General features: G+C 41.3%; 2 protein-coding genes across 2 annotated transcripts; one reads left to right on the top strand and one right to left on the bottom strand.

Moving 5' to 3' along the window:
* Nucleotides 1-14,421: 14,421 nt before the first annotated feature.
* CLEC14A (C-type lectin domain containing 14A) lies at nucleotides 14,422-16,502 on the top strand. Its single transcript, XM_065636421.1, has one exon. The coding sequence runs from the start codon at nucleotides 14,422-14,424 to the stop codon at nucleotides 15,823-15,825; it is 1,404 nt and encodes a 467-aa protein (XP_065492493.1). The 3' UTR covers nucleotides 15,826-16,502.
* A 15,614-nt stretch (nucleotides 16,503-32,116) lies between these two features.
* Nucleotides 32,117-33,301, bottom strand: SSTR1 (somatostatin receptor 1). The gene has a single exon (XM_065636408.1). The coding sequence runs from the start codon at nucleotides 33,299-33,301 to the stop codon at nucleotides 32,117-32,119; it is 1,185 nt and encodes a 394-aa protein (XP_065492480.1).
* Nucleotides 33,302-72,089: the final 38,788 nt, after the last annotated feature.

Consider the following 72,089-nt stretch of genomic DNA (forward strand, 5'->3'; position numbering starts at 1 on the left):
CTTCCAACCCTAACCATTCTGTGATTCTGTCATCACAGGGTCCTTCTTTACCTATTTAGAGATTTTATTCCAAAACATCAATGACTTTGTGAATTATTCAGAGTCTTTTTCAAGACCATGAGGAAAAGTAGACAGGAATTCTCTTGTTTTAAATTAGAGATTAAATGACAAATAGGATGAGAAATGGAGAACATGGTTGTGATAGAATTTGTTCGTTAAGGAGAATAAAAATGTTTGCCCATGAGGATTCTGCTAAGGATTTCAGACTGTGCTATGGAAAGAGGAGGTAACTCAAAACTTTCATGGTGCTACCAGCACACCAGACCTACAAAGCCAATAGAAAACCTGGAACTAAAATTTGCCCCATTTACCTCTGTATTTTGGGAGAGGAATGAGTTTTTTTCAGACCAGGGTACTCCTGAATTATGGTTTTGATGTGGAACTATGTAAAATTCTGGGGTTTGCTGGGCTTTTGTTCTAAGCCATAAATAGGAGGTAACAGCTGCTTAGTGTTTTAATTTTGTATTCACAAAAATTGCAAACAAAGAACAAAATAAACAGCTTATACCATGAACATTTGTTCATGCTCTGTTTATGAGTGTTGATTTCACTGCCATGCAGTCCTGCCAAGGCCTGATCCATATAAAATCAAGGTAATAAATTCAGATCTTGCCTGTTTCTTTATGCTTTCTTTTTGAAGGTATGTGCCAAGCAGATAGTGCTGGAAAAATAACTGCTTGGACTTTTTTCTTCAGAATTTATACATCATAGGTAACTACAGTGCATACTGCCCCGCAGTAATCAAGGCTTTAGCCATTATCTGGCAGATAACTGAAGGAATGAGAATTAGCTCCTGTCTTAGACATGGGTGGGACATCCTGAGGCTATTCAATTTAACAGCTACAGGCAATGAAGCAGAGGAGAGTCTTAGGCTGTCGTCAATGCTCTGTATCAGTCTCTCTTCAGACTGTGTACACATCTTTTTTTAAATGCTTCTAATTTGGGTATGCTCATAATCTGAAGATAATAGGAAAGTTCCCTGTAACTCTATAGAACTATATCAAATCTTTTTATCTTAAGAACAGAAATCAGGCTTAGAGTCAGGCATGCTGGAATGCTAGCACCCGGTAATTTCACTAACCTATTTCTCTGTCACTGGATAATAGCCAGTTTTCACTTCTGCTGTGGGTGGTAACAAGACCATGACAAACTAAAAGATACCTTTTTTAAAATGCATTCTTCTAAAATAGAAATGCTGTTTTCTCTTTTTGAAGAAATATATTTTTGACATTTCCACTTCAATGTCTTTTCCAGAAACCATTAATTTATACTTTCTGTCATGCTTTGAGTGGCATTCCAGCTTTTCTGAATCCAGTGGAAAAATCCCCACTGCTTTCAATAGGAGTAAGGTTTTTCTTTTTCATGTATACTTAGTTATACAGTTGTTCTTATGTGCAAACACTTGGGTAGAACGCTTCAGTTCAGCTTCCAAGCATTGTTTTACACAATCCCTGCTCACTCAGCCTCTTACCCTGCTTTTCAGGCACAGAGGGTTGTTTTAAATGGTACAATTTACATTCAGCAGAGGATCTATAGTTTATGTGCACTAGGAATAATCTATAAACCACATTGTGGAGTACAAGTTGGGGTCAAATAAGTCACCTTAGGCAATATGGCACTACAGAGAGAGTAAGAATGGTACACGGCTCAAAAATATTTGTATTTCTCCAGGCTTCAAAATGAAGCCATTCTACCTGTGCTTGCTCACTCTTCAAATTACTTTCTGTCAGCACAGGAGCAATTGCGTTTAACTCCTGCAAAGGTTAATTTTGTGCTCATGTGCCTGGCTATTTGAGGATACATTACAGAGCCATGAGACAGCGCTACCACCCCCTGAGCAGGCAGCCAGGCCAAACAGAGGAGCCACAGAGGTGAGCAGGCTGTGCCACGGCCAGGTTTACTAGTGACCGCTGCAATGGCCAGAAAGGCAGGAGATAGAAAACCTGGACATGACAGGGGGAAGACCAGCACCCATTTATTTGTCCTGGCCCCTCATCTGAGGTTACTGCCCCAGGCAAGGGGCAAGGGGGAGGATGTCCATGGAGGGTGGTAACTTCTCAGGCCAACACAAGTTCAGGCTTCCCACAAGCCCACTTGCAAATGCCTTAACTTGCAAACACACAGACCAGGAGAGGAGAAAATGAGATGTGTCACCTGTCTCCCAGACACCTTGGAGGTATTCCAGCCCTGCAACCAACTTCCATCAGCCTTCTTTGTATCTTCTAGCCAGGGCTCTGAAGCACAGGGATAGATCTAGACCGGCAAGTTGCTTCTCTGGTGGCTTTTCCTCCTGACCAGGAGATGCACTATTGCTCCCAGCCACATAAAGGATGATTTCCAGTACTCTCTGCAAATCTCTTTTTTACCTCCTTACTTATTACTGGAATGACAGAATTCAAAATGAAGACTTGACTGGAAAGGTGCGTTTTTGTACAAGAGGTCTCTATCAGTGATGCAGCTATGCTTCCCTGGACACAGTATAATTTAGGGGCCTGTCAGGAACACATTTTGCGGTGCAAAATAAGTTTTTCTTACTTTCCAACATGGTAAAGAAGACATGAAGCTGTAGAAACTTACACCATGAATTGAGTAAGCCCCAGAATATCAAAAGCACAGAGAGGACTTAAAAACTCATTCATTTTCCTGTCCCATTACTGGCCTCTTGTGAATTAGGGCCACAAGTTTCACATTGGTATTCAGGAGGTTATTTGTCATACACAGAGAAATAATTAATGGTGAAAAGCATACAAGGCTATGAACAGTAGAAGCATTTCAGTCCCTTTGGGAATGAGGAGAGCAAGGTTTCACAGCCCCCTGGTCCAGTTGCCATAAATCCAGCATATGAGCAATTAATGTATTCAAATACACCTCTGAGTTGGCATTGCATATATACATGCAATTAATATGTGTGACTACACAAGTTTAAACTTAGAGTCTAAATTTAAAGGTCTATATAAAGCCTGCTTTTCAAGGAAGAATGTTTCATGTAACATTTGCTTGACCTAGAGAGAAAGTAATTTAAATTATTGTAATCCTGTTTAACCTATTTCCCTGAGAGAAACTGAAAATCCAGTGGCTTTTACAGACTTTTCTTGTGCTTATGGGATATTCCTCTCACATTAAAAAAGAAAAAAAAATAGAGAAAAAAACCTATGTGTGTTGCATGACCAATTATAATGAAACTGGTAAGCTAATCTTTACAGTGTTAGAAGTACAGGATAAATTATCTTTTTAGTGACTAATACAGCCAGTCTGGCATGGGGATTCAGAGTTGGAAGCTTTATCTCATCTGCCTGTCTCCCACCAAGTGACTCTGGCTAAATCAAAAAACCAACCAAGCCTCCTTCCTGTTTCCCCTGCAAATGTTATCCATTGTGAGCAGTGGCTTTAAGTCACAATTACTTCAGGATCTTTATTGAAACATAATGTTGAGATTTTAGCTAAGATTAATCCCCTAAGTTTTATTACACTGAATAGAAAGTCTTTGGGAATTACTGAAGGAAGCAATTTTTTCCTCTCTCTCTCTTCCTTTTTTTTTTTTTTTATAATATTTAAATGCTAAAGAATAAAAATCCCTTTTTCATACACTGGCACAATGCACGAGTAAGACTAAAACCAATACATTTAAAAGTGGATGATTGTCACTGGCTTTGCAGCAGCAAACATTGCCATCTTGATCCTGATGTGGCAGGAGACTAATAGAGAACATTTCAGCAAAAGCACTGCTTCTCTAGATATTTCTGCAAGACCTCTTTCCTTTGTATTGCAGTCTGAGTATTGTAGACAGGCCTCAATTTGGTATTGACTTCAAAGGAACAATCTTTGTCAAATGCACATTTGAAGATGTAGACGTACTGAAGCCCTTTCTGTCAAGGAAGAAGGAAGGAAAAGAGGTTTGTTTAGTCCAAATCCCTACCAGTTGACTTCCAATATATCACAAAACTGGGATGTAGTCAATCTCTCTAAATAAGAAAGAGGAAAAAAAAAAAAGACAGCTCAGTGTTTAATACGCTTACTCGAATGTCAGATATATGTGTTCAAATGCTTCCTCTGTCAGACTGCGGAGCAGGGACATGAAGCAAATCCCTGTGCTTCAGGAGAAGATCAGGTAATCTTAGATGGGTTTCTGGATCAGTCTCTCCTGACATTTTTTTTTTTTTTTAGTGCATATAAAATACAAAAATAATCACTGCAGCAGAAGTAACTCTTCTTCGTCATGAAAAATGTCTTAATCTTCAGGCTACAGGGTTTCCCTTATCTGCCCTTTTACTATCTGGCTGCATTTTTGTGCAAGACTTTATGCAGTAGGTGTGTTTAGCTGATTTGATTCATCTGAGATCAAAGAATAATAATACAGAAGGGTCAGTTTTTGACTTCTCAAGTGTAAAGTCAAACTGCACACACATGTCTAATGGGAAAAATGTAAAGTACTTTACAAGAAGGAAAATGGATGTCTAGGGAAGCTGCCTCTAGAGGGTTAAATCATGCCATAGCAGACGCTCTGAGATCCATTCTTTAACTGGAAATGGTAGCGTGATGCCTGAAGTCCTTGGTGGGTCTGGTTGGGTGCTCTCAGGGAAAAGTATGAAGGACAGTCAGAATACATGTAGGGTAGAAAGTTTGTGTAGAGCAAAACCATTGCCTTCAACCCTTCCTTCCACCCCTCCATGTGGGGGCACAGCTGCAGTCCCATGAACCTGCCACCTCACCCTTATGCAGACTCCCTGTACCCAACCGCTCCTGCCAGGAGAAGTCTCTTTGGCACTCCCAGACTGCCCTGAAGGAACGGGCATAAGCAAAACGCGCTCTGCCAAATAAACTTATCTTATTCGTAGCCAACACAGAGTAACTATTGTTCTGGGGTTGTTTGTGCTTTATTCCCTGTGGCATCTGCTAATATATTCTTGGTCTGATTCTTATCTTTTACTGACAGACATCAGAAGCGTTTCTAGACCCCTGGGTGGGGAAGGGTTTGACATTTCTAGTTCAGATCAATATCACATCAGCAGGGATGGGTCAAACACTTGCAGCTCTCATTCCTTTATTATTTATTAATGTTCAATTGTCTCTCACCTCTTATTGACCTTGTCTGTTCAACTAATGTGAAACCAAGGCCCTTTGAACCCGAGTGCCAAGTGGTGCAGCTGGATTGCAGGCTCTTGTCCTGAGTCATGGGCAGCTAAAGCATCAGCATGCAACATGTGCTGCTGGTGCATGTCTCACCCAGGAAAATGCTACTGAACATGAACCAACCTCCCAAGGAACCTGGCCTGTCTGTAGAGCTTGTCGGTACCTAAAATAAATCCCTGCAGATTCTACCCTCTCCCAAACGTTATACTGTATCTGATGAGCACCGAGGAACAAATTACTGGTCGAAATTTGAAAGCAGTGGAGCAGTGATGCCGGTCCCTCCCTTCATGGACAGGATCTGCATACTGACAATCCTCAAGGGCAGTCTCTGGCTGGCATCACTCTAAATGACGCCAGGAGGTGAGGCCACTTTTGTTTTCACCTCCCATTATTCATGACTTATTTTAAATATGATTTCACAGATATTAACTGCTTTTGTCTTCAGCTAAACAATAGTTAGGGCTTCATTTTATCACATGAGTAGATTGCATATCTTTCTGAAGGATTCCCAGAATATTAGCGGATGAATAATCACAAATGTTCAGATATGGGCAGAATGGACACATGCATACCCATTGCATACAGGGATGCAATTTGCATGTGTAGACTTTTCCTTTTACATACACACACCCACCCCAGAGCAGATTAGCTCTAAACTCAGGTGGGAGGCAGACTGCATGGCTCTACAGCAGACATATGATGTTTAAATGTTGTCCGCAGCCCTGCGGTGTTTGTATTAGCAATACAAGGACTGTATCTTTGCTGATATTATATGATATACTCTAATAGAAATAATAAGACAAGGAAACCAGAGCCTGACACACAACCATAACACAAAAATTAAAAAACAATAATCATAACAACAAAGCCTACTTTTGGGTGAAAATGTAGGTCAATTCTACCTTGCGCATGCATAATTGATAATGCATGGAATATGTGACTGTGTGTTCTGAAATGAGTTTGCTAAGCATAAACTTGTTTTATTCTTCATGGGAACAGTTGGTCTTTGATGCCTTTAGCATTGATAGACCTTAATTTTTAAGACTTTGAAAAACAACATTCTCCTGTGTTATTACAGATATTCATTTTATTCAAATTGTGAAAAACTGTCAGAGGTGCTAGGATTTTAACCTTAGCACAAAAGAAATACATATAAGACACTTCCACTGCTAAGACCATGAGTCATTTCTGGAAAATAAAGGTAAAATATTTCAATCAGACTAACACCCCAGTTCTGAATATCCCACATCCTGGAGTGTGGGAAGTCCACAGGTAGACATTAATTTTGTTTCTTGAGCCTATCTGCTTTCAAAACAGACGTTTTCCAAAGCATAAAGATAAATTCCTTGTGGTTTTTTATGTCATGTAAAATTTCAGGATCCTAGATACCATTTTATGAGTATAGTGCCATTTAGGATAGCAAGAGTAAGTACTGCTGAACACACATTTAATGTACAAGTGCAAAGAACAGCCCTGTTGGCCTTTTTAACATGATCAACAGGAGAGGAAAAATGCCACGTGTCTTATAGAAAGACCCTCTAATTTTCTCTCCCTTCTATAGTGTACAAATAATCTAAAGTCTCTGCTTCTATCTCTTGCAAGCAAACAATGAGGAACATTTAAAGTATTAGATGTTCTTGAGAAGGAAATGCTTCAAGAAAGGCCATTATTTAAAAAGGGAAAGGGGGAAAATGCATCAGTAAAGTAAACTAAAAACACTTTCGTCTGGCCAGTCTCACAAAAAAAAAGGCAAAAGAATATTTCTATAAAAGGTATGTTTACTTCCCATAACCTCCATGACAACAATTATTTCACTAGGCTCAGAATATTCTTCCTTCCTTTTATTTTTTTCATTTTGAATTAACTGCTTGTATAGACAGGCATCTGCTGCCTCTACATCTCACAGCTGCTTTCTCTTGAATTTATTCTTACTAGTCTGTATCCCTTGCCCATTTTCAAGCAAATACTTCAAGACTCTCTGAAATGGTCGGTCTGGGCAAAAGACCAGGAAGTGAAATCACCTCTTTACCACTAGAATTCCTTCTATTTTATTTTATTGCCCTAAGAAACTTTGCCTTATCCCAAAAAGTCTGCCAGTCCCAGAAGTTTGATGTATAATTACAATTCCATAGGAAGTTATTAAAAATGTGGAGTTTTTTCTCACTTAAAATGAAAATCAATTAATTTCCTAAAATGTTTTAATATAGGTCAAAACCTGATAAAAGGCTAGAAACCTATAATAGGATATGATGTAGGTAAATATGAATTAATCTCTCACTCTTGTCTCTTTTTTTTTTTTTTTTGGTTGGTTGGTTGGTTTTGGTTTTGTCTAGGATGGGAGGACATCAGAACTGCACTCAGTGTTTTCCCACATCTCTGAAACCTATAGTTTACACGGGATGCTGAACGCATCCCTACAGAACAGAAAGGAAATGGCATAAAGAAAGTGTCAAACTCGTTGTGACAATAACGCTTTATAAGGATAGTCTTTGAGCCACGAGGCAACTTTAGGGTTGCGAACGTCTCTCAGTACACAGCGTGTCTCTCGCAGCTGCCTACAGGAGTGTGTTTGAAGAACCGCGTGCCGTCTTTATGCGGTAACTGCCTTTTATTTTAGCTGTCATTGCCCTTTGCTGCCTGCTGACAGCCCTGCCCCGCCTGGCACCGCGATGCTGCGGGGGCTGCCCAGCTGTGCAAACAGGCCTGCGGTCACCAGCACCACCTCACACGCCAGTGCCTGTGTCACACTGGGCAGCAGCAATGGGGACGCGGCCCCTCGGTTCCCTCTGCCGCTCTGGTACTTCAGCTCTGGTGAATGATCTTACTTCTCCTGTCTTTTCTTTTGATTCCTTTCCTATCCTCTTCTTTTTGTGTCTACTCCCTCTTTTCCTGCCTACTCTTTCTGTGCTGCAGCTCTCCATTCCCTCAGCTTAACCCTGGGCTGCACTCTCAGCCTTATTCTAGTCTAGTCTATAGATACACATATTACACAAACATCTAAAGACAGGAACACACACATAAACACAACAGAAAGCTCAGATTCTGCTGCATGTGGACACTTCCTGTGGACCACTTAAAATACATCAAACCAGTCAAAGCTCTGACCACTGCTGGGTGTTTGTCATCCAAGGTACAGAAAAAAGAGAAGATGATGCAGGGAAGGCTGACCATACCATGACACATTTCAGTGCTTTTACTCATTTTGACACTGTTAACTGCAAAGTGTAACATATGGCCATACGCTGCCTCGAGTTCCTGTGGAGCCCCTCGCACCAACGTATACTCAACATGAAGCTCAAATGAGGCAACCAGACAGTGCTACGTAGTACAGGAGATATGAAGAATTTGGAGGATGGGACAAAATGAGTATGAATTATCCAGTCAACGAAAGGAAGGAGAGTGGGCTAAAGTGAGAATAAAACATATTTTTAGGGTACAGTATTTTTGGAAAAGATTTAAAGTGTTTAATCTGAGAGTTCTGGAGTTCATTTCCCCTAGCTAATTACAGGATTGAAATCTTTCTTAACAACTCATTAAAGATGAATGGAAATGTTAAGAGAATACATTATTTTCTTGCATAATTAATAATGGAAACATGAACATCAAAACTGAATAGGCTTTAAAGGCAACATATACATATTGGGTAAGGCTACAGCCACATTCTTTTACTTAGTTTTGCCAATGCAGTCCGTCTATTAAATGTCACTAGAGCAGGTCAGGATTAGTTATATTTTATGTACATGTCATAAACATAACAGATATACCACTGCGTTCACGAGAGCAGTTAAATATTACTCCTTATTTTTAAAAAAGTCTGCTAGCTATGTGATAAAGTAATTGGAAATTGTTATTACAGTAGACAGGAACTTGTATGACCCCTGCTGGGTTATCTTTTCCAAACTGTGTAAGTGAACCTTGTTATCTACCTAGTCCTTTCGAGAGATGAGTAATTAAATTCTTATGATCATGCAAGTTGTTACAAGAAGACAGAAATGCATATATTCATTTCCTATCCAGTTCCCTGGAAAAGTAACAAAAACATGCCAGATTACACCTGGTGTTTCTACTCCCTGTTGCAAGTTGATTGACTAAATGCAGGGAAATTCATGACAAATCTTGGTGTGCTGTTGAAACGATACAGTTTTCAATGACTTCAAGAGCATCTGATTTTTAACTTAAGTATTTTCTTAAAGAAGAACATAACCTTTTAGAGAGAAAATACTTTTCCTCAATCAAACACAACTTACATATACAATGCATGGTTGCCTTACTATTTGATAAACCACTTTAAAAATAAAGATAACAATTTCATGAAGCACTGAGTGAGGAAATGATGATTTAACCTGTCATTTTTGAGGCACACTGTCAAACAACAGTGATTTTCATCTGTTCAAAACACTTGTTTCCACTGGGTTATTTACATTATTACCTATTTCTTAGCAGAGCACTGAAAGATGGGGAATATGTTTTGACTTTGCTCACAATAAATTCAGCAGAAGGATGTCTGGATGCAGTAGAGACATCGGTTGGGGTGAGGGGGAAGGATCAAACTTGTAGGGACAATACAGCCTCTCCACTGACAACTGGTGTCTCTCCACTACAAACCAGTGCAGACTCCGCAAGGCTGCAGCAAGGTAAAGGCTGGAGCTATGCAAACAGGCAGCGCTGCTGGACTAAGGATCTTCTTCCTTTCCTGCTCCCTCTCCAAAGTTTTCAACCCCAAAGAAATCTGTATCAACCAACTGCAATGGGTTTCTTTACCTCCACAGGACAGGCGATAAGGGAGGTGCATTTCAGCACCTTCCTTTATGCTAGCAGAAAACAAATGCTGTAGCTGCTTATCCCATCAGACCATTTCCAGGTTTGTGGCAGAATGAGTAGACAGACCCATTTCCAGATGTTTTCCTGTATCCCCTTTGGGGATGAGAAGTATCACCAGCCAGTTTAGTGACTTTACTCGTGCCCTACACATCACAGTGTTAGGTGATCATTTCACTTGGCTGTTTCCCAGCCAGGCAAATCTCTCTTGTTGCACCATTCGTCCTCCCCTGTAAAGCAAAATACAGCTCTTGGTACAAACAGGATTACTGTATCTCTCTACAAGACTAGGTCTAATGAAAATACACCCCCTGAAGCCCTAGCAGTTGCAAAGTATGTGCTTCTATATATGGCTGACATATTTCCTGGTTAGTCACAAAAAGAATAGTTTTAATTTACCTTATAAAAATGCAAAAAAGATTTCACTCTAAAAAAGAAAAGTAGCTTTATTAATTTGATGCTCCTTAATCAAAATGTACATATTATTATAGGGCAGATACAGTAACATAATGAAACAAAAAAACTAGTGGCTTTTAGTAAAATTACAATTAAAGCAAGCTACTGTTTTCTCAAAGGCTCAGATCTCACAAGCAGAAGACTAAGGAAGATCTACAGCTAAATAAGGCTTTTACTACTGAGCAAAACAGCTATGTTAACACTGATACATCAATCAGTCAGATAACATTCACATTAATGTAATAAAATCTTCCTTATATGTAGAAGTTTAGTTGCTTCACAAGCTGACTGGTACCAGTATTTGTGTATGAGTAGCTAATCCTCTCTTTCAAGAAAACATTTCTTCAGGACAAGTCCCATGAAAACACTTAATGGAAGAGTGTTTTCGTATTTACTTAAAAGTAAGAACTAGAAGAACATTCAAAACCAGAGGAAGAGGTTGGTTTTTTTTCTGGAGATCTGGTAGACCTGTTATTTTTTAAATATTTTGCAGGACTCTTGGGGGCAGCCGTAGAAAAGAAGAGCAGGTACACAGGCAGATCAGACAGACATACAGCTACTGTCTCTATCTCCTGCTCACTTTCATCTTTCTGTGCAGTACGAGTTCCTCCAATGAGACTGGACTGCCTGGGACACTGGTGGCTAACCTGTTGTTTCTAAATTGCTGGGTTAAATATAGCCTAGGAAATTAAAGTCATGGCCTGTGTGAAATGAGACAGTAGTACCCAACAATTACCTGGTGGAGAGGCCATCCCAGACAGCTCAAATCATACCTTTACTGACAGCTGAGAGGAGAAGCAAGGGAGCAAATGTTTTCAGACTGCGCTGCATTCTCCTCCTCAGGGACAGGGCCTTAGATGTGAAGCATAAAATGGAAATTTTGGGGCTTCTATATTATTCCTTCTATTTTAAAAGGTTAGTTTCTATTCAGCTGTAATAAATGAACTTAATTGTGAAAGAGAAACCAAGCCGAAGCTGTAGGATTGCAGGGGCATATTAGGCAAAGGCTTGTCAGCATTCCCCAGCAAGACAGCAGTAGCAAAGCTGTAGCAGCCTCTTCTCTCCCAAATCTATCAACCACATTTGGGGAAATGGCTCAAGATACAAAGCTGACAGCTATTTGTAGAATCATAGCTTTTGTACATTGTCAAGAAACATTAAAGGGCTAAAGGAATGGTTCATTTAGCTTAGGTACATTTAAGGCTAGATCCAGTGAAGAACTGGAGATCTAAACACTGGATGATGAAGCCTCCTGGTGCAAATTAACTCGTGTCTTTCTGCCTTGGAGTGCAGGCAGACAGCAAGTTTCTCCCCACGCTCACTTGCATGGGCAAGGGGTTCAGTGCCTCCCTCCTGACGCACCGGGAGAAGAACGAGCGCTGGAGTGCCAATTCCAGTAGGCAGCAGAGCTCTGAAAACACAGCTGCTCCAATGCTGTAGATTTTGACTTGGGTGACTGTATCATCTCTACAACTTGATTAACCATAATTTGAATTTCATCTAGAACTAAACCAACAGGTTCTTGTTTTGTTACAAGAACATATTTTCCATAAAATGAAGGCTACTGGCACTCAAAGTTAATTACATTCCCTGTTGCACGTAGCAAATTTAACATTATTTTTACTGAAGTAGTTTAATAGCTCTTGAAATATAAAATTTGTACAAATACAGGCAATATTTGATGTAGCATTCTGCTGAACACCAAGAGAAATGAAGTATCAACTGAATGTAAAGATCTGCCTGAAACCAGTTATGAATGTGTGAATTGCATTTACCCCTAATCAACGGCTTCAATCTCATGTATTTCAAAACGTTGCTTTTTTAACTCTTCCAATTGTGATACACAGAATTTTGGTATACGTGATATCCAGTGGGGCTGTACAAGCATAATCAAGATGTTTCTCCAAAGCCAAAATGAAGTAACAAGTAGAGGCATAGTTTGGGGAGAGGCTGATATTTAATTCTCGTATTGTTACATAGGTCTGAAATAAGTATTTAAATCATTCTGCTTGGCACAGAATCAGAGAATACAACAGTCCAGGTTGGAAGAGGCCTTGAAAGATCACCTGGTCCAACCATTCCTGGGAAAGGAAGCCTAGATGAGATTATCCAGCACTCTGTCCAGTTGCATCTAAAAACTTCCAGTGATGGGGACTCTATCACATCCCTGGGGAGATTGTTCTAGTGAGTGATTGTTCTCACTGTAAAAAATTTCTTTCTTACATCAAGATAAAACCTCTCCTGGTGCTGCTTGTACCCATGCCCCTTGCCTTCTCCATACGACTCCTTGTGAAGAGAGAACCTCTGTCCTCTCTGTAGCCACCTTTTAAGTGCTGAAATACTTGAAAAGCCATAAACAATGCTCGAAAGTCTACTTTATTTGAAGAAAAAAACCCCACAGTTAATTATTGATAATTCACCAAACTGGACAATAAGGTAAGCCAGAATTTACTCTTTTTTAGTATCTTATTTCTTTGCTTTATTGCAACCTCTGTGCTCACCTAGGAAATAAGAATGCCAAGGCTATCCAAAATATTGTTAGAAAAATGAAAGTTAAAAGCAGCTTCCGTCAAGCTGCAGTTTCTTCACACCAAGTGTGCAGGAAAAAGGTAAACAAAACAAGGCATGGCTTGTGGGTTGTCTCTCACTCCAAAACTTATGCACATGGTACTTTTGCCCTTTACCACTTGCCCTTCTTCTGTTAATAAAAAAGAACGCTGTGAATAGAGACCACAGTGTGCTTCCTGTGTTCTCTGCTGCTTAGGACCCAGGGTCTGGGGCAAGTGAAGAATTGTAACACTAAGCTTTTGATTTTTCTTCAGTATGGTTTACTGCAGTTCTGGCAATGCACTGGCAACAACAGAAGCTTCTGGGCTTCCCTGGGAAACAGTCTCTAAAACCCTTTGTCCACCAAGACAATTTCGCTGTAAAGTTTATAAAATTTACTCAATTACAAAAATAGGTTGTGCTTCAGAGCTTCATCACACAGTGTGTTGTACACTCGTCTTTCTAATTCTTCTTTGAGATGTCCAGAGAAAATTAGCTATATTTCGGTGTATGCCTAGAGTCAATGAGATCTGTGCAGGCTGGTCACGGGCTGGCTGAATGGGACTTGTCATCCACATTTACTCCCTCTGAAGAGAAATGAAATTGTTAAGAAATGGCTCAGATGTAGAGTCTAGTAGTGTACTGGAGCAGTGAGGTATTTGTGCAGGACTGAATCCACCTGGAGCCTCGATCTAAGACTGTAGAACTCACCCCACCACAGACTGCAATGACTGATGAACCTTACTTTTATTTTTTTAAATTCTGAATAGACTATTTTCTGCCTTTTTTCTCCACTTTTTCTGGGTATGAATGTGGTTTTGTGCCACATAAAATGACTGGGGAAGAGACTCAGATGCATACTGTATCTGTATATATGTGAGGTAACAGCAGATAGATATCACAGTAAGGAGTGTGAAAATGAGGCAGCACATCAACTGCCTACAGAGGGGCAATTGCAATGGATCAGTTAAACTCATTTAAGAAGAAGCAAGTCAGTGCAGGCACCTAGCCTACAATGCATTTAGGACAACTTACTTGAAACCCGAGAGCTGAATCCGTTTTCCTGAGTGTTAAACTGTCTTGTGTATTGGGAACTAGAGAGGTCTGGGACACAGCTTCACCTAACCAGGAAACCTTTCATGGAAAAGGTCACTGATGCTAGCCGGCTCTTCTCTTGGAAGCACCGTGACACAGGCTGGCAGGATGGGCCCCGGCATCTCCTGCACACAAGCCTGAGACTGGCCCCACCACTGCAGCTCTGGGCCTCGACACCTTCCAGCCGTGCTGAGCCGGCACCGGGATCTTCAGCCCTCGTCCTTCCCCGAGGTTGGACACCGGCCCGCCGGGCAGGGCGAACGCTTCCTGGCTGCGCAGGGAGCTGCTTGTCACCCTCCTGCCAACAAACGGAGGATGCCGAGGTCAGCCCCGGCTCCCGACACGTTTCCTCCGGCAGGCCCGGGGGAGGGCCGTGGGCGCGGGGACGGCGCTGGTCTGGGACGGGGCGGACGCCTGGGACCATCCCGAGCCGGGGCCGAGCGCTGCCACAGCCGCCGGGGCAGCCCGCGCCCCTCGGGCCGCCGCGCCGCTGGGATGAGCCGGGCCGGGCCCTGGTGCCTGCTCCTGGCCGCGGTCTGTGCCCTGGGCCGGCCCCCGCCACCGCGGGCCGCCGTGCGCTGCGAGGCCGCCGGCTCCTGCTTCAGCGCCCACCTCGCCAACGGCTCCTACATCGATGCCCGCAGTGCCTGCGGCCGCCGGCGAGGCAGCCTGGCGTGGGTCAGCGGCGAGCCGGAGCTGCGCCTGCTGCTGGGGCTGCTGGCGGACGCGGCGGCGGGGACCGCGCCCTCGCTCTTCTGGGTCGGGCTGAAGAGGAACGCCTCCGCCTGCACCGACGCGGGGCAGCCGCTCCGCGGCTTCTCCTGGGAGGGCTCCGGCCGCGGGGCGGCCCCGCGGGAGGTGCCGGCGGCGCTCGGCCGGTGGGCGAAGGAGCCCCTGCGGTCCTGCCTCACCGCCCGTTGCGCCGGGCTTCACCTGGCGGCGGCGGCTCCCGGCGGCGGCCCCAGCTGGGGCTGGAAGGAGAGGCTCTGCCAGCGGGAGAGCCAGGGCTACGTCTGCAAGTATCAGTACGAGGGCGCCTGCCCCGACCTCAACCCCGCGGGCGCCCTCGACGTCGACTACCACCTCCCCTTCGGGGAGCGCAGCACCGGTCCCGGCTTCAGCCCGCCGGGCACCGTGCTCACCGCGGCGTGCCCCGGCGGGGCGGTGCGGCTCACCTGCCAGCCCGAGCGGGGCGGCTTCGCCTGGAAGGGCACGGAGGAGCCCCTCTGCCCCTGCGTCTACGCGAGCTCCGGCAGCGGGCGGTGCGCCGAGGCCGCCGGGTGCCGCGATGCCACCGGCAGCTTCGCCTGCGCCTGCACCCCGGGCGGGCGCGACGGGCCGCCCTGCGCGGCCGCGGGGGTGGCGCCCACCGCCGCGGGCGGCCCCGGGGAGCCGCCGGATGGCGGAGCAGGGGAGGGACGCCCCTCCGCCCCGGCACTTGGCGGCTCCCCGGGGTCGCCCGCGGCCACCGGCGCCGTCGGCGGGGACAAGGCGGCCGCTCCGCCGCCCTCGTCGTCCTCGTCCTCCTCCTCCATCTACGTCTTCATCCTGGTGACGGTCGCGGTGGTGGTGCTGGTCATCCTGGTCATGACTGTCTTGGGGGTCTTCAAGCTGTGCTTCAACAAATCCGAGGGCCGCGGGGACAAGGAGCCGCCGGACGCCCGCGGCAAGGCGGACGCCGGCTCCGCGGAGCCGTGCGGAGCACCGGGTGGAGAGTAGCCCGGGGACGGCGGGGGCCCCGTCCCTCGGGGCTGCCCCGAGTGGCAGCTTTCGCCGCGGGGCAGCGCTTGGTTCCCCCTGTCTCTCTTGCCCCCAACCCGGCTGCGGCGGGAGAGCCGAGGCAGAGACGCCATGGGACGCGGCCGAGCAGGACTTGCGGCGTTGTCAGACATGGGGGCATGTAGCGACCCCCTTACAGGGATTTGAAGCCTTTGGACAGTCGAGAGATTTTGTCGGTCTGAAAAAAACCAGTTATTTAGGTGCTGACATAAGTAAAATATAAATATAGTGGCCTGGCTGACAGAACGATTGCTTATCTGCAGCTTCAAGAGTTGTGGGGTGTTTATCTTCTCAGAAACTGTTCTTCTGGTGCCTTACTAGAGCAAGTGTAAAGGGACAACTTTTAGTGCTCACGTTTTGTAATTTCGAAGTCACTTCTTGTCTGAGTGGTACTTCGAGGATTTTGTTTTCTTTCTAATTGCTGGAACGTTTGGAGAGGTTAACAGCCATAATTTCGGAGGAAACTGTGACCCATGCTCTTTCAGACTGACATTCTTACCAATGAAGAGCATTTCTATACTTAGAAGGTCATTAAATTGCTGAGGAAATGGGAGGTTAATGGGGAGTGAGTTCTACTTCAGCTGATGAAAAGAATAAAGGATGATTTAAAACCTAAATCACTGCTCTGTTTATTACTTCATACAATATTCATTTTTATTGTAGCAGAGCAACAAAATTTTCAGTTACAGTTTTTCTCCTAAGGTGCATCTGTACACACTTGGTTTCTGTAGCTTCCTTACAATCAGACAAGGTTCTGACAAACTTCACACTGTGAGAGGAGTTAACAGTGGGTCCATCGTGCAACATACATCATGCAAATCTCATTCCTTTTAGTTGGACATATTGCTTTCCATGTTTTCCTTGAGAGTGAGGAAAGAATTCACCCTTTCTGCCCTTTTCTGAATGAGATAAACACTTCCTCTGTGATTTTCCTTGGGAATTCCCATAGAGCAGCTTTTGTCCCAGCTGCAGAAATTGCTTTCTTTGCAGTTCAGAGTGCTGATGCTCACTTATTATTATGGTGTTGTTTTTCAATTACAATGGTAATGCTAAATATTGATTCGAGGTTTTCTGAGTGCAGTAAAACACAACTAACTGGATCTCATCCAAGCCTTTGGGTACAGGGAGGGTAGGGAAATATTTTTTTCCCTTAAAGGAAAAAGTTCTGAAATGTCTTTCTAAAGATAGGTTTTTTTAATTGTTTTCCTTTCTTTAGAGCTAACCTTCTGACTACTGCTTTCATTTTGTCACTTTCCCATTGAGTTTGGAGAACTCTGTTTCAAACAATAATGTGTATTATTACCTACTTTTCTTGCAAGCAGAGACTTGAAGATTAATCTGGTGTGAACATCTGCTAAGGATAAAGTATGACATAGCGTGGGTTTTTTCTTTTTCCCCTCTCTTTCCGCTTGATGACGATAGGCTGTTGCTGCCTGGGAAACAGTATTTTGTTTTTGTTAAGGGGATCCCAGACATTTGTGAGCCATCAGGCTGTCTGTAGCCATAAATTCCATTGTATCATGACAGGAATTAAATCCAACTAGGTCAGAATGCTACTCACTACAAAGCTGTCTCATAATCTGCATACTTTTCTGATCTGTTTATCTGACATTTTTATTTCAGAAGGCGGGCATTTTTCAGCCTTGGTAGGAGGCCTGATTCAGATGTGCACAGAAGTGGAAAATGATTCAGCCATTAATGCCTTTTGTCTTAATACCACTCGTGTTACTGTCACTGTAAGTAATTTGGTTTAGGGAGCAGTGTGTGTGAAGCTCTGTTCTTCTACAAGGGGCTGTATAAGCAAATAGCAACTAAGATGAATGAGAGCCTCCCTAATTATTATTTCTACATTTTCCCTTTTCCCACATATCAGATGAACTCTTAGTGGAACTGCACAACTGCCCAGGTATGTTTTTCTAAGCTAAATATAAATACTCTCATTCTGTTTCAGGAGTTTCACCAAGCAAACAGCTAAGTACTGAGTTAAGTGCCCGTGACTGACTACTTTTTTTAGTGTCTCTCAGGATTTGACTTGGACTGTTCAGTTAAAATGTGCAAGTTCATGCTCTTGCAAGCCATTCACCTGTCTCATTCTCATTTTGCTCTTTGCCTTGGCTTCCTGTGAAATCACATTTTGATTTCAAAGTTCTCTTTCTCACACTCAAGATTCAGGATTAAGCACTAGACATTTGTCTAAAGGACTTCACAAGCATTCTATTATGTTTTCCCTTGTTTATAATTTGACTCAGCTGAAACCAGACTATTTTGCATTTTAGGATGGGATTTGTCTCGCCAGGTGTAGACATCTCTAACAGCTCATCTAAACTTGTCTGCTCACCTAGACTCCTTTACAGTGTATGGAGAGAAGTATGTACTTGCAATTTCTCTCATTTTAGACCAGATGCTAAAAACAGGGCCAATCCTAAAAGTGCTATTTCTCTGCATCGACTGTAAAGAAAGCCTGGTAAAAGACATATCTAAAATTAAGCCAGAAAAATCAGCTACCCAAAGTCTCCAACTGTGTGAGTCACTTTTTGTCAAGGTTTAAAGCAAGGTGACAATAAACCCTGGCAGATGCCCTCTGTTAATCCCTCCCACCATAAAAGGTGATAGAAAGATAAGGAAGAGGGACTTCAAGTTAGAAAGAGTCTTGCAAGTCGGAAAAGTTTTAAAGGCTTTACTAATGCTACTAATAAATAGAGAAAATATACAAAATATACAAAACCAATCTTGAATGCCCAGTATGGAGTTGGCGTCACTCCAGCGGCGGCTGAGCTGGGAGCTGGCACGGCTCCAGCAGCTGCAGGGCAGGCACCTGGAAGTCATGGGCGGGACTTCACAGCAAACTGGAAACTGGATTTCAGGGATGCAGGGCCTGAGGCCTACAGGTCACAGGCAGACAGGCAGGGTCCTCTTCAGATGTCAGCCATGGTCGGAGAGGGGCGAGACCCTCGTGATCCCATCTTATGTAGGGTGTATGACGATTATGGAATGGAATACTCAGTTGGTCAGTTTTAGTCACCTGTTCTGTCCGCTCCTCCTGGCAAACACGCCTCTCTCAGTTATGGGATGTTACCAGAATTCTTAGCTGTCATAGCAATAAATCTAAACATGAGCTTCTTCAGCATTCCGTTGGTCCTCTTATCAGCACCAAGTACAGTGTCCAAGAAAAATATGCCGTTACTTAGAAGGCACTTAGCCGAACTTAGCTGAAAGGAAAAATCACTAAAAGAGAACTGGTCTTGTTTTTAACAAAACCAGGACACTTTTCTAAAAGCAACCTCACAGTTCCTTGTGTCTCTTCAAGGCACAGCTAAATGGCAATAACTTTGCCATAGTTTCTGTTGCTTTTACACATTAGAGATTCTTGTTCCATCTATTTGAGTTTCTCTACCTTCGTTTTGCAGTCAGTAGAAGACAAAGCCAACAGCATTCGGATTTGATTGGACCCGAGCAGGTTTGAAATGCATGAATTTCTCTTTCCTCTAATGGTTCAGACCAAGAAGTGGATGGTTTGGGAGAAAGGATAAATCATTTTTGCTTTTCAGTCTCAGTTTAAATTGTGTCTTTCTTAAACAGGAAACCAACAGATAACTGACCATCAATGTGGACTATTGGCTCATATCATAACCATGATTTAGTGATGATATGCAGTGCAGTGCAGTGTTCGATGCTTACATCCATAAGAAGAGTAAGGTCATAATGAGTACAGATAATCATAACAAAGCTTGATATAATGGAAGTGTCTGGTTATGAAATTGGAGGCAACGTTCTTTTAATTCTTACGTAACACCTCATGTAAAACACAGAATTAAATGTAAATATTTTTCCAAAACATAGCAGAGATGGAGACCAATCTTGACCTTCTTCCTCATGTTACATACACGTCCTTTGACTAAACAAATTACGTAAGCATTGTAACTGTTTTTTCCAGTACAGGAAACATTATTTCATCCCACATTAAAGCCATATAAATCACTTATAAACATGGTGAGTTTTACAATGGATGAATTTGTATTGAGGACTTTAAATAATTTAGTACTTTCAATTCTAGTGGTTCATATTAGTTATTTGGCTTTTTAAAATTGTACTATTGTAGGCCATGGCTCTTGACTAGAGTACTGGATGTAATAATGCAATGGTAATGAAATGGTGGACACAAGAATCTGTAAGTCCACATTTAAGAATGGTGATTTCTGCAAAGAGTAGGAATGTCCAAATCTCTCATCTATCACAGTGGTCCAAAAAGTGTCCCCTGTTGCCACTTATTAAATCTAAGTTTTAGATTTCCTTTATTCCTCCAAAGCTAGTTTGACTGGTAGGCACATCATTTGCCAGCTCTACGTTTTATTCATGAACATGTGATGAATTTTTAATGGTGTATATTCATCAAGTAATCAGGAATAAAATTTTAATTTTCCCCAAATTTGTAATAATGATTTATACTGCTGAGGGCTTGATTACGTATGTTATGCGATTAAAGTGAAATCTAAAAGTGGACATGGGCAAAATTCAAATACTTCAAAGAACTTTTCTCCTTTTTTAAGTGTAGTATATAGCTTAAAGAGGATTAGAAAGTGAATGGATTCTGTGCTTCCCCCAGGAAGTGTAATTTCCTATCGCTTAATCAAATTTTTTCATGTTTTCAGACCTCATTATCTTTCCTCATTTATTGCATGGAGCTCAATCACTGGTATGTGCAATTTAGTTCCTTCTAGAAATAATATTTTCTGTTTCTTTAGGATGTGGACATTTATCAAGGCTGTAGAGTGGTGGGTGATTCATAAATTTCACTAATGATAAATAACAGCAAGGCAGCAGCAGTAACCGCTCTCCCAGGGCTTCAAAATTGGTTAAACTTCATGACTTTCCTTCTTGCCCCGATACTCAGCCTTGCCGCTCTCCCCTGGACTTGCAGAGTTCTGGCACTGGGAGACTGGAAAGTAAATGTGAATGGGGAGTCATCTGTTCTCAACAGGTCTTTTTCCTTGTCCATACTGCAGACTTGAAGGACTGTTGGGCTGTTGGTGGGGGCAGGGAAGGCAGAGATGTTGTGGTGGTCCCACATTTATTATGTCGTTTCCCTCCTGCCTCCTGCCAGTCCTTTTGCACTGTAAGTCTGAGGCAGAATAATGAAGAAACAACTACTGTTGTGTGTTTCATGGGTAACATAAAGAGCAAAAATCCTGCAGGTCTAGGTAGGAGATGAGCTGAGGAGGAAGAGATAAGAAAGATGGGCAAGTATCCATCTTTACCAGGATGTATCCATCCTTAGCATCCTCTCATTGCATATTTTTTCAGGTGTTTGTTACTCAAAATGTGGTGGTTTGGTGAAGAAATAAACATTTTCACTCATTAATCCAGGAACAGCACATGGGCTATAATACATCAGAAATGCATGGTTTTGTTTTTGGATTGTAACCAGCTGGTCTTGTGTTTTGGACTGATAAGAATGGTTTATGCTGTTCCCTGGAACAAAACACAAGAGCACAAGGACAGTTAGTTCGAGTGAGATTAAAAGTCATCTAAATCAGTAATCTCTGTGACAATAGCTAGTGCTTTAGGGACTAGAATAGGAAATGTGACATCTGTAAGTGACACTTCTCCTGACTACTCTAAGGTTGCAAGACTTTGAGTTTGAGACTGAGTTCATGTCACACTTGATGGACTTCCATCAATTCGTCTAACAGAGTTTAGATTTGATTTATTCCTATTGACATCCAACCATCCCGTATCAATTACTTCCACCATTTATTTCCATGCGACATAAAAAAGTAGACTGGTTCATCTTGATTTTTCCATACCTCTGCCATACACTCGTTCACTCATCTCTATCCCAAGTTGCAGAGTCTATTTATTTCTTCTTTTTCAGAAACAATTCTATAGATCTAATTTGTTATTCTTTTTTGCACCTTTTCTTATACTGTTAGATTCCTTGTGAAATCCAAATTTAGAAACTGTGGGAGATGCAGGTACAGTATAGTCTTCTATGATGGCTTAACAGTATTTTCTGTTTTCTAAAAGTTACTAACATAACCCTTTGTTTATTTTGACCACTGCAGAGAACTGTGCTGATGTTTTCAAAGAATGATCCCTCTGTTTTTTTCCAGATAATTTATGAGAAATTTGAGCAGCACAAGTCCCAGGACAGAGCCCTGTGGGTTTCCAGCAGGTTTCACCACAGTTAATAGTCTTTCATTAGGGAATTCCTTCTGAATTCTTAGGGGAGCACAAGACTCTGTTAATAGTTTTGTACTATCCAGCTGTCCACTATCAGATTTAATCCAAAACTCCTACAAATTCTTCATTCTGATGAACTTCCAGAGACTTATCCATTGCTCCTCTTCCAAAAAAAAAAAATCCATAATAAACAGAGACAATAAGATTTAATGGCATTTTCCCTATGGCCCTTCTGTCTAGAAACACTCTTAAATACAATCATCATTCATCATCAGCAAATGCACTGATTGGTTTCCTGCTCTACTGAGTTTTGCTTTGGTAGTTGTTATGTCTTTAGGCAGATGTTCCTCAAAAATTTTTTTTGGCCTGCTTTAAAATTTTACTATTTATTTGCTAAAGTTCACCCTTTCTTCTATTTTTTATATGTACTTGATTTCAACTTTAAATTATGTCTTTTCTGTTGTGTACTGCTTAACCTTTTCAATTTTTTGATGGGAAAGTAGTCTTCTAATGTCTTGTTTTGATAGGTAATATGTGTTTAATCTGATCCCCTAATATCATTAAATAGTCCCAGTGCCACCTGCATGCCTTTACCCTTTTAGCTGTTCCTTTTGATTTCTTTTTAGCATCCTTAATTTATATGCTTTGAAATTAAACATTAAACATTAACATAGTGAATACTTTTAGCTTTTTTTTCTCAAAGTTGTTCATTTTAGGTATGTTGTAGTCAGTGTTCAGCCAAATAATGTCCATTTCTTAGGACAAAATCAGGATCTGTTTCTGCTGCTGTAGGTCATCTTGCTAGTTGTGCCCTGAACACATTATACAAGATATTTGGAAATGTAGTTACTAGTCAGTCTGTGATGATAGCAGCCCACAAGATAAAAATGTTCTTTTTTTTGTTGTACTGGGTTTGCATCACAAGGTTTTGGTAGTGGGGACTACAGGTTTGGTTTCTGTGAGAAGCTGCTAGAAACTTCCCCCATGTCCGACAGAGGCGACACCAGCCGGCTCCAAAACGGACCTGCCGCTGGCCAAGGCCAAGTGATGGTGGTAGCACCTCTAGGATAACATATTTAAGAAGGGGGAAAAAACCTGCACAACAGGAGCAGGAGAGAGGAATAAGAATATATGAGAGGAACAGCTCTGCAGATGCCAAGGCCAGTGAAGGAGGAGGGCAAGAGGTGCTCCAGGTACCGGAGCACAGATTTCCCTGTAGCCTATGGTGAGGCCGGCTGTCCCCCACAGAACCACCTGCAGCCCAGGAAGGACCCCACACCAGAGCAGGCTGATGCACCTGAAGAAGTCTGTGACCCCATGGGAAGCCCACGCTGAAGCAGGTTTGCTGGCAGGACTTGTGACCCCATGGGGGACCCACACTGGAGCAGTCTGTTCCTGAAGCACTGCACCATGTGGAAGGGTCCCAGGCTGGAGCAGTTCATGAAGAACTGCAAATCAAAACTTTTGTGTTTAAATTCTTCCCTCTCCAAGCAAATAATGAATTGTGTGTATATAGTGCATGTGGCTTTTTCCTCAGAATACAAACCTCCTACATTTCATGGCAACGACCCTTCTAAATCTGCAGTGTTAGTGGTGGCACTTAAAGTGAATTGATTCTTTCAATTATACCCAACCATTGAGATAATGAAGGAGATTCTGGTCCCTTTGAAGTAATTCTGATATCCTAGGAGAATACGGAATCACAAGAACGCATGCATTAGTCTTCTTAAGTGAAACAAAATTGGTTCTATTTATTTTCTAGAAGCGTTAATGAATGTGAAGATAATACACAACATGAGCATCAACCTATTGATATACAACATGCCTTACAGTCTGTTCTCCCCTATACTTAGTGACATTATATTATTAAACATCCCAAACTTTTACATCACAAGTCCTGTTTTCAATACCAATACATCAGGCAGATACTAATGAGGAGCTTTCATTACTTTCAGATAAACTGATGACTCTGATGCTGTTAACATCCATTGCAATTAAATAAATCCAGTTCAGATCTCTCAAAAGAACTTCCTACTGGCTTGTCTCATAAAGTTATCTTTGCTGCAGTAAAAAAAATGCATATATTGGTATACATTTACAGAGAATATGGTTTCCTAGTAAAATCTGAGGTTGTGTGAATAGTTTCTTTGACCACATTCTGTCTGGTCAGGAGAAGTCCTTCTGTGAACTCTATGATCTGTTTCAGTGCAAATATGACTGGTAGATATTTTTCCACAAATATGAATGCATCAGGAGATTTTCTTCCATGCTTAGGGAGTTTATTCTCTTGCTTATTTTCAATTAAATCTTAGTTCTAATGGAAGGTTCTTGAAGGAGTACACTGAAACGTGCAATCCTCTGTAGATCAGATAAGCCATTTTGGGAATGTTGCTCTGTACCTTCATGATAAACTAAGTTCAGAGTTTCAAGGTCTGTGGAGAGGAATATGTGAACATTACCTTTCATTCTTAAGAGTATATGTTTCTCTTATGGGAAGTAATTTTCCCAGTCATAGCACTGAAGTTGCTTTTAAAGTAAGAAATTCTGTACATCTCACTTTATTATGGTGAAAGAGAAGGGAAAATGCTGCTGTATTCCATTTCTGTCTTGTTGATTTGGAATTCTTTGTGTTGAGTAGAAATTTGATAAGACTTTTTTTCCTATTTTAGTGATAAAAAGAAAGAAAATAATCCATAAAATTCAGAGCATCTGAACAATCAAAATTAAATTGTTTTAAAAAATATATTATCTATCTTTTCTGCATTGCTTTCCTAGTTTCCAGTAATTCCATAAAGTACTTGAATTATCACTTGGGTCTCAGAAAAAATACCTAGCAGCTGATACAAAAGCAGCACTTCATTTTTTTTCCTGAGTTGGAAGTTTATGTATTTGCTGCACCCTAAACAATCTAAATTATGTGAAAGAGCCAAGTCCTGCTTTATAGTGCCTGTACTGAACTCCAGGTTTTTTATCTCTTTTCTTAAGAAAATGGATCAGCCTGGGCATTCCAGCCTTCATTTTTCTTCATTTCAGATTCCTTCTTTCTGAGGCTGTTCAGTGTCAGATATCCACCAGTTTTGTCTTCCTGCACATCCATTCTCCCCAAATATCCAGTCTTTTGCCCTGATGTGAATATATCTTGCATGTTTTGCCTGTTCTTGTATGACACCCCGTAAAGCCCTGCAACTCTTTCACCTTCTTTTCCACTGTAAATAACAGGAACAAGAACAATGACAATTAAAAATCCACCTGTCCCCCACACCTGTAACAACTTCACATACAAGCATCTGAGAGAGTCATTCCCATAACTTTTCTTCCCAGTTAACTGATGAGGATTTTGTACAATCCTGTATTAGTACAAGTAGCAGATGAGATTCATGTTCTTCTGGACTCATTATGTGATCAGTTAACAGCTACTGGCATAAAATTAAAACAAAGTATATACTGTGCTATCAAAAAAATACGTTATGTTTTTTATCTTTCATTTCATTCAGTTTTCTTTCGTTCATTCATTCATTCATTCAATCCTGCAATTGGCTTGTGTAATTTGTATAAATCCAAGGCATGAACTATAGACTAGATCTTTAGCTCATGTAGCTGTTCTAATCATCACTGAAACCAGTTAGTGATAGTAGCTAAGAGTCTTCACTGGGTAAATAAGCAACTTTTCTTATGAAGATACTCAAGTTTATAAAAAGAATGCAACATGGTATAGAAAATACAAGTCATAAGATAAGCATGTTTAATATCAAAGTTGTTCTAGTTTTCATGCAGACATATGGAACTCCTTAAAAAAAAGCTTCTCTACAATATTGTGCAGTCAGTTTAGCTTGTAAAAGTGTCTTTTCTCTTTCTGTGACCAAATGATATACAAAAGAATTCTGCTGCAGTGTTAGGAAAATAAATTCACTAATACTGGTATTGATTTTCTGCTCAACAATCCAGTGCTTTTCAAATTTTTCTTTCATCCGTGACTTGTCTCTCATTGGCCGGATAAGGGGGCAAGACCCCTCTATGTCTGTTTTTAACAGAAACCAGAGAGCAACAAGAACCCCAGCCTTTAGCTTGTGCTCTGGTAGATAATGCATTTTTTGTATACATTTACAATATATTATAACCTATTTAAGCTAATTAAATAGGGAAAAGACCACAATCATAGCCTCCATTAGTTTTCTGCTTTAGACCTCAGATTAAGATTTTTATCTTATCCTGGCTGAGGAAGACTGTGGTTGGTCCATGTAGTAGACATGGGGAGTGATTCCTTGAGGTGCTGGGCAAAGGCAGCTTCCAGTGAGTGCTAGTAAGCTCCAAACTTCCTAAATATCAAAGAGATTTCTCTGAATATAGCTACTCCAGTTCTAAATCAAACACTAGTCACGCCTTTTTTTTGATCCAAGATCCCCTTCTACTACCAGCTCCAGCTTCTCCAGCCATGCACTCACCTCCATAGCAGAAGTAACACTTAAATATCCTCTACGCATCACAGCAGCACAAAAACAAAACAAAGACTTACTATTGCCTAAATAATAAAACCAGGCTACCTAACTGTCCAGCAACTGGAATCTAAATTTACTAATCATTACTTCCTTTATAACCAATATACATTCTAATTCACCCCTTTACATGTTGGATAACGGACCAAATAGGATTTTTATATATTTTACAAGAAGGAAGCATATGTATGTGCATGCACATTGTGTGCGTGTATACACACATACTTGTTTTGTACAGCTTTGACACATTTTGAACTCTTCCAGCTGACCAGCAATCACTTCAGCTTGCCCTTGTGAATGTGAGCACCTGCACATCCTGCATGAATCAGATGAACTTGTGGCCCTTTGCTTTTACTGCTCTGTCAGCACCAGTACCAAAGTTACTCAGCGGTGTTCAGCGATTCGAAGTGCAGCACATGACAGCACCCTTGCAGAAGCTCACAGCTTCCCTCTGGGTTAATTTACAGGGTTTTATGATTTGTAGGGCCCACACATACACTGAAAACAGCATTGTCACCAACAAGGTAAGCGGAGCCAATACAATCCATTTCCACTGCTCCTCATGGTGATCAGCTGGTCTCAAATCATAAATCCACTAATTCTCATCTGTCGTATAACCCCCATATGCTATGCATTTGAGCATTTTTATCTGACCCTTTCTAGTTAGGAATCTCAAAAACCCACAGAGCAACCCTAAGTCATATTACAGAGCATAAGAACCTGTGTATAAAATAATTTTTGAGGGAAAAGGGAGAGTGGAAAGGGTCTTCTGTACATTTATATTGCTTTCAAAGTGACTCTAACCATCATAGACACGATAGCATATAATGACAAATGTATTCCATCCACACTGAAGATGAAAACCTATATATGTCAGGTAGGATACACCACCTTGCTGTCTCTGTTTCATGGCTGCTTACTACTCTGCCAAACCCACATTTTAGGCTTTGGGGGAAATGAGGCTGGAAGGGGGTGGGCATAGCTAGCTTCTGTTGAAAAGCATCTTTCTTGTCAAAACTGTGATTGGTTTGTAGCCATCCGGTGACATACTTTGAAATACTCTCTGGTTCACCTGTTCTTGGCTATGTCTCTCTACAAAATATATCTAAAAGCATTATCTCTAAGAGAAATCTAATTAGTAAATTACCCTTTCTTCCTGTGGCTTACCCTGCAGTTATTGGTTCAATAAGGCTCTGTGTTGAAGTGGATGGAAGTGCTGAACACACAGTGCAGTAGAAATATTTTATTCTCCTCTGGAGATTCATAATTCATGTTGTTGTCTGTAGAGCCCTGAAGTCAGATAAGGTTTCTAGGAGTTGAAATCACATACTCTAGAACACCGGATTGATGTATCTTTCTTGACTAATTTCTTCTGTCTTTTTTAAAAATTGTTTTTTCTTGGATATTTTTTGGCAGGATTTTAAGACACTAATTTACACTGCTATTCTGGAAACATGGCAGAAAATAGTCAAATCTTACATAACTTATTCATCAGTCATGGATCATTTTATTTCAGGAAGATATAGTTCAATATTTAGAATTAGGATACTGATTTTTGGAAACTGGTTAAAATACAATATATTGTCACAGTGTTAATAGAGTGTGTTACATACATTTGAAATACAGACATTTAGTTTTTCAAAAACAACCAGAAAACATTTTATTTTATTCTGGCTCACTGGAAACCTGGCATTTCAGAAATGCTTATGTCACATTCAGAAATCTGATTCTCCTTCTCTGTGAAGAAATCAGATGGATTCTTTAAGTGTCAAATGAAAAGAAACCATACACTGCATGATATTCTCTGCTGAGAAGGATCCGCATGTGGCCATCACCTTTTTCATCCACAGCCCAGATACAAAGTGCCTCTGCAACAAGCCTGGTTCCAGGCCACTAACTCCACATAGCAGTCAACCTCAGAATTATGAGATGTGTCTTCATCATTACTGTGCTGGGAAGCCAAGTGAGAAAGGAGAGTAATTTCCCGTGTACCCTCCTTTGAGTGGAAAAAAGCTGCAGGGGTACCTGATGTATGTTCCAGGTGAAGACCACTCTGTGTGTGGCATGGGAAATGATCCAGTCCGTTGACTAGATCATGTTGCATACAAGCCTTAGGCTAAACAAAGGACGAAAGTTGCATGGATCTCAGTGGCATAGGGCCAATTTCCATGAAAAAATGTATACAGATTTTTTAAAAATATTAAACTAATGGGTAAAATGCAGCAACATATTACTACTACTGGTTATAAATTATGGTTTACCCATTTGTAGATGAGTTATATTACAGCTGTAAAAAGAGGCAACGTGTCACAAAGAAATATGTCACTGTACTCTTTTTTTTACTTAATTAAGCATTAGTTCAGAGCACTTCCATATGAAATCTGAAGACTTTTATTTGCAATTTGGAAAGCACTAAAAGAGTTCTGTTTGTTTTCTGGTAGATATTATTTCACAAGGACAACCTTTTGTTTGTTTGTTTGTTTGTTTGTTTCTGGTAGTTACATTCTACTATTTAGAATAATAACACAAAATGAAATAACTTTTTCTTCCAAAGCAAATTAAGAGTGTTGCACAGCTGTTGGTTGCCTGCCCCCCTGCCAAAGTCAAACTAAACTCGGAGTAAAAAATAACAGGAAGAAATGTTAGTTTAGGGTAAACAAATTTTGCTTCCAGCTGAAACTACAGATGGTGCTTTAGCCAGCAATCATAGGGGCACTGCTGGCTGGGAGTGAGTGAGTGTGGCTGTCTGACAGGAAGCCGGACGTCTACTGGGGTATCCGCGGCTTCTGCAGCAGCAGCCCCCTGCTCTGGTCAGTATGAACATCACCCCTCCATGCCCTGCCTGGGAGAACTGAAATTAAAGTGCATGTGCTGGTAGGTGTGCAGATGTCCACCACAGCTTTGTTTAAAGGCAAACAGAAAAAAAAAATTAAAAAATTTAAAAAATTTTAAAAAGAGAGACAAAACCAGGCTCAACTTTTCATCGAAGCTGAGTATTGGGTATGAATCACTGCTTTTTAACTTTTGCTTTATTGTTTCTGATGTTAAACAAACCCAACAGTAGAAAGTAGACTGACTCTACATTCAATCTGACCATACATAACAATATGCCTGGATGGAGAAGACCACGTGAGACTATGAGATTTATACCCACTTGAAGAGATTGTGAGATTTTAAGTGAAGCTCTACAAATAGCATTATGTGCTATCGTGGGGCATTTTACTGTTTCAACCGATGTTTGGTTTCTGTGAAAAGTTAAATAAGCTTATACAAAGAATTCATCCTTTTTTTTCTTTCCTCTCATATGTGCATGTAAAACATTGCCAAAATTAATATTTGTATGCTTTCTTTAAATGAGATCCACTGGGAAGTACAAGAAAAGAAACTGTACAATTGTTAAAGCTTTTCACAAAATATTTTAATAAGGATGTAACAGCTTCCACATCAGCAATTTTTAAACTAAGAGGAGCTGACTCACTGTCCATTGAAGTGAATTAGGATTTTTTCTCTCATTTTGATGGGCTTTGAATCAGACAACTTTGAAATACTAAATTTATACATTCATTTAACAGTATCTAATTTTTGATGAAAGAAATGTACAAAGTAGTATACTGCTTTTTGCTGCTGAGAAAAGTTAAAGGGTATAATTTAAAAAAACCTGTAGTGAGTCCACCACTGCAAATGCTAGATGCCTTAATTGTCAGCTCACACTTAACACTGTACTTAAGCACCATAGCTACAAGTACAATGCTACGAGCATGATGCTACTAGAGATTTTTCTCACTCTCTTGCTTCAGATTGCCAGTAGTTATAAATAATACAACCACAGCATTGTGCTAAAGAAGTGATTTGTCACAGCTACTGGGACACCTGCCACTGTGTGACACTGTTAACATAGGTGGTAGAAAGCAAAAACCATACCTGCTTATTTCAACATGGTCTGTACTTATTCTTACATCTGGGATAAGAGGGAACAGAGAGAGGAGGTTTTGTTTAATCAGCTGTCATTTATCAAACAAGAAAGCTTCATTTGTCTATACGAAAACTGTTCTGTCTAAGAGGGGGAGAAAATTCAAGAGAGAGAATTTTGTGGGGGAGACAATGTAGATGAAAGAGTTAGAAAAAGTGACAGCCTTTTTATCTGAAAAGGAATCTTCTTGAGCATCACTAATTTTAAATGCAACCTTGTAAGTAGCCACCACAGACATAAGTACACAGTATAAATTGCTTCAGAGAAACACATTCACAACACAGTGACAAGAATCAAATGAAAAAAAAGTCAAACAAAAAGATGTCTGGCACACACTAAAACCAAGAGTTCTCAGAAATGAAACATTAACAAGCTCTGGGCCAGTATATTACATTGGCAACATATAAAACCCATTTTATTTTTCTTAGTGCAACAGAAGAAACTGGAGCTAGGGTAATAGCTATTATCAAACAGCTACCTTTTTTTGTCAAGTATTTATTTCAGAGCCTGATGGAGATTTTGAATCTAATCCCTCTTTTTCCTTGTAGGCTAAAGTGACTTTGCGGCCACTCAGGTCATTCAAAACCGTCTCAGCTCCCTTCACCGCTGTTTCACAGCTGATGGAGCAGGCGCAAAACAATAGTTTTGCAGTCTAGTGCTCCCTTTAAACTTTATTATTAACGCACTTTATTGTATGTATAGACACATTCAAACATTTCCCAGCTGTGTGCCCCCCACCCCGACTCCCCGCTCAGTGTTCTGCTCCCTGTGAGTCACAGGACTGTTTATCTCCTGTTATCAGTAACCCACTGTGCAGCTCTGAAGCACAGCAACGATCAGATATTTTTATCCAAAGATGCTTTCTGCCCTGCTTACCCCAAGCACAGCACAGAAAGCCAGAGCCCCAGTGAGGTGGAAGCTGTCTGCAAAGCAAAAGACAGCTCTGTAACTATGCTGCTTCTTTTCTCGGGGCCTTTTTGCTCCTCACTTTCTTTTTTAGTCCTGGGGTGGGGCAGAGAGAGGATACTTGCTCCTTTCTGGGGGGGGGCGCTGGGTGTGTGCCAGGGCGGACTTTTCCCAGCATTTCTACTCTCTGAGCGGCGGATGTGTACTGACAGGTGCTGAGCAGGGTTGCTTTCAGTCAGGGGGCAGTCTGAGCCTGAAACGGGCTTGACTGAAACAGGCTTGACTCAGTGGCCTTGGGGGGGTCCCACCAACCAAGGGGGAGGCAAACCTGTACAAAAGGTGAGGGGAGAGTCGCTGCAGGGCCCGTACAGCCACTCATCAGACACAAAGAGGGGTGGCAGAGCCTGACTGCCAGACCTTAAATTGACCCACAAGTGCAGCAATTTGCTATGTGGGTGTCAAAACCTCAGCAAATGCATCTGCTCTCAAAGGAGGCAGACAGAGGGGGATGGGGCAGGAGAGCAAGGACGTGGGGTTTTCTTCGCTCCTTCTTGTGTCAAACACCACTGCTGGTGGGCAGGACCGAAACCCCCTCCCTCCTGGCCTCCCCATGCCATAGCCCTGGCCTAGCTCACCCTCCTGCTGGGGGGCAGTAGGGGAGAGGCGGGGCAGGAATGCTTCCTCAAAGGGTGGTAATCCTGGAGGTGCAAGTGCCATTCCTGTACATGCTCCCTGACTCCAAGTTGTCTGGAGGGAAGTCCTCCACGCTGTATGCCCTGCTCTTCAGGGCAGTGGCATAGTAGTCGATGGGTTCCTCTGCAGCATTGTCCATCCAACTGAGGCAAAGCAGTCGCTGGAAGGACCGCTTGAAGTTGTCTGAGAGAAAGCCATACAGGATGGGGTTGGCACAGCTGTTGGCATAGCCCAAGATGACGGAGAGCTGGCTGATGGTGGCATCATCCTGCTCTACGAAGACATTGACCAGCTGCACGATGTAGAAGGGCATCCAGCAGATGACAAAGACCATCACCACCATCATGACCATGAGGGTGATCTTGCGCTCTGAGCGCTTGCGTTGCTGCCAGCCAGCCTTCAGTGCCACCATACGCATCTTGGCAATGATGAGGATGTAGCAGAGGCAGATGGCCACCACAGGCAGCAAGAAGCCCATCAGAAATGTGTAGACAACAAAGACCACCAGCCACCTCTGGGTGGGCTCTGGCATGAGCATGTTGCAAGCTACTGTTCCATCACTGTTGGCTGCTGTGTTAGAGAAGATGATGATGGGCAGGATGATGAGAATGGAAAGCATCCAGACACCCAGATTGACCATCTTAGCCACAGTGGGCCGTCTGTACCTAGCTGCCTTGATGGGGTGCACCACAGCAATGTAGCGGTCCACACTGAGCACAGTCAGGCAGTAGATGCTGGTGAACATGTTGATGGCATCCACGCTGAGCACCAAGCGGCAGAGCAGTGAGCCAAATGGCCAGTGGTGCAGCAAGGTGGAGGTGACCAGAAAGGGGACACTAAGCATCAGCAGCTCATCCGCGATAGCCAAGTTGAGGATGTAGATGTTGGTGGCCGTCTTCATCTTGGCATAGCGCAGGATCACGTAGATGACCATGGAGTTGCCACACAGCCCCACCAGGCATACCACGGAGTAGATGAATGAGATGAGGATGGCGCTGCCCTGAGACTCACTCAGGGTGCTGTTCGGGGCGCCCGAGGTGTTCCTGCCGCCCGAGTCCATGCCCCCCGCCGCCTCCTCCGAGGCGCTGCCGGCTCCGCCGCCACCGCCGCCGCTGCCGCCGCTGTCGCTGCCTGCACCGCCCGGAAGCCTGGCGCAGGTGCCATTGGGGAGCATCCTCCGCCCGGACCTCGCCGCCCCCGGCTCAGAGCAGCGGGCGGCTGCCGCCGGCCGGGCTCGCCGTCCCGGCCGGGCTCCCGGCGCGGCTGCTCCGAGGCGCTGCCATGGGGAAGGAGGCGGCTGCCCGCGCCGCTCGCTCCGAGTGGCAGTAGTTGCTGCTCCCCGGCTGGTGAATGATTAATAGGCAGCGGCGCGTCACCAGCTACGAAAAGGAGGAGGGAAAGAGAAAAAAAAAAAATCACAGGAGGAGACGTAAGAGGGTGTCTTTTCCAACCCACCCTCCGCCCGCCCGCCTCCCATCCCGCCCTCCGGCTGTTCGCAGATCTGGCAGCTCCGGGGCTGCCGGAGAGCAGCCTCCTCCCTGTCCCCACTGCCCTCCCACCCCTCAATGCTCCCCGATCCCACACTGCTCTCCCCATTCACTATTGTTCCCCCAACCCCGCACTGGTTCCCCTCAGCCAGCATCCTCTCCTCCCCCTCCATTCGGCACTGCTCCCCCTCCATGGCCCCTGAGTCCAGGACGGGGGTGCCTCAGGCAACAGGATCACCCTTTCTCCTTTAGGAAAAAAGCCAGGGTCATGGGTGAGTGGCAATGTTACCTGGGCAGGCATGCCTCATGCCTACACAGCTTCTGCAACCCTGTCCTGTCACCACAGCACACGCATTGCCTGCCCCATGGCACTGGCACCAGGCATGGCACTGACTACAACAGACTACACAGCCTTCAACCCTAGGTGCACAGCACTGCCTGAGAAGAGCTATGTTCATGCCTCCTACCACCACACAGCTCCATGCCTCCCACCTTGGCCAGTCCCTCCACCACCAGACATCACACACTAGCAGCATCCAATACTTTACAGCTCTGCCCCTCTCCACATGCCCTGTCCTGAAAAATGCCCCCCTGTCCCATTCTGGCACTCCAGCACATGCTCTGCTTCTGTCCATCACACATCCAATGGTGCAGGCACCAGTTTGCACACTACAGCTTGCTGTCACTATTTACACCATGATGGTGCCAAGACCGTCCTAGCTATGCTGCTGTGCAAACACACCACCTGTCTACTCTGCTGTCCCCTCACATACTGCTTCCACTCACAGCATCACTTCAAGCTCAGCCATCACATACTGCATCACCAGTGCTACAACCCCCTCTCTTAATATGGTACTAAAAGCAGATGCATATCTCTGATAGGGTTTTATCCACACAGGGTGAAGCTATAAATCCTCCTCGGCACTATACAATGACACAAAACATTGCCACAATCTCTGTTCATACACTATTTCTACATATATGTAGCTGTCATTACATAACTGACTTATCCCATACTACACCCATAAACCCACAAACTGCTTCTACACACTGACCCATATCATGTTATTTTGCACACACAGAGAGATCCTAGTCAAACACCATCATTACACTGATAGCTGCTCATACTGTCATCTCGAACCAGACATTGCTGCCTTACACACCTTATCTGCACCACCAGTTCCAAATACACATAAACACCAGCAGATAGTCCTAATGCTGCCACTCGATACCCTGGCAAGCATACTTTTTTTTTTTTTTTTAAATGTATAACCTTCACATACACCTCTCTTCCTGGGCAATATGTCTCTTATGTCCCTATATGTTATTGCTCCATGCATACAATCTGTACTTACATATACCTAACCACTTAATCAGTTTCCACCACCACCACCTTCCCATTCTGTATTAACCAGACATGGTTACTCACTAATACACACACCTTCACACTTGCTCATGGTATCAAACACTCCCTCAGAACAAACATACATAAAAATACTCCGTAATTGCTTATTCCTTTGGCTGTAGCTACTTCTGTGTGTGAGCACACCACATCTGTACAGACACCAACCTGCCTCTTCACGTAAACTGTCACCTATGAGCACCACATACTTTCATCAAGAACAGCAGGTCCATGCCACATAAATATCAGCACAGTGTGTATGCTGCTATATAGTCCCCACAGTACCACTATACTCAGCATCACATATGCATCCTTACAACCTACTCACTTTACCATATATACCCATCACCTTCTACAGTTAACACATCTTGTTATCCCTGTCTACCCACCATCATAATTATACGTATTATCACTACCCACCACTTTAATATGCAGATACACACAGCGTTATCATCAATTCATTATAACTCATCATCGGGAACTTATTTTCTCTAGCGCCATATATATCCTTATATCCCTTATCACCACCAGCTGCTATTCCAATACATGCATGTAACCTCTCTGACTGTATGATTTTCCTCATGTCAATCATCACGTCCAATCAATATACACTTAGACACTCCAATGTGACCAGTGTGTGCTCTTTGGCAGTTTGTCAAAGGTATTACATTTAACACATGTACACTTTTGCATGACCCTTAAGCAAGGTGTTTCCGTTTCTTCTATGACTAAAAAGTAGATTGTGAATATGTATATGTGTATATATACACCCCTACATATGAATTTAATGTTATATAAAAATAACCCCGTTCATTTTTAAGTAATTGCACATACATTCTACTTGGACAACAGACTTTGTGACTTTTGAGGATGTTTCATATTTATGTTCTATTATAGAAATGCATTTACTGAGCAACCTTTGCAAATGAGCTTACCATTCTTAGGACTATTGCTGTATATTAGTGTTTTAGTGAGATGTTAGAGCACTTGGAGATGTCATACAATTTTATCTCAGAAAATTCATCCTTACATTTGGGATTTTAGAGGTTGTATATTCTGATGTGTTAGCATCAGAGCACCTAGTATACAGTGAAAAAAAAATATTTATTTAACTACAACATGCAAAATCCTTGCTTGCAGTATGCTATCTGACACTGCTCAAATCTCTACAATTATGTAAATTCAGCTGGAGAATGATTTTCTTTAAAATTTATATTCTGGGAGAGCATGAATCAGCTTTCAGTCACTGATATGAGAAGGAGTGTAAGTCAATAGCTGCAAACCCATCAACAAGAACATCTGGTTGATTGCAGCATTTTAGTCTGTTTGAAAATCTATAGTTCAAATATAATCAAATTTTTGTTTATGTGAGCATTTGTTTTAAGGGACATTTACTTATGGATCACTGATTGACAGGTTTCCTTCTTTCATATTGTTATAAATTGGCATTTAACAGTAGTATGGCTAGAAATGTGAATGCTTTTAGATTGTTCTTTACAAATATGGGAGCAAAAAGGATTTGTTTTGAAACTATTAATAGTAGTGTCATCACCACAAAATTTCAGTTCTTATCTGAATTGCAATCCAGCATTTGCTTACATATAAACACACAGTCACTCATGGAGGCATTTTAGACATTTTGTTCATGCTTTGGTCCATTTTAATTAATTACTTTGCGATATTTGCATTTGGCCATGCCGTGCACCCAAAAAAATCGGTAAAAGCTCTTCTGTTGAAATAGATATGAACATAGTGTTCTTTCTTACTGCAATGTTTCTAAATGAATTACCTCTAAATTGTAACTTCTGCAAAGGTACTAACCTCATTTGGCATCACATGCATACCTGCATGATGTATATTTCCAGAAAAAACAAAACACCATCATAGGCATGATTATAATGAAGTATGATGTGCTATATGTCCTATTTAAGAGGATTTCTGTATCTCCATTCATTGAAATTTCCTCCAGGTACAGAAAATTACATTCATATTAGAGAATGATACCAGTTCCCAAAAACGAATTGTTTGAATGCCTGCCTAGTCACTTAGGCTGATTGCTCTAACACAGTTCGTATGTATTAATTTACTGAGAAATTCGAGCTACTGATCTTTACCAATACTCAATTGCCTGTTGGTGATGGTTCAAAAGCATATGTTTCTAACCTCAAGTACTTGATAAAGTCACAATGCTTTATGACTGGTATCACTGGATGTGCTGTCAGTCAGCAGAGATTTTAACTTTTCATTAGAATGTCAACATATTTTTTAAAGTTTCCCTTTCAATACAGCTATTGTATCTTAGATGTCATGATTCTGGGTCTTATTTTACTTTTAGCAGAGTGCCTGAACTTTACATCAATTTTAGTTATGGTTGAAAATGCAGTGCCAATAGATAGATGGTATGGTAGAAACCATTTGCTCCTAAAAGGAAATTTTTGTACTTTGAACTTTACAATTAATTGAGAAATTAACAACTATTCTGTAAAACAGGTGTTTTAAACTACAATCATCAGACAAAGAGTCAAGCTGTTGCTTAGCAAAGATATAAATGATTCTTTGTCTCTTGACCCAGACTCAGCTACTGAAAATATTAAAATCAGATGGTTGACAAAAGCTATGTGACATTGCAGTTCTTCCCACTTCATCATGTTTTCTACTGTAGTAGTTAATAACTGACACAGAGTACTGTTAGTGAAATAAATTATGTGGCAGAGTCATACAACAAACTGCTCCGTGACATTAATTTTTTCATGAAAGCTAGGGACTGAACACATGTGCTGACAGCACACTCCCTGAGTTCTCGAGAGCAAGGTTGCTGGCCCAGCAAATGAGATAAGATATAGTGCCAGATTCTGATTTCAGACATGCTTTTCCAAACCTGAGTAATTCTATTGACTTGTAATTAACCAGGTTTGTTGATTATCAGTGGTTGGAAACTTGGTTTTCAATCTTTGCCTCCCTTCAAAAAGTTACGTGGTGACAAGCGTCATCAGCAGTAGGTGCAGCTGAAATGCTACTGAGTATGTTTTGGCTGTAAACACAGCCAAAGACAAACAGTATTTAGCAGATTTTCATCATGCTCAGTTAAAACCTGCCTGGAGCAGGGCAGACAGTTGTATATAAAGTCTTGTTACTGCTTCATTAACTTGAATATTTGAAAAGAATGAAGGAGTTGTATATGTTGTTTTGGCTGGATAAATAATACCTGAGAAGTCATGCTCCCCAAATAATACTACCTTGTTCTATGCTATAATGCATATTCCAATAGAAAAACCTGGTGTTTTAAAAAAGTAAGGCAACTAGTCTCACCACTTTGAAAGGCATAAACCAAACAAATACTCATAGCAGGAAAACTGCATGCGTTGTTTCTTATTTGGAGGTAGGGGTATCTTCCAAAGGAGAATGTCTTAATCTAGTGAAAATTACCATATTTCCGTTGACTTCACTGAACATGGATCACTGTGTTAACTAAGCCTTGCCTCTGAGGTTTCGCAGTGGAACATATTCTATTCCGGAGCAGAATATTTATGACTCAGTTGCTAGCCATTATTGCAGTGTAACTGAACGGACGGGACCCCAGTGTGGTTCCTCAAAGGGAAATAAAGGTGAAGTTGTGATTTGATACTTACAGATACCTACACTGGCATCTGAAAACATCAAGTTCAGATTACAACACAGCTGTCAGAACTGATTTCACCTGTAATTATGTCTCCTTGGCAAGACTTGTATAATTTTAGGTGTATATCTTAAGGAGAAAATTAGGATCCAGTTACATTTTTGGGGTAACATTTAGAAGCATAGCTAGCCTAAAGCGCTTTATAAAACAGTAAAATAGCTGCTTGTTTGGAATTTCTACCTATCAGCTGTCTTGATCTCAGTCAAAACTGTTCTATGCATCTCTGTGCATGGAGATTTGTCTTACAGGGAAACAGTTTATTCTTCAGAAAAACAGTCATTAATTTTCCACTGGGACGTGAGGGAATTTCACTTCTTATCTTTACATTTAGTCCTATCAAAGTACAGCACTTCAAGATGCTTGATAGGTATCACTGTATTTAAACAAAAAAAAATGGAAATAATTTAGTTAGGCTTGACACAAATAATCTCAAAAGACGTTTCACATGGTGAAAAATTGCGATGTTGTTTACAGAAGTTTCCTTTACTTTGTGTAGCTGCGCAGGATAAAATTCTTCAAACTGCTTCTGGGTAAATAGGCAAAATTCTATTCAAACCAAGAGGGGCTTCATCCCTTAGCCTTGAAGAAAATTTTGCACATCTCTTATTTCACCTGTAGAATAGAGTTGCTCTTACCTATTGTCTTTTCACTGTAAGAGATAATAATTAAATGCAAGCAAATGAAAACTTATTAAAATTTTTATTGTCAAATGGAAATGTCAGCAACATCTTTTGATGGGACAAGCTTGCAATTTATTCACAAAATCATGTTATAATCCCCATGCCAAGTGTCTTGTATAACCACCATTTTAATTCTGTGCACAATTCTGTACAATTTTTAATACTCTGATTGTTCTTGCTTCTTTCTAAGTGTTGCTGTAATATTACTGATTCCCTGCTGTGTAATCTTTGGGGTCTTGGAATTGTTTCATGTGGTACAAGCGACTCACTATAAACTCTCTGTTTTGAAGAACAACTTAATCTTTAAATAGCTATATTCATACAAGTTACAAGAAGAGTGGGAATTTTTCATCATTCAAGTAGAGATGGAAATGCACACTCAAATAACACGCAAATCCATTGAAAGATTTGGGGCTTGAAAAATGTCTGTTAAAGTGAACTTTCCCAATAGTTTGATGAATGTAGCTCCTTGAACTATTTCACAACTGATTTGAACAAAAGCATCTGTGACATTTATGACTTCAGTTGTGTTGGATTGTGTCCATCATTAAGCACAAGTAATTGCAAATAATTGCTGCAAAAGCTATTTGAGAAAAGACGTGTTAGGTCTTCTGCTCCTTGTCTTGTCATGAAGTACTTCCCTACAGCAGATATTGTTCCCTGGTGCTTTGTCCAGCCTGGTTTTGAAATGCCTCTGTTACTGGTCTTTACCAGCCTTTTTACAGTAATTGTTGCATTTAAATGTATGTCGTTTGGATGCTGTTTGCTAGTGCTAAGTATTTTTTTTTTTTAGTAGGCCTGGATACAGTCAGAGAATAAATATTTCACAAAATATATGAACAAAATGAGAGGAGGATCAATTATCAATAGGCTGAGCTGGGGAGAATGGGAGGTGCTGATTGCATGCAAAGACTTTAAACAAATCAGGAAACATTGCTATGATTGCAGAAAGCAAAGTAAATGTATAAGATAACCATACTAGTTGTATGATACCCACTTAAATTTTATTACTTATTTCATCTAGCTTGTAGAAAGAATTCTCAGTGTGTGAGTTTTCATTTAAAGGTAGTATGAATAAATGATACTGAACTTACTGATGGATAACATCTCAGCCTTCATTTAATTCACAGTAAATCTTGTTAAAAATGATGTCTTATCATAATCTGGTGTGTAATTATTTCTTTTTACTTGGGAGAGAAGGGAAGCTATTTTTATCATGGAAATGATGATACACAATTAAAGGGAAATATGGCTACTAACAACTGAAAGTAGCAGTACATGTCATAAAGTGACAGCACAGGTCTAGTTTCTGTTGTTTGAAGTTCAAGCCCACCTGCACAAGATTGACTGAGAAAAGCAAAATCCTAGAGTTAGCTTTGGTTATCTATGGTGCTCGTACATATCTGAAGACAGTTCAGCATCTGGACATACTACATTGTACACCTAACTGTCACTGAAAATATTTCAGATATTTTAAAATCTGTTATCTTTGATATTCTGTTGTCCTGCACTCTGAGCAGCCACAAGTACTGCTCCAAAAGGGATATACAAAGATGCCATTGTGATCTTAAGTATAACGCACAACCACTTATAGTATGAAATACTGGAAAATCAATGGTAAATACATAATTGTCAGCATATTCAAATATGTTTCATAAAATAGGGCGTGCTGTCGTGTTTTTATGGGGATCATACTGAGGAAAAATTGCCTCACAGACTCTAAAACTGTATAAATAGAACTTTCACTTAATTGAGGATGACCTGCAGATACAAGATTTGTAAATACTGCCACTGACTTCAAACCAAACAACAAACCTAAAATTCCCACTCTAGCAAAACTCATAATGTGATATTTTACTGTGTACAGGCACCTAGTTCTTAAATTTCCGTATGATTTTTGTTCTTCTTTGAAACTTGAAGATAAGTTCACATTTCGAATTTTAATGGAGAACTTGCTTCTGCTCCCTTAGGATGCAATAGAAGCAAGATGCAGTACTTAATTAATGTTTTTAAAATATCCACATTTTTCTAAAGTAGCCTAAGATACTGAAGTTTAGTAAAACATCAAAGACCATCAGACTCTGAATATCATTAAAAGTGTATTTGACAAAAAAATTTTATTTTTATATTACAGAAACTTTTCACTGAGCTCTGTAAAGCTATGCTGAGTGTGGTGTTGAATTTTGTATTTAATAATTTATCTTCATTTAGCATTCAATCTCACTTCAACAAAATATCTTCTTTTGTACTTCTTCTCTTTAGTTATGCAAATAGTTCTCATTAAAGGATTCTGAAAGTTATGCAGCTTCCAAAAATGAGAAAATTGTGTCGACATATATGTAACATGCTATTATGTACACTGTATTGAGCACAGTAAGTGCCAGAAAGTACGTTTGAGAAAGTATCAAGATGTGACAGAAAAACTCCACTTCCAAATCCCACTCCAATTAAAATATCTGATGCAGCCCCTGATGGTATATTATGCAGTAAACCAGAAGACAATCCCTTCCAGTCTTACATGATCAAAGATTTTTTGAAGTTTTATCTTGCATATTTTATTAAGTTGAAGGGCTTTTGTTTCATTTTCTACATGACCTGAAAAAAAGGTCAAAGGCCAGGTTTTGGGTTTGTTTTTTCTGTTTGTTTGGTTGGTTGGTTGTTTTGGTTTGTTTGTTTGTTTGGGAGGGGGATGGGTGGTGTGTTTGTTTGTTGGTTGGCTGGTTTGGTTTTGGGTTTGGTTTTTGTGTGTGTGTGGTGTTTTGGTTTTTTTTAATAGAACTTAGTAGCTTAAAATGCAGTTGCAGAGTAAACAGTTACAGCTAAGTGAATACAGTTGTAAAATAGATTTATGCAATAGTCACCTATGCTTGGTATTTTAGGAAAAATTCCACCTTCTAACGAACGAACAGAAAATTCCCAATAACAGCAACAATAAAAATATTTCAGGTGATGCCTCTCTTCAACTACTTGTTTTCCATTTCTTGCCTATGCATATCATCTTCTTTTGACACAAGAAATACAAATTGTTGTTCGCTTCCTTTGTGCTGTTTACTGTGCAGGAAAGTAATTTTGCAATATTGAAAACTATCTGAAGGAGAAGATGACTAGGTGAAGGTCATAAAGTAGACAGGAATGGTAAATGGTTCCTTTGGCTCTGTGTCAAGGTCAATAATGTACCTCATGTCATCCCATCATCTCAGAATGAAAGCTGAGTGTGATAATAGGTGACTGAAATACAGGAAGGAAGGGAGTTGTTAAGTATGTGCATTTGGTTAGATATTCAGACTTGAGCTCTTAGATTAATTTGAGTATGTGCAAAGAATGTGTTATAGGCAGCATCCATGTTTACTTTCTTATATTAATAGTGATGCACTTTTTGACTCCTTTCAGACCTTATCTTCGGTAGTGGGAGAAAGCCTGTATCTTTCCACTTTGTTTCTGCCAGCTTTTCTGAGAGCTTCAGAGCATCGCTCTGCCAGTCTCTTTGTGACCACGCTGGTTGGACTTCTCCCTCTCCCTTTGTCTCTCCCTCCCTCTTTTTTCTCTCATCTACCCTTGTTGGCTGAAGCCAGAACCACTTTAGTAGCCTTTTTCACTTTATCAGCATTTGCTAGCACTTGCAGAAAGTGACATCTGAGGCCAAGTTTACATTAGTGAGTAGTGCAGACAATTACCAGTAGATACAGAGAGTGAAAGAGTCAGTGCTGAGGTCTGGATCTGACATCGTGGGTTATTTTAACTTTGGACTAGCACAAATCTGATCCACAGATTTAGTGCCTGTTTGTGGTGGCAGCACACTAGGTGTGCTCCTGGTACGTGTGTTCAGTTTCTGCACGCAGGCACCACTCCACAATGTGAACCCAACAGGACTAAATAGTGACATTAGAAGATACACTTGAAGAGTGATCCAAATAGAGCCACTGATTTAGATACGACTTGAAAGCTTTATTATGGTATTTCATGCACTACTTCCCTCAACATGACAAATCGATATTAAAAGGATGATCCCTGTTTTTCATATATACAGAAAGCCACTTAAAGCAGGAAGTTTGTTAGGTTCTATTCAAGGTATGAGAGACCCTCCCTGTTTTCTTCAATCTTTCAAATAATGCATTCTAAGAAACAAAATTTTTACACCATCATCCAGATTTAGCTTCTTTCATTTTTATCTGTTTTCCTATTTTGCAATCACCCTGTGTAACTCTTCCCTGGTATTTTGCATCATTCCCTTTCACATGTCAAGCAGTTTGTGGGGTTTGTACTATTGGACCTGATGGGTTATATGTCAAAGCACTTATTTAACATGTTTCTGATCCTGTGAAACCTGCTTATCCATAGAATGCTATGCCTTCATTTCCCCCAAATGCCTTTGTGGCTGCTGCTTCTGAGATCAAAGACATGAATAACTGAGAAAATTAAGAACTGTGCAGTGTGTCAGCAGCCTTAGGAATAGTCTACGTAACCTAATATTTCGCTCTCTGAATGGATAATGGCAACCATTACTGCAGTGGCTGAGTGCTGAGCCCTGGGGCTTGTTCAGGCACCTGATTCCCACTGCGTTCGATGCCTTGGCCGTGGGCAGCTGGGTCAGGCTGTGTTCTGGTAGCCAGCAGTTCTGCCCTCAGCTGCTGGCTAACACTGCTGCTGGGCTCTGAGCTCTGGGGAAGACCAAAAGGCTGGGCTGTGAGAGCAGAGGTCTTTCTCTGTCTTCTGTAGGCATGGCTAAGACAAATTTTTTCCTAGAGCTCAGATACCAGCAGAGCTACACTGACGATGAGAAACGGGAGACAGCTCTGGTTTTTAAAATGCAAACAGACATACCAGTCACATCCAGATCACACTTGCTGTTTTGTTTGGGGGGTTTTCAGGATTCCCACAAGGACTCCTGTGCAAGAAGAGGGCAATAAATGTAGATGTGGTTACTTTTTTCTCTTATAAAACCTAGAAAGTATAAAATATGTTAATTATTTTAAAGTACTCAAGATAGGATGCATGGTAGACTGGTCCAGCTGTGGTAAAACTTCCACTGAATTAAGAGAAACCACTATTTTGTCTGGGGGAGACTGTGGAGGATGAACAAATAATAACTCAGCTTTCTCTGTACTAATGAAAATAAACATCATATTGGGCTAGTACATGATTATCAGGTAATAAAGCCGTGACTATAAAGATGGGGGTTCCTAATTAGATTAGAAAGAATATAAAAGTTGTACGCTACATTACAGCTCGTCTAGCTTCCATAAACTGAACAGCTATCTGTAAGTACGGGAAAAATGTGTGGAGGTAATTCTTAACTAGACTATACCATTAACAATGGTGAAAAAAATAACTGTGAGCACAGTTCCTTCCCATTTCTATCTCAACGTTCATTCCTGGAACAGTTTCAGATAACAGTGGGCAGGATCCTGGTGGCCTAATGGACAGAAAAGGTCTGAGATTTTTTTTCTCAATAGTCATGGTGGATTAAAGATGCAAAACTCATGACAATTGTCATGCTGTGAGATAGGCAGAATTATTTTCAGACATGAATTTGAGTTCATCAGCCAGGGAGGATTTTATTTACCACTAACTACAGAAGAACAGGGAAGGCAGGATTTGCTGGAGGCATTGCTCGGCACTGTTTCCTTTTGAATGTTCTTTATCTGTTTCCTTCTGTCATTGATGCCTCTTACTCCTACCAGCTCTGATGCTGTCATCTTCATGCACCTCAGGTATCACCTAATGCCACAGAAGCTGTTCTGAAACAGATTTTGAATATTTAGCTTGAGTATTGGTTGCAGAATTGACCCTTTTGAAACAGGTATTTGATATTGAATGTTCCCCTGATGCTGAAATAAGGCCTTCCAAAAAATCTAAAGGAAAAGATTTGTTATTGACTGTGCATCATAAAAACCCTTTGCTCATCACTTGCACTGGCTTTGACATTATACTCATTAGCAAACCCCATTGCAGGTTTGCGATGTTATTGAATGAGAAGAAATCTACTAATTTTAGTCAAAACATTATCAAACTTATTTTATAATGTTGAGAGAAAAATAAACAAGACTATTTTGGAGACTGCTAACTTTTATATGATGTGATCATATCAAAGCTTTTGTCTTATCATCTTAAAATAAGATATTTCACAAAATAGATAGAAAATAGATTCAGGACACTGTTCCAGAAACCTGTCTCATCTTTTAATTTCTTGTAAGCTGCTAACACTCATTATGACAAAAATTTTGCTTGAAACCTATGTTACTTGGATTCTATTTTTAGGAATAGAACACCAGTCTTAAAGATGCAGTGTCATCATTTTAAGGCATACAGATCTATGGAGAAATAACTGTCTTCAGCATCATCCATGTGTGCTATGTATTGATTAATGAGTCAGGTTCCTGCCAAATAGTGATTTACACCAGAGGCAAGTCAGTACTTGGCATCCTAATGGATAAAATTCTCATCTCTCACGTGTAACTTGACAGGTCTATCTAAGCTCCCCAGTTTGGTCCTAATTTTTGTCTATTCTGCTAAGATTCCAGGGCTGAAGTGTTCCTAAAATATGCAGTCCACATTGTTTCAGATCTGCTTAATTAAAGCTCATTGTCACGCAACACTGTTTCTGTCTGCATCTCTGCAGACAGACAGTGAATACACCTGGGCTCTCTTCTACCAGGGTCCACAATTCCTGCTCAGCATGTTTTGGTGGTCGTAACTCACATGAGCTTCCCAGTGAATCTCAAACTTTCCATCCTTTCTGTGCAGTGCCACTTCTTTAAGAAAACAAGATGGAGGTAGATGCAACATTTCCTGCTATCTTGTCTCAAGAATGAAAAGAGGATTTCATCTGCAAGTTCTGTCAAATTTTAAACTAGAACTGCAACACATTCTTTGCACTTGTGAGATTTTAGTTCTGCAGTCTTGTTATTTGCAGAAGTCATTTTGAGCTGGACTGGATGGTGAGCTCTCAGTGACAGTCTTTTAGGACGCACAGAAACAAGGGCTGGTGAGATAGGATATGTGCTGTAGTAACAGCTAAGGATATGAAGAGTCATTCTTTGAAAAGTTATGAATAAAGTAAAAGGCAAATGGATTTTGCAGCAATAGCCATTGACTTTCTTTCTCCTTCCTACCTTGCAGTTTAATGAAGTTGGTTATGAATCAGCTGAACACTGTGGTAGTGAGTTCTTACTTCACCATCATTTTTGCTTTATGCATATTTCTTTTATTGATATCTTCGGTCCTTAATTTTAGCATTGAATTTACTCTTATGGTTTCATAGTTTTCATGAATTTATTTTCTTTCTCATAAGAAAAGCAGTAAACAATCCTTCTAAGTGCAGTTCATGTTCACATGCAGGTACAAAACTTGTAATATTTCCCAGTAGTACTTGTCTGAAAGGCTTATTCAAAAGAATTTAATCTTTAATAAAAGTTAGTTGGTCTGTTTAAGATGAATACACCATAAACACTACAAACCAATGTGCTAGTGTCTTCGAGATGTTTAAAGACAGATATAGGAAATTGTGGTTTTAACTTTTTTTTAAAACTTTTTACTTTACCTAACATTTTAAGTGCCACTTTGACAAGCTTCTAGATTTTATGGATGTGCACATGGATGCAGTAGGATTGACTGGTTTTTAGAGACCAAGATATATACCCTAAAAGCCTTCCCCCTTCCACTTTATAAGTAGGTGGTGCATTGACATGTACCCTGTACTCTAAGGGATGGAAGCGAAACAGATCTGTGAAACATGTGGCATAAATTGTCATGGAAGCTGTCACTTTGGTTCCTCACTCATCTTTCTGACACATTTAGAAATTTCTAAAGTACAGGAAAGCCCTCAACATCCAGTGCTGCTTGGGCAATGTGAGAAAGAATATAACCCAAAAGAGAATTTAGTCCTGTATATTTTCCCCATTTAAATTCAGGATACAAGCAAAAAACATCACCAAGGTGATCTGAGAACAGCCATCCTTCAATTTTAAGACTGGTTCCTTGAAAGCAAAAGTGATGTGGATCCTCTCATGATCAAAACTGACCAAAAGTTCAACAGATTATTCACTGAGGAGAAGCCGTGACTGTCCTGGCACTAATTACAGATGTAGTGCTGAAAAGGTTGGTTTGGATCAAACAGAAATGTGAAGCTACAGTTTGACTGCTGCACTGAATGCTCCTGACATTGTTTTAATGAATTGTTTCAGTTAGACCAGGTGAAAGAGCCATGCTTATTGTTTAATTTCGGTATAATTCCAGAAGTATCCTTTATTCTTCCATTACTGATGTGAAAACACAGCTCCCATGCACTGCAAAGGAGGGACCTTATTGGCACCAGAAATGCTTTGGGCAGTCAGGTTGCCAGGTTTGTGTGGTAATGTGCATGCTGGATTGTGTTTTCTCATCAGCTTCAAAATTTGATCAAGCTTTCCTTCTATTCATCTTCATTTGTTCTTTGACTGTTGGCACTCTGGGAGAGTTTTAACCTCATTTTTATCAGCAGCCCTATTAGTTATACATTCTACATTAGGGATTTAATTTTAAATTCTAAATTCCTAGTTGCTAAGATCTGACAGAGAGCCCTCTTTTATGACATACTACTCTTACAGACTATTAGTTTTACAGTAGCAATAATCCTGGTGAAATTGATTTATTGCAGCAATTATGGACACTTTCATGCCTGCTACCAAGTCAACTGCTGTCAGCAGCCCCTTGTAACTGTTTCACCAAACTGTTAATTATAAATAATAATTATAAAAGAGAACATGCTTCAATGTTGATAAAGAGTGACTATATTCTAATACTGTGTTATCAATGCGAGGGCAGTTAGAGTAGTTAAGCCCTGCATGATCATTCAAGCAACCTTTATGCCTTGACAATTGGATAAGAAATTAAATGTATATTTTAATGCCCTGAAAAGCTTAACTCTCACCTGTTGGGGAATGGCTATGGGAAAAGGGGCATGGGTCCAGTGATCTGCTGTATCAGGAAAGCTTGTTCTAGTCAGCATGAGTAGGCCTTGGTAGGCCTCGGTGAGCAAGAGTCAGAAACTGCTGATGGAAAAGTACTGACCGAGGGTAATCTGGGTTATTTACAGGCAAAGAGGAGTTTCAGTAAACGACCTTGAGGGACTAGCTCTGGGAAGAAGAGGAGCTTGCATACCAGAGAAACCGCAAGGGGGGTTGGGCTACTTAGGTATTCTCTCCAATTATTGAATGACTAGTAGGCATAATTATCTAAGGGACTATATAAGTGTGTGCAACTTATTAATAAACTGAAGTATGCTTTATCACTCATACTGAGTCGGCTGCATTTCTTCCTCCGCCTTCTCAGGTCTGAATCCCTGGTGGGGTTCTTCCCCGCATTTGGCGCCCGAACAGGGACCTGAGTGGCGGATAGGGAAAGGAACGGCGCCGGGAGCAGCGACCGGCGGGCAAGAGCGATCGAACACTGTGCTGCGGTGTATCGTCTCCGACGCCTGAACCGAGTGAAGTTCGCCGTACTGGGCTACAGGAGGGCTGCAAGGAGGTCTTTAAAGCGCAGGAGGAGGTACCGTGCTCGGCTATAAATAACGGTAGCATGGATTTAGAAGTAGCCCTAGATTTATTGCAAAGCTTTTTAGAAAAGCGGGGGGTGGATTATAGTTGCGTTAAACAGCTAGCTGGTCTAGTAGCAACAGGGAAAGCTAAGGGGTGTTTTCAGGATTCGGAGTCGTTATTTGAAGAAGCGGAGTGGAGAAAATTAGGAGATGTGTTGTGGGATATGGTGATAGATGAGGACAAAACAGCGAAGAAGTTAATGAAACCGTGGCGTGAGGTTATAAATAATATTAAGAGGCATAAGGTCGAGAAAAATTTGGCAGCAGTTGCGTCTCAGAAGTTAGGTCGGATGGAGCCGTCTGCTCCGCCACTAGATGCTGGAATATCGTCCTTTTCGGAGGGGTCTGCACCACCGCTGCAGACGAATGATTTGTTGTTTAGTAGTTGTCGGGTTCCTAATCCACCTTGTTGGCAAACAGCTGAAGTTACGGAAAGAGGGGAGTTAGAGCGACAAGCGGAAACAAGAGAGCAGGGAGATAGCCGTAGTGTGGACGAAGCAAGCGAGCCAGAGAAGGAGGAAGAGACGGGTAAATCAAACCGGGGTAGTTGTCCTACGTTGCTTAATTGGAGAAGGATCATGGAGGATGCAGCAGAAGAAGGAGATTTTACTCCTCTAGCGTTTCCAGCGATGTTTCAAAGGGATCAGCATGGGGACATGCAAGCAGACTACAATCCAATTAGCTGGAAGTTGTTATCTCAGCTCAGGAGTACGGTATCGGAATCTGGTTTGCATGGTGAACCGACCAAGCAAATGTTGAATTATGTGTTTGGCAGTACGGTGTTGGTCCCGGAGGACCTTAAGGTGATCATGAGGATGATTATGACGCAGTCGCAGTTGTTGTTGTGACAGGCGCACTGGCAGCGGTTTTGCGAGGCATCGGTGCAGCAAAGAAGGGGGCCCAATGACCCGTTGAACGGCGTTACAGTAGAGCAATTGATGGGTACAGGACCGTTCCTGGAAGTACGGGCCCAATTACAGATGGGGCCGGAAAGGTGTGTTGAGGCAATGCGAACGGCGAGGCTAGCGGTGGAACAGGTTAAGACGGCACAGCCAGCGCCTTCCTATATGTCTATAAAGCAAGGTAGAGAGGAGCCTTTCGCACAATTTATAGACAGAGTTACCGCGGCCATAGAGCAGTCGGATGTGCCTGAGTGGATGAGGGCAGCGTTGTTGAGGCAGTGTGCAGTTCAGAATGCGAATCAGGCGACTCGGTCTATTCTAATAACGTTGCCAGCAGACGCTACGATTGAGTTGATGTTAGATCGAATGAGCAGGGTTCCGGTAGGGCCTCAGGCTATGTTAGTAGAAGCTATGGATAGGTTAGGGAAAGACCTCCTGCAGGCCCAGCAACAAGCTCTAGCAGCCCAGTCGCAGTTTCAAGAACAAGCCTTTGCTGCGTTAGCTCCGCTCCGTGCCGGTGCTGTGGAAGCTGGAAGCCGGCCTCGCACTGCTGAGGGGAGAAGAAGTAATAAGTGCTTCAGATGCGGACGAGAGGGTCATATCCGTCGAGACTGCAGAGTGACTCGAGTGTGGTGCGAGAACTGCAGATCGACCAACCACAGCTCAGAAGCATGTTACTCGGGAAACGGGAGAATGAGCGCGTCGAGCTGCCGCGCCCCGATAAAAATGGCAGCTCCTGCAGTTGCGACATCGGAGCAACAAACAGCGAGTCGGGAGGAACCAGTACCAGCGTCACGCAACCCGCAGCCGTCCTCCAGCCAGCCACGAGAGGGAGCCTCGGATTGGACTTGGCAACCGCAGTAGAAATAACTTTAATGGACTCCAAACCGCGACGTGTAGCTACAACAGTAAGAGCGCCCTTAGTGATCAACGGTCAACCACAGGGTGCATTACTGATAGGGCGATCTTCAAGCAGTATGAGAGGACTGACAATTATTCCTGGACTTATCGATGCAGACTATACGGGTGTCATACAGATCATGATTCAGACATTGTTTCCACCTATCCATATTCCTCGAGGCAGCAGAATTGCGCAATTGATACCGCTAATGCAGTTGACAAGAGACATGAAAACAGCGTCTCGGAAGGAGCGAGGTGATCAGGGTTTTGGATCTACAGGACCTGCAGCATTGCTGACAATGCCCATGAATCGATGACCGAATACAACCGTGCGACTGGAATGTCAGGGCCAATTTTTATTACTGTCTATGTTGTTGGACACTGGGGCAGATTTAACCATCGTGGATGCAAAAGCCTCTCCGGAGTGAGTCGCCCCTTGAGAAGGCCCAGACGGTGTTTACTGATGCAGGCAAGAAATCTAGAAGGGCTGCCATTACTTGGAACGTCAACGGTGAGTGGCACCACCACTTGCTGGAGGCAATTCCAGAGGATTCGCTGCAGACCCTTGAACTTGCTGCTGTGGTATGGGCTATGGGGACTTGGAAGGATGAGGCTGTTAATGTGGTGACTGATTCTCTGTATGTGGCAGGCGTTTTGCAGAGAATTGAAGATGCGCAGATCAAAGATGTTAAGCAACCGCGCTTGGGGGAATTATTTAGACAGCTGCGTAGCTCAAGGACATGGGTGTGAAGAGTTTGATGGTATGCGTTGCTTTAATATCTCTGATCACAGCAAGTCCATTCAGTCACAACTAAAGCAGTTGCGGGATCACGTGGAGAAGTTACAAGTAGAGGACGATCCTTTTAGAGCATGGTGGGCTTCGCTAAGATTTCCAAGCTGGTTGCTGAGCTTTTTAAGGCCAATGTTGGTCGGTTTTATCTTTATCGTTATTATATTAAGTATTGGAATCTGTTGTTTATCTTGTATCCGCAATATGTGTGTCAAAGTTATCGAATCTGTTTTTCGCGAAGATGTATTATTGGCCCAAAAAGAAAAAGGGGGAATTGTTGGGGAATGGCTATGGGAAAAGGGGCATGGGTCCAGTGATCTGCTGTATCAGGAAAGCTTGTTCTAGTCAGCATGAGTAGGCCTTGGTAGGCCTCGGTGAGCAAGAGTCAGAAACTGCTGATGGAAAAGTACTGACCGAGGGTAATCTGGGTTATTTACAGGCAAAGAGGAGTTTCAGTAAACGACCTTGAGGGACTAGCTCTGGGAAGAAGAGGAGCTTGCATACCAGAGAAACCGCAAGGGGGGTTGGGCTACTTAGGTATTCTCTCCAATTATTGAATGACTAGTAGGCATAATTATCTAAGGGACTATATAAGTGTGTGCAACTTATTAATAAACTGAAGTATGCTTTATCACTCATACTGAGTCGGCTGCATTTCTTCCTCCGCCTTCTCAGGTCTGAATCCCTGGTGGGGTTCTTCCCCGCACTCACCAAGTCTAGGAAAATATCAGAAATTGTATTTTTTCCCCCATGTCAGTATACATGCATTCTAACATTTTTTCCCCCATGTTCCTGTAAAACACTAGGCCATCTGTAGATAGAGAGCATGGAGTAGAACAGCCCAGCTGTTCGAAGACCAGAGATGACAACCCTTGTTTATGTTTACTAGCCATACGTGATGAACTGACATTGTCACAGAAGTGGCAGGAAAGTGGAACCTCCTGTGTTCCAGTTTGTACCCATTGCCCATTGTCTTATCATTGGTTGTCACTGAGAAGAGCCTGGCTCCATCCTCATGACACTCACCCTTTACATATTTACAAACATTAATGAGGTCAACCCTCAGTCTCCTCCAAGCTAAAGAGCCCCAGCTCCCTCAGCCTTTCCTCATAAGGGAGATGCTCCACTCCCTTAATCACCTGCGTTGCCCTGTGCTGGACTCTCTCCAGCAGTTCCCTATCCTTCTTGAACTGAGGGGCCCAGAACTGGACACAATATTCCAGATGAGGTCTCACCAGGGCAGAGTAGAGGGGCAGGAGAACATCTCTCGACCTACTAACCACCCCCCTTCTAATACACCCCAGGATGCCATTGGCCTTCTTGGCCACAAGGGCAGAGTGCTGGCTCATGGTCATCCTGCTGTCCACCAGGACCCCCAGGTCCCTTCCCCCTACACTGCTCTCCAACAGGTCGTTCCCCAACTTATACTGGAACTTGGGGTTGTTCCTACCCAGATGCAAGACTCTGCACTTGCCCTTGTTATATTTCATTAAATTTTTCCCCGCCCAGCTCTCCAGCCTGTCCAGGTCTTGTTGGATGGCAGCACAGCCTTCTGGCGTGTCAGCCACTCCTCCCAGCTTGGTGTCATCAGCAAACTTGCTGATAGTACACTCGATTCCCTCATCCAAGTCATTGATGAATGTATTGAATAGAACTGGTCCTAGTACCGACCTTTGAGGGACTTGGTTAGATATAGGCCTCCAACTAGTCTCTGCCCCATTGACCACAACTCTCTGGCTTCTTTCCTTCAGCCAGTTCACAGTCCACCTCAGTACCCAATCGTCCACTCCACACTTCTTCAGTTTAGCTGTGAGGATGCTGTGAGAGACTGTGTCAAATGCTTTACTAAAATCAAGATAGACCACATCCACTGCTTTGCCATCATCTATCCACCTGGTTATGTCCTCATAAAAGGCTATGAGTTTGGTCAAGCATGACTTCCCCTTGGTGAAGCCATGTTGACTGCCCCTAATGACACTCTTATCCTTGAAATGCCTTGAGACGGCACCAAGGATAAGTTCTTCCATCACCTTTCCAGGGATGGAGGTGAGACTGACTGGTATATAGTTACCCAGGTCCTTCTTCTTGCCCTTTTCGAAGACTGGAGTGACATTTGCTTTCCTCCAGTCCTCAGGTGCCTCTCCCATTTCCCACAGCTTAGCAAAAGTGTTGGAGAGTGGCCCAGCAATGACTTCAGCCGGCTCCCTCAGCATACATGGATGCATCCCATCTGGACCCATGGATTTATGGATGTCCAGATTGCTTAATTGGTCCCTAACTCAGTCCTCATCAACTGAGGCAAACTCCTCCATTGCCCTGCCTTCCTCTGGGGCCTCAGGGGTATGGGGCTCCTCAGGACAGCCTCTGGCAGAGTAGACAGAGACAAAGAAGGCATTCAGCGACTCTGCCTTCTCTGTATCTTCTGTCACCAGGGCACCTGCCTCAATCATCAGTAGGCCTACGTTGCCTCTAGTGTTAGTTTTTTCTGCCATGTATTTGAAGAAGCTCTTTCTGTTGTCCTTGACCCCTCTTGCCAGGTTTAATTCTAAGGAGGCCTTAGCTTTCCTAGTTGCCTCCCTACATCCTCTGACAACAGCCTTATATTCTTCCCAAGTGGCCAGCCTCTCCTTCCATGATCTGTAAACTCTCCTCTTCCACTTGAGTTTGCCCAGCAGTTCCCTGTTTAAGCACGCAGGTCTTCTGGCTCCCTTCCTTGACTTCCTACATGTCGAGATGCACTGATCTTGAGCTCAGAAGAAGCAGTCCCTGAATGCTAACCAACTATCTTGGGCCCCTTTACCTTTCAAGCACCCTTGCCCACGATTCCCTCAGTTATTTTAGTAATGACTCTACTAACATCCAGTGAGCCTGTGAAAAATCAGTGTCTTGTTATCCTACATAGAGACAGAATTCTCAGCTCAGTTGTATAAATGAGAGAATGAGGACTCGATTTTTAAAGATATATTGTTCTTTATACATTGAAATATTGGTGGGAATACAGGAATACAAGACTCAGAGCCATAATTTCTCTAATGACTAGAAATTAATTTCAACTATACTCAGAAACACTACTAGCAATTTTAAAAAGCTTTTAGATGAAAAAAGTTCAAAGCAAAGAATTGTATTAATAAAACTTAATGGTTCTGTGCACTAGCTGTTAATCAGGTGACCTTCTACAGGAAGGACTTTTGCATATAGCCCATCATACGAGCAAGGCAGCAGAACAGTAAAAACTTGATGAGGCATTCCTTTGTCTCAATTTCGCTAAGCAGAAAAAGGGCTCTTAATAATGAGTCACAACAATGTCTCTGGCCAACATACTTAGAGGGAAAAGGGCTGTTCTGAGTGCTTGTTAGGGGAGATTAATTCAAGCTAAATGAAATAATAAAAAAAAAATATTACAGCTTTCCAAAGCAGTTACAATTAAATCTGACTAGCACCAGATAACACCAGTTAAGGAGAGCACAGAGTGAATGTGCTCAGCTTCATGAGATACAGTGGGGACACTTAATAATAAAACTCACTTATCCATAAATTTTAGGCTTCTTCAAGGCTCGGCACCAACCGAGCAGGGGTTTGGATATCTGAATTTAATGACTCGACAAAGGAAAAGGTTCAGATGCTGAAACTGAATCTAGGAGCAGAAAAGATACTACCAAGACCAGACTTGTAAATTGAGTTCCTGCAGTTACTGTGTGGCTATGTAGGGGAAATAAAAATCTGTACGTACTAGACAAATCATTATTAAAATTCCATAGACATGTGGAACCTTTTTCATGCAAATGTGCAGAACTGCCCCATCTCTTTGGTCCAGTGCCCAGCACAGTGCTGAGGCTGGCAGGGTTCCACGACTCAGCCGTTCCTCTACTTAGACCTCCTGAGATCTCTGGGCAAGGACACAGACATTATCTCAACATGGTGAGAGAAAAATCTAATATGTGCTGATAAGACTGAATTTCCTCAGCGAGACCAACCTGCTTTAAAAAACAGCCATATAGAGAAAACTCTTGCACAGTGGATACACTCTGTCCTGAGCCTAGACTAATATGAATTACCATCTTCTAACAAGATATCCGTGTGGATATGTGCTATTGTGGATAGGGCAAGTTTCATCTCAGATTGGTCACTCGGTTTTAAAGATGCTTGGAATGAAATCGTCAACCACTGCTGTAATCTCAATTAATTGCAGCACAATTATAGAAAAGAATCTATGAGGGGGCCAGTTTGCTTTATTTCTGACACAAAGTCTTCGTTTTTCTGCATATTAATATGCTTCAACTTGTAAAGTGGATGAGGGTTCAACACAAACATGAACTTGTATCCATCTGCATTTCCTTATCAGTCTTCATATAGGCTCTCAGCTTCTTTAGTTGATGCTGTTCATATTTTTAGCATACCTTTGCATCTGTGTGCAACAACAACCATGTTAAATAAATATTTATGCATACAAATAGTAATTGAAAAACCTGAAAATAAAAACCTGAAAAAAAAGATGTAATAAACAGCTTCTTGATCTTTAAGGCTTTTCTGTTGCAACCATTTAAGCACATGACATTTCTTTTAATAAGTCAACCATATTCACTGTGATTACAGGTGTGAACAACATTAGCCACTTATATAGTAATTGCAGGACTGAGGCTGAAATCTAGAAATGGCACAACTGCATTACTAGCTATTGTTGCTTGCAAAAGAAAGGTATGGTATTTGTAAGGCATTCAAGGCATATTGTATGCCCTGGCCAAAGAGACCTTGAGGTACACTCATCCTTTTGTTGAGTCCAATTGGTAACTTTTTTGATGAAGTAAAAAAGTTGCTGGATGGCATAAATGTATCAGACACATGTCAACATTGGGCTTTATTGAGTCTCCAGCTAAAGCACAGGAAAATGCTTCTTTTCCATCATTGCTTCTCTATTATTACAGACATTTTAAGAACACTTCTTACCATCATGTCTAGCAGACCTCTTGATAAAAAGAGCTGATAATATGTTCACCAGCAACAACACGGGGCTTTCTTTAGTAGGAAAGTAATGAAAAAAACCTGTCCTAACTGTGTGTGTAAACAGAATTTTGCTAGCCATATTCTGTAACTAGGAAATCTGAATTAGTATGCTACAGTCTGAAAGTGAAAAAAAAAATGAACTCAGGAAATGGAAGAAGTAACTGGTGCATTGTGTGTCTGCCCCCTACATCTTTCAGTCTAGAGTTGAAGTCTAAAAAATTCATCAGCTGCAGCCTTCATGCTAGCAGGCGGAAAATAGATGTTCTCAGAGTCAGCCAAGTCTTAAGGCATTAGAGATAAGGACCAGTGCATTGAATTAAAACCAGACTCCAACGGGTGGCCAGTGTACAATCTGGAGATTAGTATAATGTTTTTCATCTCTCTGTTCTGGCAGACCACTGCATTTTGAATCAGCTACCGTTTCCAGGCAGGCTGAAAGCTTGGTCCTAGCAGGCATCACTGCCTCCTGTGACAAAGATGTCACCATCAATCCCAGTATGTAGTCTTGCATCTTAGGAAAAAGACTGCAGCCTTTTAGCCTGCCCAAATGGTAAAAGGCATTTCTGGCTACGGTTGCTATGGGAATACAGGAGCAAAAATGAACCAAATCACCTTGAAAACTAGACCACTAAAGAAACATAAAATGTTCTGAAGCTTGAAATATCACCCAGTGGTGTTAAATCTCACAACTGTGCTGTTTTTCTAATATCTGAATAACAAACTGTTTCTCAAATATCAGGAAGTAATGTAAAGGGCAGCAGCAGCACCTTACTGTGAAGATGGCATTCACTGTATTTGTGTGGAAAGTGAAAATAATAGTAATAAGACTTCTATAAAAGGACAACCAAATGGAATGAGATGAAAAAGACTTTTTTTTTTCTGAGAAAAGGAGTTGTTCTACTTCTTGCCCAATTAGCTACCACAGCTCAATATTGCCAACATTAGACTTCGCAACTACCAGGAGGTTTGGCTCTACTGAAAGTATATGAAGCCTAATCACAATCCCCAGGGTAAAATCCTCTCTTTGGTATTCCAGATGCACTTCATTAATTTACAACTACCTATTGCACATTATCCACTCATGTAGTGTACCTGAGCGGGGAGGTGGTCTAATAATTTAGTTACTGCTCTCCCAGATTCAAGAAAGTATTCAGTAATGTGACTTTTCTGGGGTTTTCCTATGTTCCTTTGTAGGTCTAGACCTAGACTGCTCTGCAAAAAACCTAGTTTAGTTTCTCAGGATGACACAGTGAGATACTTGACACCAGTAGAGCTGCTGTCATGGTGCTTAGTGGAATTCAGGATAGGTGCCCAAGTACCTCAGATGACAGAGAGTGAAACATGCAATGGAAGAAAATGATTTCCAGAAGCCTGCTGAGGAAGAAACACTGAGGTTGCCAGACAGGGATGCTTGGGAGCAGTATGGCAAGCTGTGTCTCTGGAAGGTAGGTATGCATCAACACCAGAACTGCAGGATATGCCTGATGCTTCTCAAGCATCACCTACTGAAGTAATTTCTGGGAAGGAGAGAAATCCCTTTTCATAAGAAATTAGGATCCTCCCTAAAATATCTTGTTTCACAGGGATTAAAGTATGTCAATGGAAAGCAACAGAACCTCTCTCAAACATTCCAAACTTTATGTTCAAATTCAGTCCCAGCCCCACCTTGTATTCTGAGACCAGAGTATCTCCTGCTGAAGCTATCCCACTTTGTATAAATAATGAATTACTCCAGCTGAGAAAAAAAAGAGAAGTTTGACATTGTATTTGTTGGGTAGGATACTAACCTAGGGACAGTCATTTTCCAAGTCACTATCTTGATGAATATTTAATTGTTTCTTACAAATTGCTTCTTTCCACCAAGAGCTCTGGGAGAGGATATTTAAAATGCGGAGAGAGGGTGAATTGGCAAAAGAGCCTATGCTGTCCTCCTTATTAACCATGAACGGAATCAACAAGGTAGTACAGATTTGGGTGGTTATGTAGTTTCTGGAGAGCACTTCTTGGGGTCCAGCTATCACAGCCCTTTACAGGGGCAGCTGTGAATGCCAGCACCAAGGGAAATTTTGTGTCAGTGGAGAGGGGTAAGAGGTCCCACTCAGTGGTTGTTTTGTGGGGTATTTTTTAGGAAATGCTGCTTTACAAATCATGCTTACTTCCTCAAATCATTTTTTAAATGCAGACTGGTTCCCTTACTACTGGGACACCACAGCAAATCTCAGAGTCCTAGTTCCTCTGTGGAGGATGTCAGCCAGGGCTGCTCCCAGAAGATGACAGGGAATCTAAAGCAGCTTCCAGGCCAAAACCATCCACAAATCAGTAGAGCTATTTCTGTTCTCTTAGAGAAATACCCCAACTAATCAAAGAAATTACTTGACTTTTCCAAAATAGAGCACTTCCAGAAATTTGTGCCTGTGGCAATTTTTTAAAAACTGACGCATTTGATTCCCAAACAATCTGTGTTATTGCTAGTGTCAGGATTTCCTGGAAGTGGAAATTAGGCATTCAAAACAGCTGTGCAGGCTGGAATCCTCTTGCCTATACACCAGCATGAGTGTGTTTTTCCCGTGGTGTTAAAGTGTAGAACACACGAGAGTTACAGCCTGCACAGGGCTCTTGCATCGTGCTAAACAACTTGACTTTCTAGAGTAGATCAAACAGTTTTCAGCTACTGCCATTGTCTCTCAAAGCAACAGCTTTGTCAGTATTTTGAGCAAAAACGTTTTGAGTAGGAAATAATAGAAAAAACCTTGAGGTATGTTTGTGAACAGAATTTTTCCTTTTCAGTCACAGTCAGAGCAGTATTGCCCTTTGAAGCCTTTAAACATTAACCAAGAGTAAAGAATGATTTCTGCTGTTTGGGGCACTTGTGTTACATGATCATGGTCTCTTAGGAGTTGAGAGAATTATCCTGATTCTGTCTTTCGTCTGCTTCTGGTTTGCCAGGGACAGAATTATCATACATAGACTCCAAATCTCAGTAGTGGGTGGATTGCCTTTCCCTTGAGTAGTGGACATTCTTGATGTTCTTCTACTCAGCTTTTTGTCTTCTTCTGAGTATTATGTACAGATCACACAGGAATTTATGAAAGCAAGAAAAAAAAGTTTTCTTCTCTTTGATTGTCAGGGAGCACTGAGGACAGGCTGCTCCTAAGGGAGAGTGAGCCAGGAGCTGAGGGTGATCCCAGCCCAGGTAGAGCCCCCACTGCAGGGCATGGTCCTACAGCACCTGAGCATGACTGGCAGAGATGGGTGCTGTAAACAGGGTCCATCCACAGCCCTAGACAAGGTAAAGTGATGAACCAGGTCCAGGGTCCTTCCAGAGAGTGCAGTCAGAAACAGCAGGACATGGGGCTGCAGACCTGGGGGTCCTGGTGGACAGCGGGATGACCATGAGCCAGCACTGTGCCCTTGTGGCCAAGAAGGCCAATGGCATCCTGGGGTGTATTAGAAGGGGGGTGGTTAGTAGGTTGAGGGATGTTTTCCTCCCCCTCTACTCTGCCATGGCGAGACCGCATCTGGAATATTGTGTCCAGTTCTGGGCACCTCGGTTCAAGAAGGACAGGGAACTGCTGGAGAGAGTCCAGCGCAGGGCAACAAAGATGATGAAGGGAGTGGAGCATCTCCCTTATGAGGAAAGGCTGAGGGAGCTGGGTCTCTTTAGCTTGGAGAAGAGGAGACTGAGGGTTGACCTCATTGATGTTTATAAATATGTAAAGGATGAGTGTCACGAGAATGGAGCCAGGCTCTTCTCAGTGACAACCAATGATAAGACAATGGGCAATGGGTACAAACTGGAACACAGGAGGTTCCACTTAAATATGAAAAGAAACTTCTTCTCAGTGAGGATGACAGAACACTGGAACAGGCTGCCCAGGGAGGTTGTGGAGTCTTCTTCTCTGGAGACATTCAAAACCTGCCTGGATACATTCCTGTGTAACCTCACCTGGGTGTTCCTGCTCCGTCTGGGTGATTGGACTAGGTGATCTTTCGAGGTCCCTTCCAATCCCTAACATTCTGTGATTCTGTGATTCTGTGACAGGACTGGAGACAGGGCTGCAATACAGGTCCAAGGGGTCCATGCACCAGACAGGACTGGGAACAGCCACCCCCATGGCATAGCTCTGGCAGGGAGTGGGGACAGCCACCCCATGGCACAGCTCTGGCAGGGCTCATGGGCAGAGAGTAAGGAGGGGGAGTCCCAGGTGAGGCTGGTCAGCACCATTAATAACAGTTGCTGCCCGCAGGGCTCTGACATGAGTATTTTATTAAATCAAATAGAGACCCAGTTCCACACATTGACACCTGCTCCTGTTTTTGCTTCTTGCGTCTGTTCTATCAGCAACTGTATTCTTCTGAGACTCACATGCTGATTTCTCTTCTCTTACCACTGATATGTTTTTTCTATATAATTATAAGTGTCCACCAGGCTTGCTCATTTTGAATGTTCCCAAGTGCTGGAATACCTCAGTAGGGCCACAGCACCACAGCTCTGAATTGCAGGGCAAAGTGACCAAAAATAAATACAACAGGAAAACAGATATTTTGTGAACACATAATTGATTGTACTTAAGTTATGAATTGTACAACTCTGTGTGAAGGCCCCACTAGATTCTATTGAAAATTCCACTTATAATTGGGTATAATCTACCCATTCACAAATTGCAACTAGTATCCCTTTGTGTACAAGTTTAAATAAACATGTATTTAATGGGAAATTTTCTTATATATAAAGCATATTTCAGTTTCATCTAATTCAAAGCCTGAAAGTCTTTAAATGATGTTTCTGTGCTTTTAAATTGAAAGCCAAACTCTGCCTACAAGAGGTCACAAAGCTTGAACTAAAAAAACCTATGTGAATGATGAGTGAAAAATGACAACGCATAGGAGGAAAAATATATTTGACCTAATCAAACCTGTTGTAGTTTTTGTCCTCCTTGGGCCTTACAAAAATCAGAACTTCACTTTGATTTCTCTCATTCAGGGAAATTCTAAGATAACTGGAAAACAGTTATAAGCTCAACACCTAGGAACATGGCAACCTTTAAAACTGGGGCACAGGCACAGTTCTCAGGAAACTGGTGCTGCAAACCACTCTTCAATAATGTGAAAGTGATAAAGGCAAGAGGGTTAACACTCCCACCATAGCTATCTAGCTTGGGAACAGGTAGCATAGGTGTCAGTGATGAAGATATAACTTCTCATGAGTAGTCCTGTCTGGAATTTCATTGGCAGGCAGGAGGACAGGGAAAAGACTTTCTGAAATTCATAATTCTCAGAAAGTGTTTGACAATCACATAGGTGCAGGTAGAGGTATGTATGTCTGCTGATAGCGTGAGGAAAGTCCTAACTTGGTGCAAGTTTAATTATATTTAATCTCCAACTGACAATTATTAGTGGTTTTTCCAATCAGAAAGAGAACTCCAGGGTTTTCTAGGAAGATAAAAGAAAAGTTTATCTGCAAAACAAGATTAAATTTGTTTATTTAAGATTTCCTGCTTATAGATTAAGATTGGTTACTTAAAACACTTTGACTGAAATCAGTCCATCCACACAGGGTCCATTTGCCAGCATTCCTCATCATTGCATGTACAAACTTTCATGCTGGCAGCTGGAGGCTACAGAAACGTAAACAGCCCAGGAGTTTAAGCCTCATCTTGGAAAAGCTTTCTCTTTCCATTTTGGCAGCTTTCTTGTTGTGCTCTCAGTTCTTGTCATTAAGGAGGAAATATCTGTGTTAAAAGACTATTTTCTTGAGATTTCACCCAACCCGTGCTTTTCTGTTGTTCCACTGAGCTAATAGGTCACCTCTATTTGCTATACAATACCATGGACAGGGTAACAAGGTCACCAAACAAACATTTTAGTTTGTGAGCTAATTCATTTTCTCAACCTGAAAAATTCAGAGGTTGTACACTTTGCTTTGTCAGCCAAATCTAGCTTTGCAACCAGGCTGAACTCTGAAAAATAGGTCTGAGAATCCATTCTCTATATAAATATGCATATGTGGAATAGATACTGTCCATGCTTCACACAAACATCAGGGATTTTGTGGTTCACTTACTAACACAAGGACAGATGGGGGCACCCATTCATGAAAGGCTAAACTAACCTTGCAAACCCAGTTTAAGAGATGCAGCTTGCTTAATTTAAAAATTAATGCTCTGAGTTTTGCAGTCCACTGTACAGTAACTGTGTAACTGAGCAACAAGACACAGCACAGTGTGCATCCCAGCCTCCTGTGCTGAATCGTTGCTCAAAAGGAGCCTGCAGATCAAATGCTGCCAATCCACAAATCAGCAGGCATAAATTGTTGCAGAAATAATTTGAACCCCTAATCATTGTAAGGTGATTAGATATGATTTATCATGTGAGATTTTATCTGAAAAAAATAAATGAAACTAACAAATATTAAATGCAAGAATGTGCATTTTATAAACGTTACTCAAAATTCAAATCCTATTTTAAATGAGGAAGCTGAAATTCAGTTTGCAAAGGGCTTGTGGTTCAGACTCTGTGCAAACAGGCAGCAACCGCCATGGCAGCCCCGAGCAGGACAGGTATGCATGGGGAACATAGCATCCTTCTCTCTGTATTTCCTCACTGCTCTGCAAGGGAAGGGATGCTGTGGGGCTCTGAATGGTGGAGGGCCAGTTGCCTCAACTTCACGGAGTCCAGGCAACAGCTGGCCACAATACAGGTCGTACTCAGCCTCCACCAAGCTGATCACCTCAGGTCCAGTACCAGCTCTGAAGAAAACTGAAGTTCCCTCTCATCTCTTTATCTGCCCAGACTATACATCCTTTGTACCTCATTCACACAGGTATGGGACAGACTTTGTACTAGCACTGCATCCATTTACTTTCTCACCCTTCCACCCCTTTATAAAGAAGAGGAAAGAGAGAAGATGTTGCTCTGTAGTTTGTTGTTCAAAGACCTCGGAGAGGTTCATCGACATGCTAGCACTACTAGCAAGAACCTCCTGTGGCAATTTGTCGCTTACTGCTGCATGTTCCCTGATATAAGCTGAGCAATCACTCTGTCCCCAAGGTAAAGAAAAACAGAGATCAGTGATGCCGTTCTTGCAAGGCCATTTTTCTGAGCCTATTTTAATTGCTTGTGGAGTGTATTTTCTTCCACGGTTTTGTTTCACCACAGTTAGCCAAGCCTGTCTCCACACAAGCCTCGGGCAACCTGTACTTAAGGCTTCTGTTTATTACTGGCAGTCCTGGAAAGAGGACAAAAGTGGAAAATCCACATGAACTGGCCCAGTGGAACTGAGTGGTATACATACATTCTCAAGCTGTTCTTTTTTTTTTCCATGCTGGGATTTGACCTGTCAAATGGAGTCTGCTGATTTTACTTAAAACAAAGGCTTTATTTTTAGGTCACATTTCCAATGTCATTGGCATAGAACTTCTAATCACAAAAAACTTGCTTGGTTTTGAGTTCAAAGAAACATCTAGGCAATCTCAGTCTCAGAAAATCATAGTTTTAATGTTGCCATCTGAGTTAGCTAAGAACAGCTCAAAGAACCTTCTGAAAATCTGTCAAGAATCCCTTTAAAGCAAGAAAAAGCACAAACTATTCCAGCATCCTCCAAGAAGTAATTTTCATTTTGTTCTGAAGCCACTGAAAATGGGGCTATAGATTGCAAGTGCTATCTCATCCATGCCTACATGTTGCCACAGATATGAGTCTCAAAACTCTAAGCTCTTTAAAATCAAATCTATTTCTTCATAGTATATAAGACAATTCAGATTTGTTCTTCTTTAATTTTTTGCTTCTCTAGATAACTCTGAAATACTTTAAGAGACCTCACAGCGTCTAAAGCCAGTAAGATCTTCCACTGATATTTTTTAGTAGTTTCTATCTTCTTTACAGTACTCACAAAGCTATTTATCTCAGAAGAAAAGAGCATTTAGAACAAGTATATATTCAAACAACAACTTGTCCTCGCTGACCCTTTACTGACAGTTCTAGCACAACACACACTAAAATGTAAGCATAAGGCACTGTGAGATCCTAGATTTTATTTGGTTTCCAAATGTGTAAGTACAAAGTAACAGGGAAATTTTTCAGGACTTTCCCCTGGTATTTTCTACAGTTTTTCATCAGTAAATTCAAAAGAAGGTGATTTTTGCCTTCTTATGACCAGGTAAAATGCTTCTTCTTTCAAGTACTGTAACTACTGTTCTGTTACCTTCAAATGTATAGTGCTGATATGATGTATGTTTACTCTTATTACCAACAAATCCATTACTGTAGGATAGGATTATCAAATATATTTAGGGTTTTACTGCAGCAAAGTTCCTCGTGATTTTCACTAGTTGGCCCAAATCTACCTGCAGTGCTACAGCATAGGCAGAGAAAGATGGGCTGGTGCCTTTCTGAAGGAGATGTTTAACATGGTTAACATCTCTGAGCTTTGCCAGCTTCAGCAGCTTCCCAGTGAGGTGAGACCTGCAGTTGTAGGGAAAGCAGAAGGAAAGGTGGAAAGAGGTAGTTGTAGAGGGACAGTTTCAGTGCATCAAAATGCCTTGTTATGGTTCTGTTCACCAGAGCTAGAGGTAGCACAAGTAGCAAAACAGGTTCTGGCCACAGCAAGCATATCTGCTCAAGGTTGTTTCATTAATAGGATTGCTCTTGGTGATTAATACTATGGCCTATTCTTCAAGACTTGGTTTTGGGACCTGTCCGCATGAAGGGACAGGTCTTGCATTAAAGAGTGGAAAGCCCATGGACCAGCCTGTCTTTTGATTAACTGACAGAATCTTGATGGAGCCTTTGGTACTTTTGCTAGGATAACAGTCTTCATAGGATGCAGATATCCCCACAGTTGGAACTTACTGAAATTACTTCCAGGAGTCTTGTATGAAAATAGTGAGATATGAACTTGATACAGTCTGCATTCAAAAACAAGGATTAGTTCCTTCTGGACATTTGAGACAGATGGGCATGCAGGCTACTGCTGCTGTATGAGTTTGCCAGAACATAAGAGAACTGGAAGGATCCCACATGAGGTCATTACAGTTCTTCACATTCCCCCCTCCTATTCAACACAACTTACAATGTCCTTGAAGATATGCTAGATACACATATGAAATTTGAAAAGAGCTTTGTAGAAGTGATCTCACATCATCAGTTACACGGTTATGATGATTTCCTCTCTTTAGTGGGTAGATAAGTTAAAACATGTAACATTAGAACAACAAAGGTAAAATGTAAGCAAGTTACAGATCTAATAATAAAACCCAGAAACCCTAACTCTTAGCAAATGCCACTATTTTGTGCATAGGACAGTTAAAACCAACAACTAAGTCTAGTCAGAGTAAATTTCACTGGAATTGCGGAGTAAAGGTTCCCTGGATGCCGAGAAGAAACAAATGGGAAATACAAGAACTGCCTTTCCTAGAAGGACCAATTATCCTATGAAAAAAGCCATTAGCTAATCAAAACTGATAAACATCAAAACTGATAAACACATTTAAGCAAGTTTTATGTTTTTCACTTACATGACTGCAAAGGGGATAATCGTTCTGGTCATCTGTGAAGAAAGAGAATGTGTCTGGTCTGTTTTTTCTGCAGGCTGGATTTCTTTCTCTGTCACAGTGAATAGTTCTCAAAAGCAGCATCATCAAGTGAAACAAGAATGGGAAAACTTGTTATAAGCTATTTAATTATGCCAGACCTTTTCTCTACCATCATTTTGATTATGTGTCTTTTAAAAAACTGCTGACAGCAATAATGAAAGAGAAAGAACAAAAAAGTGCAACTCCCTTAGAAGTACTTCCTTGGAAATTTGGAACATTACAAAACCTATAGCAAGCCAGAAAAGATAAAAGAGCAATGTATGTGTGTGTGCATTTATATATTAGTAGTAGATATCAATTATAAACAGACGACTTTCAACCCCCAGAATTTTTGCACAGCAAAATCAAGACTGGTTCTCTAAATGCAAAGTTAGTAAACTAAGAATTCCCTTAGTTTATTTGCCCCATTTATTTATTTACTCCGTTCTATATTAATGTTGGTGATATTCACTTGACAGCATGAAATAATAGCTTTCAAGCAGTAATGGTATTTAAAAAGCCTTTGAGATCATGTCATTGATTTGTCAACTTTGTCTTTAAATGAAGACCATTCTGTAATGTTACAGATAGACTGGAAACATCCTCAGGCCTAAAACAGCCTCAGTGGTTTGGGCATTAATGGGCAGACAGATATTCATCTCTCCGTGACCCATATCAGTACCCATTCACTGCAACCTGGAAAAAAAGGTGCAGCTAAATGGTAAGGAACAACGGCAGGGTGGAAAGGTTGGTTAAGCATGTGGTCCAGTGAGTGCTTAATTTACAGATGGCCAGGCAGAAATTGAAGCAAAAGATACAAGAGTTAAGCTTTGTAACTCCTTCTTCCAGGTATCCTTTGCAGTAACAGGGAAGGCATTTCAGACAAGTCTCAGACAATGATGCATTAACTGATGCAGTTATAACCATAAGGAGAAAGTGTCTTCCCTACAAGGGGATTATGACCATTCCTACAAACAGAATAACATTATTGAAAAGAGGCCTCCTGGTGAAGGGGAAGGCTGAAGCCAAAAATGCAGCAGGATAATTCTCATTTGTGATCTTGATTTCACCTATTGTTTCTATAGTGCTTATAGCAGAACAAGACAATCTAGCTGCTTGGGTTTGTCTATAGATATTCCTTGCCTTAGTATCCAAGCGGAGTCTTTCTATGCAGCCTTATTGCTGCATGTTCCTTATAGCATCTGTCTCTGTTAGAGTCAAAGCTTCACTGCATCAAAAAGGCATTTAAGGATTTAAAAATTTGTGGTAGGAGTGGATTGTAAACGCTCCTTCCAATCTTTTCCTAATTTCCTTTGAAATGAATGTTTTAATATTAATTTTTGCCATCTTCAGTTCATATTGATTTATGAACCAATTTGCCTTGTATGAATTATTGCTCTTAAGATATGCAGATTGGCCACTCTTGATAAAGCCAGCACACTATCTTGAGGATAGTTATTTTTCATTCTAAATTGTTGTACACATCTTGCTTGTTTTATTTCTCGTAGTTGAAACTTGATCTTTCTGAACCTCACACTAAGCACGTTTGTCCCAACATACTTGACAGGAACTACAAATTGCTGTTGGCTCACTTTTAGTTTGGTAATCACACTACAGCAAATACAGGTACAATAAAAAGCTATTGGAATATGCCTGACATTCATGTGCTGTTGTAGCTTGACAATCTCTTTCATTTTGACAAAAGAACTGAATACCTAATTTCTTTTTTATCTGTCTGTGCTAAGTTACAATGAATGACCACAGATCCTGTCAGTTTTGGTAAGTAGAAAAATTAAGATAATGATTATGTTTCAGTTTTTAGAATGCATTTGACCTCAGTATCTTAAAATGAGTCAATACATCATGAATCATTCTTGCATGTCTGCTTGCCAAAGACTACTAACACAAGAATGATGTGTTACTGTACTTCCTTCCCAAATCCTGTTTACTTGGAGGAGCTGATTTGCTTTGATTTGTTGGGAAGTCATTGTCACCCTTCTGTCCTGACTTTGACTGCCAGCATATTCTTAGACTGTGCACTAAAAACAGATGAATATTCTTAAGAGACGGCATTTTAAAATTACCTTTCTTCTGAGTTGTAGTTATCACTCATCATCTCTCAGTCTTATCACTTTATAATTATAGACACATTAAGTTATATCAGGGCCTACTTCAGAAGTGGGTTAATGAATCTCAACGGTGATGCAATTTTCATACAACACGAGGCTGTTTTCTTCAGACATTCGAATTCCAGAAGTAACTGTTACAGCAATTAGTGTTGTGATTCTATCAACTGTGCAATAGAATTGCCTTTTTCTTCTCTTAATTTTCCATATATCATCTCTAAGAACATAAGGACTGTTAGACGGATTAAAGCACATCTCTTAAAGTAACCAATAAAAAATACCTAGGGAAAGAAAGCAGGTGTTGATAATACTTCTTAGGGCATAGTCTGTTTCTTATATTTGGCAATTTCAGCCTGTGGTGGAAGTCACATATGGCCCTTGATGAATCTGTCCTTCATGTCATATGTATTTCCTTCTTTTTTGACACATACGTCTTCCAGAGAAACCAATTGCGATTTTAAAGTAACAAAGTAATGGAGACCCTACCACATAAAATTGATAAGATGGTCCAATGACTAATTGTCTCTGCTGTTAAAATGTGCACCCTATTTTTACCTCAAATTTGCACAACTTCAGCTTCCAGCTGTTGACTCTTCCTGTGCTTGCTAGATCAGAGAGCTTTTTGCTATCTGGAAGCTCCTTCCTAGATAGATGTCCAGACATAATAATTCAGTACTTTTATATTTGCTCAGACAGGATCTGGGTGCTTAGCTATACAGATCAGGCATCTTTTGGTTTGTTTTCTGTTTTGGTTTTTGGTTTGGGATAATGATTTTTCTTCCAGGAGACTGAACTTGCAGCAGGTAAAGTACCTTCAGTTGAAAACAAAACAAAACAAAACAAAACAAAACCACACAAACAAACAAGCATAACACAAACAAACAAAAAGAGGAAAATAAAAAAAATCCCTTGTGAGCTGTGGATTGTAATTTTTCACTGGACCTTCAGCAGACTTGCTTTTTCTTCTATTGTGGGTCTAAGTCATTTGCTTACCTTTATCTGGTTCTCACTTGATGGGGTCAGGCCCTTTCAAAAAGCAGTAAGGTCTAGCAGGATTTCCTTATGAAATCTTAAGTATCATGTATGTTTTTATACAAGAGTGCCCATTAATGAGTGCGTAAGGGTGAAGGAAAGAAGAGAATGTGGAACAAATAAAGTTTCTCATTTTAAAGACTGCTCTAATGTGATGTTGCTTTTAACAAAAACCAGACACTTATCATTGTATGATTCAGACTGAGCTGTAGTGTGGTATACTATCGCATACTAGTAAAAAGAGAAAGTGATTAAGAGATGTTAACAGCTACACAGTACACCTGAAAGTGTAAACAATGAATTCAGATGAAGGCTGCTTAGAACATAAACCGTAGCGTAAAGTAGTTAGCTTCAGTCGAAATAATGCATCCGCTGCAGCAAAAACATAGTCAGCACGATAAAACCCCAAGATCTGATGCAGATCCAAGATTGGTGAAAAACAGTGTATTTGTTGGTCTGATGCAGCCGTACAAAGTGACCCTAGCTGATGACCTGACTGTAAGTCCATTGGCAGATGCTGGGTTGGAGCTTTAAGCAGCAGTAGTAAAAAGTGATTAATAATGTTAGAAATAACCTTCAAAATGAAGGTGCAACACTTCTGAAAATTTTCTGGAGATGGCTTAGACTGGTTGTTTATTTCAGTCTGTTGCAAGATCTGGGACTGTGAAAGACAGATACAGTTTCAACCTCTCACAAAGTCTGATTTCAAGTGCTGGCAGCTACGAGAGAAGGAGACACTAACCATGGGAGACTTCAGTTATACTCCCCTCCATGTGCATCAGGAGACTATGGGTGTGTTATGATGTGATGGCAAGATTAAATTTGTAGGCAACATTAGTGACTAGTAATTAACATTAGTCAAGTCATCCACAACAGGAGAAATTGCTCTTGCCTTGGTCACAAGTAGTGCAGTGAACCCAGTCCAAAAGTCATTATCCAAAAACCTCTCTGTAAAAGTGACCTAACTGGCTTAGAGAAAACAGACAAACAAAAAAAACAAACCCAACCTCTAATAAAGTAATGCTTAACTACAAAAAAGGGAACTACATAAACTGAGGACTACTGTTAATGGAAAACTAAGTAGATGAAAGAATAAAAAACTTCAGTTATAATATGGAAAGTGTAAAGACACCGTATTAGCAGTTCAGAGCAAACACCTACAACATATCAAATCAGTTATGTGAAAACTGATGGCATTATTAACCAGAAGCCAAAGGGAAATTGTTAGTGTAAAGGACCTCTCAAAATCATGGATAAACAAGGAAAACAGAAAATAATACAATCTCTAGGTAATTAAGTATAAAACAAAATAGAGCTTTCTAAAATGATTTGGTGAAAACTTGATAAAGACATAGATATTAACAACAAATCCTTTTTTCAGACAGATCCAAGGAAGATGACTATGGAGAGTGTGGTAAGGCTAATAGGTGATCGTCATGTAGAAGCAGCATTAATATAAAATAAGGCCATAGGACAAACACTGTACAAATTCTACACATTTGCGCATGCTGGAGGCTCCTATGACTGATTTTTTCTTCTTTGCACAAGTTGCTCTGAAGGTCGTCTTTCATACTCGGTTGTCGAAGGGTTTAAAATAATTGAGGATGAAGAGTACAGTGACTGAGCAGTAAAACTGAAAGTCATCTGAGTTGCAAATAACTTCACAAAACAAAATTGGGAGCAAAGGATGCTGCTGCTATTTCTTGCATTTAAAAGAACAAAACAGGAAAATGCCAAAGCCAGTAGGAACAATTTCTGAGGTCGAAGAGAATCTTTGGACTGCCAGAGTCTGCTGAAATTTAAGGCAGCTGGCTGCAGGTACTCAAGCATTTACATAAAAGGCAGTCAAATGGAGGAACAAGATCAAGAAAAGGGGATCTAAAATCTGGTAGAGGTTGACCTTGATAACAACACGCAAGACCAAAGAGAAACTGAGACAAGGAACCAAGAACCAGAGGTTTTTTAAAACAGAAATCTATGTTTTGTGCCATTGAACAGTAAAAAATTGCTTTCACTGGAATTTCAAATTCAGGATTTTGTCTTACTTTGTTCCTCAAAGACGTGTCCCAGAAAGAAACAATGTGAGGACCCATGGGCTTGAAGCTGATCTGTTAAAGCACTGGGGAATGTAGGAGTTGGCACTGCTTTTGGGGCTGGGGCAACTCTTCTGCAGGGATCCTATCACAAAACAGAGAGCAGGATTAACACTGCTGATTGAGCAAGCCCAAATGCCAAAGAAGCAGACCATGCTGGGAGCCCTCCATCTCTCTGAATATAGAGACTAGATATTTGATAGGATACAAAGCAAGACTTGGTCCACTACATGTTTTTCAGTTCAATAGTTGATTTTTTTTCCTAAGAACCATAATGTGTTATATTTATCTTAATGCTTAGCCTCCTGAAAAGGGAGATCAGGAGATTGCGCACTATCAAGGAGACAGTAGAATCATTTAAAAAAATAAAAAAATTTTTAAAAGTCAATTAGACAACAAGAGTAAGTCTACTTAGCTAAACATGTCTGAATTTCAAAAACAATACATGCAAAATAATTCAATTACTTCTAGTCATAATATCCAGCATTCATCTTTAAAGATCAAAATGTACACACATCTTATCTAATTGCAAGACAAATGAGTCAGCCAAACATAAAATTAGTCATGACCAAAAGACTGTATCAGGACAATTACCTTCATGATAAAAAATGTGATATTGTCACAATATAAATTTGTAAATAATGTTTATTCATGACATTTATGGAGCAAAATATGGGAATGGTGAAGAGAGCTTTGTTCTTCTGTTTTGCAAAATGAAAAAAAGTTT

The sequence above is a fragment of the Caloenas nicobarica genome, chromosome 5 (assembly GCF_036013445.1).
Source record: "Caloenas nicobarica isolate bCalNic1 chromosome 5, bCalNic1.hap1, whole genome shotgun sequence".
NCBI lineage: Eukaryota > Metazoa > Chordata > Aves > Columbiformes > Columbidae > Caloenas > Caloenas nicobarica.

Coding starts and splice junctions, on each gene's coding strand:
- CLEC14A (XM_065636421.1), top strand. CDS start 14,422: ATGCCGAGGTCAGCCCCGGCTCCCGACACGTTTCCTCCGGCAGGCCCG.
- SSTR1 (XM_065636408.1), bottom strand. CDS start 33,301: ATGCTCCCCAATGGCACCTGCGCCAGGCTTCCGGGCGGTGCAGGCAGC.